The 72,089-nt window shown below is 33.9% G+C and overlaps 1 protein-coding gene, 2 long non-coding RNA genes and 1 pseudogene across 12 annotated transcripts; 2 read left to right on the top strand and 2 right to left on the bottom strand.

Moving 5' to 3' along the window:
* Nucleotides 1–3,032: 3,032 nt before the first annotated feature.
* LOC147394235 (UDP-glucosyltransferase 29 pseudogene) lies at nucleotides 3,033–4,641 on the bottom strand (annotated as a pseudogene).
* Nucleotides 4,642–6,525: 1,884 nt separating this feature from the next.
* LOC147394234 (uncharacterized) lies at nucleotides 6,526–13,357 on the bottom strand. 7 transcript variants are annotated; one of them, XR_015181559.1, is made up of 5 exons: nucleotides 13,040–13,308; nucleotides 11,825–11,958; nucleotides 9,311–9,570; nucleotides 7,697–9,222; nucleotides 6,526–6,792 (listed from the first exon to the last, which is right to left on the bottom strand). It is a non-coding gene; the product is annotated as an uncharacterized LOC147394234 (long non-coding RNA). The 7 variants fall into 7 exon arrangements; XR_015181558.1 differs by having other exon boundaries at nucleotides 6,526–6,775; nucleotides 13,040–13,306; XR_015181554.1 differs by lacking the exon at nucleotides 6,526–6,792 and adding an exon at nucleotides 10,866–11,137 and having other exon boundaries at nucleotides 6,799–9,222; nucleotides 13,040–13,357.
* Nucleotides 13,358–34,293: 20,936 nt separating this feature from the next.
* Nucleotides 34,294–48,255, top strand: LOC147394233 (uncharacterized). Of its 3 annotated transcripts, XR_015181474.1 has the most exons (7): nucleotides 34,294–34,556; nucleotides 37,638–37,789; nucleotides 38,383–38,416; nucleotides 45,965–46,052; nucleotides 46,275–46,335; nucleotides 46,445–46,555; nucleotides 47,424–48,255. It is a non-coding gene; the product is annotated as an uncharacterized LOC147394233 (long non-coding RNA). The 3 variants fall into 3 exon arrangements; XR_015181475.1 differs by lacking the exon at nucleotides 46,275–46,335 and having other exon boundaries at nucleotides 34,296–34,556; nucleotides 45,971–46,052; XR_015181473.1 differs by lacking the exon at nucleotides 46,275–46,335 and having other exon boundaries at nucleotides 34,299–34,556.
* Nucleotides 48,256–58,328: 10,073 nt separating this feature from the next.
* FAB1C (FORMS APLOID AND BINUCLEATE CELLS 1C) lies at nucleotides 58,329–69,399 on the top strand. Of its 2 annotated transcripts, XM_086454060.1 has the most exons (11): nucleotides 58,331–59,697; nucleotides 60,236–61,030; nucleotides 61,127–61,280; nucleotides 61,774–62,118; nucleotides 64,199–64,942; nucleotides 65,384–65,715; nucleotides 65,802–65,928; nucleotides 66,364–66,528; nucleotides 66,653–68,200; nucleotides 68,287–68,553; nucleotides 68,941–69,399. In XM_086454060.1, the coding sequence occupies exons 1-11, from the start codon at nucleotides 59,189–59,191 to the stop codon at nucleotides 69,193–69,195; spliced, it is 5,241 nt and encodes a 1,746-aa protein (XP_086310186.1). In that variant the 5' UTR covers nucleotides 58,331–59,188; the 3' UTR covers nucleotides 69,196–69,399. The 2 variants fall into 2 exon arrangements, with proteins under 2 accessions (XP_086310187.1, XP_086310186.1); XM_086454061.1 differs by lacking the exons at nucleotides 68,287–68,553; nucleotides 68,941–69,399 and having other exon boundaries at nucleotides 58,329–59,697; nucleotides 66,653–67,835; nucleotides 67,937–68,075.
* Nucleotides 69,400–72,089: the final 2,690 nt, after the last annotated feature.

Here is a 72,089-nt window from a genome sequence, read left to right as displayed (position 1 = left end):
TTTGGCACGTAGTGACTCGCGACGGATAAAGATTAATCATTTTAATAAAAATAAATAAAAAATAAAGTGTCACGTGTTGTGTGTTTGTACCCTAAATAGGGATTTACTTTCGGCTCGATCATAGGATCATCTCATTGAAGAAGATGATCTTAATAAACATAAGCCTTAAGGACCATTCATCCTAAGTCCATCTAAAATAAAATGAAAAGAAGAGGGGACAATAGAAGAGGGAGGAGGAAAGGGTAAAGAGAGAGAGAGATAGAGGGGGGTATTTTATTGCACCCACCTTGATACTTTTCCTTTTCTTTCCTTTCTTTTCTTCTTCTTCTTCTTCTTCTTCAATGTCTTCTTGGGTCCTTTTAGAATATGAGTACTTATGTCCCCTTTTTTAGAAGGTTAGTTTGAAAGTAGAAGAGATAAGTTGAGAATTGAGATAGAGAGTAGAGTGATTTTTGTAAGACTTGGTAAGAGATTTTTTGTAGTGAGAGTTGGGGGCCTTTTTGAAAAGAGAGGGAGGGGGTATTTATAGATGTTTGAGGATGGTTTGAGGGATATAACGGGGTGAAGTAGGGGAAGAGTAGTGAATGGCATATGTTTTAAAGGTGGGGGGTATGAAATTATGGATTGAGAGAGGGGTAATTATGTAATGAGGGTAAATGGGTTGTGTTTTGATACAAATGATTTTGATCTTACCCAAACCATTTGAGTGGAGTATTTGATAAGGTGAGATGATGGGTGTTTTAAGAGGGTGGTTGATTGATTAAGTGGTGTTTGATTTAAGTTAATGGTGGGTATAAGAGGGTGGTTGGGAAGGTGAGGGAGATGGTGATATGTGGCAAGATGTGTAGAGGTTAGGGGTTTAGATTTAATTGATGGGAGAGATTGATTGTTTGATTTGAGAGGATGGGTGTAAGTTTAGGTTGTAGAGATGGGTTTATAGGAAATGATGATAGTAAATTAGGGGAAGATATGATGATGATAGGTTCGGGGAAGGTGTGGGTTGATGTATTTGATTTGAGAGAATAGGGGTTAGGGAATTATGAGGGTAGGTTAGGGGAGGGTGTGGGTTGATGTGTTTGATTTGAGAAAATGGAATTTTATAGGTAGGTTAGGGGAGGGTGTGGGTTGATGTGACTTTTTATAGAGAAAGTCATATGGGTAGTTAATTTTTTAAAGAAATGTGATGTGGTAGGTGATGACATGTGTCACCTTTTGATGATAAAAGAGTGATTGATTGATGTGGGTTGTGGTTTATGGGTTAGGGTTGTGGGTTAGATGTGAATTGGATATGGATTTGGGCTTAGGGGCATTGGGCTTAGGTTATGAAATGATTTTAGATTTTAGGAATTGGTTGGGGATTATCTTGGAATGGGTTTTGAGGATGTAGGTTGATTTTAGATTTTAGGTGATGTGGGATTGAGTTTAGGTTAGGGGGGTTAGGGGGGAGGTGAGAAAGGCATTTTTGAGTGTTGAGGGTTTGCAGGCTTTAGCTGGACTTAAAGTAATTGGATTCGGGAGCAGAGCGGTGAAGGTAGAAAAAGTGATAGGTGTCCTAAGTCTTACATTTTTAGTTTTATCCATTTTTTTGAGATTTTGAAATTATTGAATTAATCAAAATATCACGTGTTGGCAAATCGGGCTTTTTAGGCCTATCGGAGAATTTTATTGAAAATCGGGTATTTCTAGATACAAGAGCGGAGCGATGAAGGTTGGGAAGGTATAGGGTAGGTTAAATCTCTTTGATGGGTCCACTAAACCATTAGAAGGTTTTAAGGGCCTCGATTCGATCAAAATGTCATATTTCGATTGATTTGGGCCTTTGAGGCCCGTTGGCAATTTTTATTGAAAAATCTGTATTTTTTTACCCTTTCGAGTAGGGGCCCGTTCAAATTGGGGTGTCTACAATAGTATTTTCCTGCTGGGTAACTCCCCCGTTACTCATCCTATCAATTTCAATAGTACTTTTCTCATTGACGAGTAGTTAAAGGAAACTATAGACAAGTACCAACTTGTAAGTCATATTGATGATCAATGTCTACTTTTAAGCAAAAAGTGAAATTAATTTTACTAGTCCTATTATCGATTACATGTTAGGATTTCTTGTTTTTAGTTTTATTTGAATTTGTTTGAAGATAAGATTTGATGTTAATGTGAGGTTTCGTCATCTTTATTTATTAACATATTTTCTTTGAGTTCTAGTTTACATTTTAATTATTTTGTAGTTATTTACACATTTATATATCAGACTTGTTAAACTTTTCACTACGATATTATTATTTATCACCGTACTTCTCTATTTATGTTATTATCATTGTGGGGATGTTGTTTTAGTGGCTTGAGTTATAATATGTAATCAGGGAGATTCATATTAGAATTTGGGGACGCTACAAAACCCAAAAATTTGGTTCGGTTCTGGTAAACCCGAATGTATACCTTTATTTTGAGTCAAATAAAATAGCAAATCTTTGTTCACTTTCTTCACCTCCCCTCATTATAACATTAAGAGTCATGATAATCTGACTCTCTGTTTTGTATGATCCCTTCACAAAATCGTAGATCCCTTGCTTTGGGATACAAAAGGACAAAGATTTGCAGTTCGATGAACTGCCAGGGTAGAGAGCGTACAGGAAAAAAGCGTCAGATTATCACGATTCTAACATTAAAGAAAGTACGAATTTGTTGTTAAGAATTTGAGTCGTGATGACTACGCAAAATCTTCGTACGCTGTTGGATACACGGATGATGTGGCAAAAGCACATAACCATTGATCTTTTTCATCGGGATACACAAGAAAAATATGTGCAGTTTTGTGCCCTTGCCACATCACCCGCGTATCTTACAACATGCATTCATCATTGAGTGCTGATAATCTGACTTGGGCACATGGCATATTGATTGAGTATGTCACGTGCCTAAGTTAGATTACCACAATTCTTCATCATTATTCTAAGAATTTTTTGTGTTAAGCTAATAAACCAATGGCATGACGGCATGTGTATTAAAAATTTACTAAATATCTGAACTCCTAACAATTAAATAATATATTTTATTCCAATAGGTTAAAACAAAGACCAGATGTCCGAAATTACCACATCATTCAAGCTCGAGAGGCTTGAACTAATTACATGATCAAACACCAACCACTCCTGGACTCGAAAAAAGGAAAAATAAAAATCAGACAGAGACACAAACCTAGTCAACTAATTCAGGTACTTCCAATTTATTCAAATTTGATTTCTTCGTCCTTTTTCCCAAACTTGCTCCAATTTCTCCACCACAACATCAATATCGTCCTCTCCTTTTTTTCTCATCTCCTCACCTAATTGTCTTGCTTTCCTACGTACTTCCTCCCCTTGTTTCTCCATCACCACTTGTTTAATTACCTTTTCAACCTCTCCTCTCTCAAACCTCCCACATTTGTCTCTCTTTACCTCTTCGCCCACTCCAAGTTCAACCACCAACTTAGCATTCATTGGTTGATCAAGATGCATTGGAATAGCTATAAAAGGAACACCATACTTCATTCCTTCCATCACAGAACCTGAGCCACAATGACTCACAAACCCACCAACACTCGAATGCCCTAATATTTTTGACTGTGGAACCCAACCATCAACCACCATTCCCTTCTCTCCAACCCTATCTTCGAACCCTTTTGGTAACATTTCAAGAACACTAGTTTTCTCTCCTTCAGGAAATCTAACAACCCATATGAAGTTAACCCCACTAAGCTCTAACCCATAACCCAACTCTTCCATCTCTTCCTTGGACAAGTAATACTCAGTACCAAAGGAAACAAATACAACTGAACCTTTTTCCTTCTTTTCTAGCCATTCCACAAACTTTGATTTGCTATCCTCCTTTGTAGGCTCTTGTATAAGTGGTCCTACACCAACCAACTCCTTCCCAGTTAAAAGAAGATAGTAATCGATGTATTTCGCTTCTATCTCTCTAAACGTCTTTGACAAGACAATGCTCGACGACCCATCGATGCTTTGTACGACACGATCTCTATCGGTAAGGCCGTTCGCACAAGAATTGAGCAACTGAGCAGTTTTGCTTACTTCATGTGCATGAAGCTTAATAGCTGAAAATGGGAATTCAACATTGGGACTCTTGCAAATGTGATAGAAGTAAGCTGAGGTGGCGGCACCGGTAATTAAGAAGGCAATAGCGGGAATATTAAGAGAGGAAGCAAGTGAAGGTGCCCATGGTTGGATAAAATCATAAATGAGCAAATCAGGGCTATGGGTCTTTAGAAGATTGTAGAAAGATGGTTTTGACATGTCAAGAGCTGTTTTGAGTGTTGGCATGAGATGAAGTGGGAGTGATTTAGTGGTGTGGTAGTGCGGAGGGAGGTCTGGTAAAGAAGGAAGATGAAGCTCTATTAATTGTAATGAAGGTGAGATGTACTTGTCATCATCACCAAGTTGTTTTCTAATGGAAGTTAGGTTCACAGGTGTAGAACAAAAGTAAATGATGATGTTTCTATGTGAGAGTCTCCTGGCTAGCTCTAAGAAGGGAGATATGTGACCATGGGCCAACCATGGAAACATTAAAACTTTGAGTTTTTGTTGGTTGGTATCCATGAGACTTAAGTTGAAGACTTTCCTTCTTCTTCTTCACTCTCTTGGCATTCTCTACTAATCCATTATATACAATTGGAAATTTTGGGGAATCTCTAATATCCCACGGGAGCCACGGCACAGCGCAAGTGGAACGTGGGCATTATAATATTCTATGATCGTGTACATCTGATTGTTGTTAGTTTACCAAACATCCTACTTCATGACTTGGCACATACTCGATAAGAAGGGGGAAAAAGAAAAAAATTAGACTAAGTTGTATTAAACAGAGACGTGTCAATTTAGAAGGCCTTTGTCGGACGTATTTGTATACTTTTGGAACGAAATGGAGACCTCAAGCTCAATTACCCGCAGGAACCACGTGGGATCGTTCGCTTTCTCGGAGGAGGTCAGGTATTCAAGTCCCAACAACCACAAAAATTTTAAAAATTTAGGAAAAAGGCCACGTGGAACATATTAGGCCGACAAATCCAATGTTTTACCACATCTCAACTAAGATCCATCTGATTACTTATTTTTAGCCACTGGATTAAGAGAGCCGCTATTGCCACCCCAACTTTTGGTTATTCACTCCAATTTCTGAAACTGTTTCACACCTTAATTAAAGATTTAAAGATACCATACAAACAGTACAAAACTCTGATTCCTGTTGTTACTTCAATATTACAAAAAAACATTATAACAGATTCAAACAACTTTAGCAGTTGTTTCCAATTAGGATTAGGTTCATGTAAAATCTTTTACTTATTCTCAATCATTGACTTATATTTTATGTTTCTAATTGGGGTACAATATTAAGTAAAAGTTGGGATGCCAATAGCAGCTCTCTATGTTAAAGAAAAAAAATTTAACAAATTTTTTGATAAAGCTTGGATAAATTTACATTAAGGGAAGGGGAAGAACTACTTGCACATCATAAGTTGTCAGTTGCACCCCCGATCTAAATATTTTTGTTTTTGTTTTTGGATCTTTATCATAATTTTAACAGTTGCAACTCATGGCACGAGTCTGTGCAGTCTTTTTCAATCTTACTTCGTCATTTTCTACCCTTGTTCTCTTGGCGACACTACAACATTTTTGGTCTATAGCGACGGATTTTTCCGCCGCTACATTGTAATATTTCCGCCGGTAAAAGATATTGCAGCGATGAACAACAGAAACGTTGGTGCCTCGGTCGCTAAATTTAGCAGCGGAAAATAATATCCGCTGTTAAATGTACTATCTTTAACGGCGGATATAAATATCCACTGTAATAGATCAATTTTTATAATTAATAGAATATTCAACATATAACGGCGGATCCTCATATCCGCTGCAATAGATCAATTTAACAATAATAGAACATGCAACATATAAAGGCGGATTTTAATATCCGTTGCAATAAGTAAATTTTTAATTAATAAAAATATAAAGCATATAGCGGCGGATTTTTAATATCCGCTGCAATAGGTAAATCTTTAATTAATAAAAATATCCAGCATATAACGGCGGATTTTAAGATCCGCTGCAATAGGTCATTTTTAAATTAAAAAAATATATATTTTTTGTCCTGAATTTAAACAAAAATCTATTTTTTCTCCTTTAGCAATAAAACTAATAAATAATATAATCCACAATAAAAACACCCAATTAGACCACAAAACTCACTATGTGAAAAAGGCCCATATTTGACAGTCTTAGCTCGTCAAATTTTGAGAAATTTGATGGACTCTCCTGTCAAATATGGCCGTCAAATATTCTCTTGTAGAATTTTTTTTTTGACGGCCCTGGACTATCAAATTATTAGAGAATGGGCTTCAAATAAAAAATTAAAAAAAAAATCCATAAAGTATGACCGTCGAATTTGGAGGTTTAACAAACAATAACACGTTCCTCTTAATCACCAATCACAATGAACGAAATAATAATTAAAAAAATCAGAAGAAGAAAAATAATAAAATAAGCTCCAAAATAAACTAAATAACCCAAAATTAATATACATGTAAACCTCTTTGTTAAGATCGAAAATTATGCCGAAGCTACAGATAATTGACAATAAAGCAATATATGATATATCTTACTATTTTTTCATGTTGGGTAACTATGGTGGCATCGTTTCCTTTGATTTCTGTTACTTCTCCATCTATCCATGCAATCTCCGAATCCTCAGCCCACACGTGTGAGTCGACGGCGATGTTAGCAGGAGTTCCCTGAATCAAGCAAAGATCTAAAGTACTTTTATTTTATTCTTTCATATTCATACATAAAAAAGATCGATCCATGAATCGAAAATTGTGTACAGAATTCAAAAACAGAATCCAACAATAATCTGAATGCAACTTACCATGATTGAAAAAGCTATACGAAGATCATCGAAATTGGAATTCAAGCAAGGATTACAAAATTCAAAAACAGAATCCAACAATCATCTGAATTAAAGCAGTATATGATATATAGGATTCATGTTGTTGACCCCAAAATTGGGATGAGGGGTAGATGATGATGTGTGTATGTCTTTTGGAGTAAAAATATATATACATAGAAAACAAATAATTATTGAGCATACCTCCTCTGCACTAAATAATTTCAAGGAGTCAAATTCTCAGACAATTAATTAAAGCTTCCACACTAATGATTCAAGCAGTAAATGCCTCAATTAACTGAATTTACAATGTTAATCTATTTAACATTGAAATAACTTTACTTGAAATGAAAGTACATATAAAATATATTCTGGATGATAAACAAGATCTACTTGAAATGGAATTCCAAATTAAAACATATAATGATGTCTTGCAAACAGCATGACCCCATTGCCATATGAAATAACTTATGAAAGAGAAACATGGATTGAAATATGAAAGCAATGTATAATCAATCTGAAATATTCACGTCTTCATTAGACCATGGTACAATAAACACAATGAAAAGGTTACCAACCATTATTCCTGCTTCGTACTTTGCTCGTTGTAAATGCAATTTAATGATCTAATACAAGTAACAAAAATCTCATGATGCAATTTATCTGGGGTATAATTTAAATAGACATAACCAACACTCAAATCCGACCAGTGGAATGATGTAAACAATAACTAAGGAACAATATGAGGGAAGAAATAATACTTTCTCACCTACAAGTTCTCATACAAAGTTGGCAAATGAATCTGCAATTCCACCTGTGTTGAGGATGGTCTTGTTTCAAGATCCTTTTGTAGATGATCTAATTGCTCTCCTAGCCTATTAACACGATCCTCATATACTTTTAGCAATCTGTTCTTGGCATCTAATTCTTTGAACAAAGGCAAACACTGAAGCTGAGCTGACTATGCAGAGGCAGAACTTGCATCTGCAGTTGCTTGAGTGGCAGAAAACGTCATCCTCACATCATCCAACTCCTTGAGGCATTGCATTACATAAAACAACGTCAAGGTAAACCACAACTTTGTTTCCAACTTCATACAATGAAGAAGGCACCTCTTGTGTTACTGAGAACCTAAATTGTGCTAAGATTATAGTACATAATTTAGTTTCAATTAGTTTCATTACAAAACATAACCTTTTAAACTTACTACTTGCAAATTTTAACAAAAACCAGGATATTTTGATCGCCATAAAAAGACTCATTAACTTCCCCTCTTCGAAACAATGCTGTGTACTGCAGAGTAGGGGAAGAAAAGAAGAATTTCAGAACATGACTGTGAATCACTGAAATTGAAATACCTTATTTAATGATAAGCTAGTAGACATTAATAAATTAAGTTCCCGCACCTAAAACCAAAGCTAGTTGGAATAATGCATGATTAAATCTTTAAACAGATGACTAATCCATACCTTAACAATCGTTGCAAGAAGCTCCTAAACTGTGCAGTACCAGGTTCATTATAACCCTTCTTGCTTTTGGTTATGAAGGCTCTGATTAAGGAACCTTAACCTCGGGACATTCATCTCACCTTTACTATTACTTGTACCCGTGGTTGGGGATGACAAATCCTCTCCCAATGCCTTGCTTGCATGCCTGATCTGGTCTGAGATAGTATTTTTCAGGCATCTCGGAAGTATGGATAGGGTGAGGACTTTGTGACATCTTGCAACAATTATCTTCCATCTCTAGCAACAACTACATAGTTAATCGCCAAATCATATCATGTAGTTAATTGCCTACAACAAATCCAAGTGTTTGATTTAGCACCACCACCAATTGAAATGGATCAAGTTCTCGTCACCTTGGTCCCCAAAGCAAAAGATGTGTGTTCAACCTTCAAGTACCTACTTCTCAATGATCTGAAGGTGATTGAACTTCCTTCAACCATCATCCATTATTCCACCAGCAATACAAATTTGGTTTGTGCCATTAATCATGGTAGGAAAGTCTTCTGGTTTCATTGAAGGATCAAGTTCTCTTGATTCCTTTTCATAGCTCTTCCAAATACTCAATGCAAACATCTTTGAGTAAAATATTGATGAGATCAGACCCATCAACAACCGTTATTCTATGTTTTCCAAAATGATCCTTACCAACAAGATTGCTGACCATCAAGTTATCTTCTTTGATCTACAAAGCAATTTGATGCCTCTAAGAATGCAGTCTAGTTGTCACCATGACAACAGAGTTGATGCCATAAGCACCGCAAACTGGATTGAAAGTGGTGATCTTTACCTGAAACGACATAGAAGAAAATTAGAATCAGAATCAAATTAGGGCCATTCAAACCTTATCTAAGGGGTATGGTTGAAGTTGAGGCAACCTCTGAGTTCCTTGGAAGAGATAATCGTGCATCAATCGGTCAGAAATCACCTTAAAAAAGATGAGACTATAATGATTTTGAGATCCTTGGCATTCCTCTTTAAAGAATTGGTTCAAAAGCCATCGATCAATATGCATCTCCCTAATCACACACCAAGAATGGTGGAGACGTCCACCTGTTGCTTCATAGAGATATCACACTCTAAGAGTACATGTTCAAGGGCTTACTCTAAGTTCTTGGAAGATCAGCAGATCCTGCCCCTGCCAAAAATAAATAAATAAAGATCAAGAAAGAGATGGTTGGGCCGTCTAACAGTGGTAAAGAAGAAAAAAATTGGGGGGAGAATTCTAGCCATGGGATACATAAGCTCTAAAAAAAAATTAACAATTACGAGAGGAAGGATTTACAAAAGTCCTAGTTGTAGCAAAATAGAAAACATGAAATCAAGGAAAAATATGGAGCCATGGCGAATTAGTGGCTGCAGCACTAAGTTTGTCTTTTAAGAAAAGAAGAGAAAAAGAGTAAAATCGTGATACAGAGGAGAGACGCTTGGAAGAAGGTACATAAGGGAGCAAGGCTAGTCTTACTAACTTAGTTACTATGTCATGAATATAAAATGAGACTGCATTCTGATGGACTGAGACTTGATAATTATGTTGCCTATGTATGGAAAATATATGCAGGTACATCGTGGGTGTAGAACACAACTTTGAAGTGTTAGGAAACTAATACAATCTGTAAGTGTGACTGTATGTGTGGATCATCAATCAAGTCGTATCAACTCACTCGCCAAAAGCATTTAAGCCTTGCCCCCTTGCTTGCTTACCCATGTCATCAACTATTGTAAATCTTACAATGCAATAAAAACCCCTAGAACCTCAAGGACGCCCATTTGAATGCAATGGATATCTTTGTCTCATCCAAACCCCTAAATCCTATTAAATATTACAATTATCATGGTATGGTATAACTGATTGGAAATCTAAATTGTAAATCCAACTCCAAAACCCCTTTGAAATGGTCTCATAATCTGAAGTGGTAGAAACCTTCAAGGTCAAAGATATATCTGACTAAATGATACTAGAATGACTCAATTGAATTTGAGTTAGTTTACAAACTAGCCAAGACATCTGGACTACCTGATGGTATAATGCACAAAGCTGTTTCTATCGTTCCCATTTTTATTTTATTTTTTGGTTAGGTGGCTTCTATCACTCCCATGATGGAGGATGAATGGCAAAGTGCAGGCAAGGCAAAACTCAAGAGATTCGATTGTGCTTGCATTTTGAATTGCAATAGCAAGGAAAGGCTTGAGCCGTTTCTTCTTCCCTAGGCTCATGCAGATCTTGTTCAAGCAAGGTGTCATCTCTCCATCACATATCCATTTCAACAGAAAGAAAAGTCCTTCAGGAAAAACTGATTCAATCTCTCCTTCAAAGGCTACAATTCCAAATGCATTCAAGATTGAAAAGACAGAGGCATGAAATGAAGGGGATGAAAGGGGCTGGTATGAGATGGATGGTGCTCTTGGTTGGCTAATAGAGAGAACCCATACCATAGTAGAGTATGTGATGGCTGTCACTACCCCAATAAGAGAAAGCCCTGCAATTGAATTGAGGTTTGGGAGCTGAGATAGAACAATGCATATAGAAGTGAACACCAGATACCATTCAATGGTTGATAGAGGATTGGACGAACAGAGGGGCCCACAGACTATTTGAAAGAAAAGCTTCATAGTCTCCCCTCCAATGAGAATAAGAGTTGTTGCAGTTCCTGCTGATAGGTAAACAGTTGGGAAGAAAGCAAGCCACAGACCTAACCTTTCTCCTGAAGAAGAAAAAAAAACAAAAGCCATGAACAGCATAATAGGCAATGCCAATGTTTTATGTTTTAAAAAAGGGCATTTTTTCAGATCTTTTCCTTCAATTATTTCTATTTTGTGGGTAGACAAGTGGATTTCTGTTAGAGAGTTAAGGGAGAACATGAGAAGTTTGAACCCAAGTATGTTATATCTAATAGAGTATCAAATTATGATGCATTTTGCAGAGTCAAAACCAGTTACCAAGCCTATATGCTTCACAGTAGCATAGTACTTAGTTTAGCTCCTTTGTTCTTCATGAAGAAGGTAAGCAGAGATCAAACCCATTATTTCAACTCTTAGAATCCACAAAACCAATGGTGCGCATAAGATAAAATTACCCATACATAAAGGAGGGTCAATGGGGCATGTCAGGCAGACCATAAGGACATGCTACCAGTGTCGCACCAGTTACAAGTGGCACATACGCAAGAAAGGGGTACCATCAAATGGATCTTACATCGAAAATCTTCTAGGCTAAAATTAATTTAGAGCTTATAATTGTACATGTTTTTTGCAAGATAGTTAACCATATATTTTCTAACCATCTGAATAAATAAAAAAAATCGGATAACCACAATCATCGGATCAGATCGACCAGATGGGTATATCATTATTTCATCAATAGAAAGGTGAGTGATGGAATGCAATCTCACCAAATGCTGCTTGTGCAAGCTCCACGTATCTGTTGTACCTCTTCCCGGGAACTGCTTCATGTAGTTAGACCAGAATCCACAAAGTGTAAAGTTGCCAAAAGTAGGCTATTGTTAACGAGATTACCCCCCAGCTCCTGCATACCAGAAAACATATAAATAATTTAGAAAGGCGTGCCAATTTATCCATATGTCATTTCATTTCACCAAGTTGATGAGGTTACAAATTTCTCCACAAGACAAATAATTTTCTCTAACCCAAGATTTACCCTTTCATAATTTAATAAATAAATCAGTTAAAAGAAGCTGGAATTTCATTTGTCGTGAAAAAGTCATTTTTTCCTAGGCATCAAAGATAAGGCTGATATGAGAATGAAAACATAGGATTCCTAGGCATCGGTATGGATTTTCTAGAGATTCATTTTTCAAGGGAATCCTAACAATACCTTCTCATCTCAGGCATACTTTGATGGTCTGCCTCATGGTAACCAAGTTCGGATACGTTAACTATTCATTGGTGGGTTTAATTCGGTTAATTGGATAAATTCAGAAAAATTTTGTAAAAAATCCAGAAATTTTTGGGAATATACAAATGATTTTTATTTTTTTTACCGAAACCCATCATCTTCAACATCCATATCTTGTTCTTGAGAGTTTAATATTTAAGAAAATAAAATCTTGAGGGTGAAGGGTAAAAATATTATCATATTTGACGATTTATCAATAAATCATCGATTAATTCAGTAATTTAATCGGCTAGTCATTTTTTTGGAGAATTTTTTTAATATTTGGAAAAACCAAGAAATCTTATAACTATGGTCTGCCTCAAACATCATTTGAGGTAAGTAATTTCCATTTCCATTTCTCGTGTCCAAGTGTTAATATGAAATTTACAAGCATTTTGAAACTTTGGTAAACCAGAGAGATGGCCAAGCACTGGTTCACAATCACAAGTTCAGCAGATGGGTCAAACCAACGGCTAAGATGGGAGGATTGTTACAACATGATCTATGCCATTAAACCTTGAAACCAATCAAAATCAAAATCAGCAAAAGAAATCCAAATAAGAAATCGATAGAACTCTAGGGTTTGAAATTTGTGTCATATTGGGTGGTCGATTCCATGGATGTAAAAGGGTCGAATAGAAATCGATGGGTTGCAGAGAGTGAGAAAGAGATGAGTGAAAGAGAAAGAGAGAGTGAGAGAGTGAGAGCTTACCAGATTTTGCATATCGAACTTGTCGAAGTGATCTTACAAGCACATCCACCAACAAATGAGAGAACGAGAGAGAGTGTAACAGACGAACCAACAGATGAGATAACAAGAGAGAGTGATAGACGAAGGAATGAGAGGGAAAATGAGAGGGAAGAGGGAAAACAAAGTTTGCGCGCTGTTTTGCAGTTTTTCATTTAGAAAATTTTACAGACGGATCGTTTTTTCCGCTGTAACATATAGTTTTATATGCTTCTCTCTCGCAGCGGATACAGTTATCCGCTACAAAAAACTCACTCCAACAGCAGCGGCAATCAGCATCCGCTGTTATAAATCAACGTACTAAATAGGAAATAGTATCTACAGTTCCGAAAATTTTGATCCGCTGTTATAAATCGTCGTACTGTATAGAAAATGTTCTATCTACAACTGCGGAAAGTATACTCCGCCGCTGAATTCAATTGATAATTATATAAAAATTAACCCATCATCTTTTGGATTAATTTTTAATTTAACAAAATTGATACACAAAATCTACTAAACCAAGTTTTTATATAAATAAATTAATTTTTAGTGGTGGATATATTAATCCGCTATTATAGTCAATTTAAAAAAACATTGACAAAGAGAACAACTCACTTAACCGACCTCATATAAAAAAAATTTCATTTTTTTAGTGACGGATAAACTAATCCGCAGCTACAATCAATTTACAAAAAAGTGATGGAATATGCAAGGGATCCCTATAGCAGCGGATATATTAATCCGCTGCTATATTCAATTTAAAAAAAAAAGTTTGATAAAGAGAAAAACTCATTGAATATAATTTTTTATATAAAAAAATTGATTTTTAGTGGCGGTTCTACTAATCCGCTGCTATATTCAATTAAAAAAACATTGATAAACATAATTTACTATACATAATTTTTTATATTAAATTTTTTTTTATTTTTTTAGTAGCGGATATGATAATCCGCTGCTATTTTAAATTTTAAAAAAAAAATTGATAAAGAGAACTCATTAAACATAATTTTTTATATATAAAAAATTATTTTTTTAGTAGCGGATATATTAATCCACTGCTAGATTCAATTTAAAAAAAAAATGATAAAGAGAAAAACTCACTAAACATAACTTTTTATATAAAAAAGATTGATTTTGTAGTGGCAGATATATTAATCCGCTGCTATATGCACTGAATAAGCACAAGTGTGGATATGTCGAGGTCCCTATAGCGACGGATATAATTATCCGCTGCAACAAAGTCTACCTATATAGGCGGATAATATTATCCGCTACAAAAAATGTATATATAGCGGCGGATAAAATTATCCGCTGTTATAAACCGCTGCTGTATATCAAAAATGTTGTAGTGCGAGCCTTACTACCAATGGCAATGGTAAGCACCTTTTATTGTTGTCATAGCCATATGTATACATGCTTTTAAATCTCATCCAAGTCCAAGTTGTTTCGATATCGTCCACCAACGAGACGAATCACTATAATATTTTTGATCTACAATGGTAGATTTTTTCGTCGCTACAGGGTGCTCTTTCCGTCAGTAGAAGCTATAACAGCGAATGAGCAGCGGATAGAAGATCCGACATTGTTGCCTCGGTAAATAGAGTTAGCAACGGATAACTTCTTCCGTTGTTGCAGGTAATATATATAGCGGCGGAAATTAATATCCGCTGCCATAGGTTACTTTTTAAAAATAAAAATAACAATGGACCTCAATATCCGCTGCAATAGGTCATTTAAAAAAAAGTGAAATATAACACATATAGCGGCCGATATTAATATCCGATGCAATAGATCCTTTTTGAAAAAATAAAATATAAGACATATCACTATGTGAAAAAAGCCCATATTTGACTGCCTTGGGCCATCAAATTTCATAAAATTCGACGGACAAAGGAGTCGAATTAGCGTCAAATTTTTCATTGTCAAATTTTTATTTTCGATGGGTTGAATCTATCAAATTAATGAAAGATGGGAGAAATTCTACAATTCTAAGCCGTCAAATATGGGAACATCAAGAATTTTGATGGTCTTAGACCGTCAAAATTCAGTTTCTAAAATTTGTGGGCCTTGGCATGTCAATTTTTTTCTGTGGAATTTTTCAGTTTTCACGTAGTGTATAGCGACAGATAGTAATTTCCCCTGCAATAGATTCTTTTTTTAAAAAATAAATATATAAGACATATAGCGACGGATAGTAATATCCGCTGCAATAGATCCTTTTTTAAATAAATAAATAAAAATATAAGACATACAGAGGCGGATATTAATATCCGTTGCAATAGGTAACTTTATTATTATTATTATTATTATTATTATTATTATTATTATATATATATATATATATATATAGGGTCCCGTTCGGCACCCTAAGTTTTACCACACACTTTAACAAACGCGTTTTGTCCTACATGGATTAGAAGTTTCGGAATGGGCTGATTTTTGGAGAGGATGATCTCTATGGTGAGGAGATCATCCTCACCAAAAATCAGCTCATTCCAAAACTTCTAACCCCATAAAAAATGATTTATAAAAAATGGGCGGTTCACGATTTTTCAACTTGTAAACATGGGGCTAAACATTTCGGAATGGGCTGATTTCTGGGGAGGATGATCTTCTAATCATAGAGATCATCCTCACCAAAAATCAGCCCATTCCAAAACTTCTAACCCATGTAGGACAAAAAACGTTTGTTAAAGTGTGTGGTAAAACTTAGGGTGCTGAACATTTCCCATATATATATATATATATATATATATATTACTTTTAACCTATGTCTTCCAACCTACGTGCATACATTGAAAACAAATATACAATAAATTTATTTTTTTCGAGAGCCACCTAGAGTTTTGAAAGTACTTACTCGCATATCATACATAAGCTAAATGAATATCATAAATGGTATTTTTGTACTTACTCGCATTTATATTTTGACACATTCCTAGGCATATTTTTATTTTTGATACAAGATATATGTTTTTAGAAATTTATAAAATAAGAGATCCTATCTTCAAGTCACCAGTATTTATTGAGGAATACAACGGAGTCTGTTGCCTCCTTTTTCCCATCATCGTTTCGGTTCCAATGGTAGAATGCATGTGTTATGTTCTTTATCTCCAATGTGGAATGACCGTAACTGGCTTCCCTTAATGCAGAGCAATCCAGTTGTGGGTCTCTAAACCTACAAAACCAAACAATCATTTAAAGTGAGAGTGTTGTGCAAAGGGATAGAGAATATTATATAGAAGACAAAAGAAGAGTAATTTTCCCTGCGATGAATCCCAAGAGTCCTAGGAACTTCCATTAACTCACAAAGGCACTCACTTACTCAAGTCTCAAATAGAACAAAGTAATTTTCCATGAAATTATACTACTCTTGAACTATGGTTACAAATTATGACTGCCACCCTTCTACATATACTTCAGAAAGACAAATGAATGGCTTGGATTAACACATGACAACAATCCAACAGCCATGAAACTCTGTGCTCCATCTGGAACTCTTTTACCATAAATAATATATGACCCAGGGCAATAACATTAGTACCAGCACTCTTCGGGCTCTTCCAGATGTTCCTAACTTACCTTGATCATGTGGAAAGGAGAAACCTCCGGTTGCACAACGTGCCCAGATCAATTGTGGTTACTGTCTGGTATAATGGATACTCTACTGGACAGAAACTTGTACATGTCACACACCAAAAAATTGGAAGTACAGTTCCAAATAGAAGAGCAAAAGCAAAAGTGGTGGTCTTAAGTGAACTGTGTAGCCACCTAAACACACACCAATACTCGAATCTCTTAAAAAATACTACAAAAACTTACATCTATCTTTGGATCTCATTTAAAATCCTTTTCAAGATATATATATATATAAACCAAATTGCACCCACAAACCAAGTCATTCCAATAGGGTCAAAGAAATAAGAAAATTAGATTAAGAAACACTACCAGATCAATTAACATAGTTAAAATAAGCTCCTAAGTGAATGCGAAATTCGACCAATATAAAAGGGAAGGGAAGTTACATTTTCACTTTTTTGAGTGTCTATCAATTTACGTAATTCGGATGCTTCATCTTGTAGTAATCTCAATGCTTGTGAAGTTTTTGTTAACTCCTGAATTGTCTCAGACTGAAGGATAACCTGAAGAATATATGTGTAATAAAATAACCAAAATTTTAGAGCTCAAATGAATATGATAATAATGCATAAAGCTACTTACTAAAAATGATTAGTAACAAGGATAAGAAAATTTAAAGAAAATAACTGCTAGGAATTCATTAATTAAGCATTATATATACTGTTCTAAACTACTCTTACTTATACAAATCAAATAGAACCTTTTCAAGAAATTAAGATTAATAATGTAGGACAGCAGAGTTGGGTTATATTGGTTCTAACAAGGGTAGAAGGACCTGGGATTTAGAGTTTAATTTTCCAGAAAAAAAAAAAAAAGGATTGGGTTCCAGGTTATGGTTATTGTGAGAAAGTTTTGAGCAAGCTATTGATGAAAGAATTAATGACATGGTACAATTTCTGTGGGATTGGATAAATTTGACTTTTATGTTTTTATGGTTGGGTACTATTATGTTTATGGTTATCGTGGGAAAGTTTTAAGCAAGATAACAGTAAGTAGTGTTACACGCCAAGAAGGCAAGAACATAACCTGTCTTTCATAGTTGTTTTGAGTAGTGCGCCAGCGTTGGTGTTCCTTATCCAAATCTTCTTTTAAAGAAGAAATTTGAATCTCCATGTCCATAATTTGGGACCTGCAACAATAAGAATGCTGGGATATGACTAGAAGGATCTGTCAAAAAATAATATAACTAGAAGGACCACCATTAAAACACAGATTAATACATAATAATCTAATAACAAACCACCACGAATATAAACACACCTTTTTATGTTATTTTCTTCCTTGAGGTTCGTGATATCTGCTAATGCAAAATCCAAAGCCACTTATTTCCCAACAATTACAGAGGCAGCTTCTTTAGACTTTGATATAGAATCGCTTTCAAGTTCAGAAATCCTACCCTTTAGCAAAATAATTTCAACTTCTAGTGACTTTTTTAATTTTTCTACTTATAAAAAATGATATCGTGGGGACCAAGTGAAAATATGCATACAAAAATTTAACCTGATAAGTACAGCAAAATAATAACTTAAAAAATAGATAAATAAATAAATTGGATCTCCCAACATAAATTACGTCAGCCTTGAATTTTTCATAAGCAGATTCCATTTGTTTCAATGCAGCATCATTAACTTGTGCTATGCTTTTATACTGTCAAGCAAATTATACTAACATGTCAAGCTTTTCCCAAGTTACCAAAACTCACCTAGAAAGGATCCTCAACCCAGCTTTTAAAATCTTGTCTTGAGGCTATCATTCAATAAACAGAAAAATCAAGATAAGCCCTCCCTCGCTCGGTCATGCAACAAAGAAACAATTCCCTATTCTGTTCAAGATGAAACCGAGTAATTGGACTCTCCTCCTTTCTGTTTTAGAAGAGGGGTTGCATCTATGGAATAAATAAATGGTCATCCATTTATATGGTTTTCTTCCTTTTATTTTTGCAACCACCCTCCTTCAATCTATTCATATTTTCTCATTTGCATTTTCTATTTGTTTTTTCTCATCATGCAAAGAGAAAAAAGGCAATGGACTTTGTTAATAAGTCCCTCTTATTTGCATAGAGCACTCAATAACAAAATTGTCATAGAATTTATAATATGTTACATAGTCTATCCCCATGTGCTTGTGACATTTTTCTTTTAAACTTACTGGCATATTATCATTATTCTTGAATTCTTATGAAATAAATTCAAAAAGAAATTCATAAATTGTCACATAAGTTCCACCCAAGCAACCCCTCACATGGACCCATATCACATAAATGCATAATGATTTTGACCACACCCACCCATATCACATAGGGCATAATGATTTTGATTGCAAATGGAAAGTATATAAATTCCATTGAACACTAAAATAAAAAACCAACTTTAAGTTGCGAGAGCCTGAAGCATGTGATCCCTATTTGCTTGTGCTTCCTCTTTCAGTTTTTCCATTTCTTCTTTTGCTTTGATCAGGTCCAGAGAAACTTAGTTCAAGTTTGGTGAGAAGTCAATACCAGATTATAGTAAAATCAAACAGAAAATTATATTCCGCTCACTAATTAGAGCTTTCTTTTTCGAAACATAATAAAGGTGAGTAACTAAACTTAAGATAAAGTCTAGCAAAAAAAAAGAACACTTTAGATTTAACATTAAAGTAACTCCAGCTTAAGGCCGAAGCTTATAACAGCAACCAGGAATTTGGGATTAACCCCAGAAGCAAAAAAAAATCAAAGACCATAAAGAACATGATTGCAATGAGAACAATCAAGTCCAGAAATAAATAATTGATAATTTTTACTACCAGTATCAAACATAGCCTATGGAAATATGTTATTTTACCTTAAATTTTATCATATTATACTTATTCTAATCAGTAAGGCTTTGTCTAAGCATCGGCTCGTCCAAGGGTATCATTTTGCCTAGCCATCCCTTAACCTAGGATACAAAGAAAACAAAATTGCACACAAACCACCCAAGCATATTGGTGAGTAGTAAATCCCACTAAGAAAGTCAGGAAACACATCACATGAAAACCACCAAGAATGATCATAGTTATAGAAAAATGACAAGAAAAAGTGAATGAAAATTGTCAACAAAATGAACAATCACTAACGATCGGATCAGGTGCATCATCTTGTTGCACATGACCCATGGGACTCTAGTGCCAAGACCCATTGCTATCTCTACAGCAAATTCAACATAAGCTTGACCATGAGCACCTATCTCATACTCCATTCTCTATCTGCACCCATCAACATGTCAATAAAAAATTGGCAAATTAAATAGAGAATTAAGTTTAATCAAGTAAAAGATTCACAACCCCATTTCTTGAAAAAAAGGAAATAGGAGAATAGATAGCTTAGACAATTGATTGGTTTGGTTTACCTGTGCAAGAATCATTGGACCTCCTTGAGATTCAAACAACCCTTCTTCTTTCATTAAGTTAATGATCTTTTTTGTAAATTATTCCATTGCGACCTATTATACAAGCATTCAAGAATTACAATCAAATTAAAGAGAAATAATTGATACGAAGAAGCAAGACAATGAAGTGAACCTAAGTACCCAACCTTGAATGGCTCATTATCTGTTTTGAAAGCTATACTTGGAATGGATTGCAGGTACTCTATCTGTTTTCAAACTAACTAAAAAGCTGAAATTTTGACACAAAGGAGTTTTGCTTGTGACAAATAAACTCACAGTGATGAATCCATGGCATACCTTCCCCCTCCTCCTTTATCCGAGCTTGGGACCGATAATGTAAAACGTTAATTTTATATTGGCAAAATTAAAAAAGTTTTACCTAATACGTGTTAGATATCAATCCATATATATATAAGACATGATACACACATTCAAGACTAAGTTTTCGTTTAATTTTCATTTACATGGAACTAAACAATTGTAACATCTTCAACTATCACTAATAAAAGTTACAATACAAAAAGTTTATCATTCCTACCTAAAAACAAAAGTTTGTGGATCCAACTATTACTATTAACGGAACTAAGAAAATAAAATATTGATCATTGATCTATAATTAACAAAAGTTATTATTAATCAAATTGTTACTAGTAATGAAACTTATAAAACAAAAAATTGATCACCGATCATTGTTAAAAAAGCTTGCAGATCAAACTATTACTGCTCAAGAGAGGTTTGTAGATCGCTGCCATTGGAAGCCTACAAACAATATTATTTTAACTATTAGTACAAGAAAATATAATTAAGTTTTTCTAATAGAATAAGTTGAAAATATATACTTACAACAACTCTCGTTGTCTCTCCATCTATAAAGGTCTGATCCTTTCTTGTGTGGGTTACTATGAATATTTGCATCCATGATGGCTCCACCCCATTATTTTTTTCTATCTATTAACAAGTAAAGTATAACAAGTCAATAAATATTATTACAATCATGTACTAAATAGGCTCGATAGTTATTTGATTTTACCTCCTCCTCGAATTTTCTTGCGAAGTTTTTTGTGCCAGATATGTAGTACATTTTTTTATTCTTACGATTGGCTCTGTTTTTCATTTCACACATCTACAAAGTAAATCATAAAAAATTAGATAATATTTAAATCTTACCAACAGTTAATTAAATGAATTTGTATGTAACTATGGTTGTTACTCATACCTTACCAACTTTACTTTTCCAAAATTGAACAAGTCAATCCCACTCCACTTGATCCATAAAAGGTGGGAGATTCTTTTTTGCCTCATCTGGAGCACGCACAAAGTCTAAATAGTATTTTTTTTTCAAAAGAAATTTGTGGTCTTTCCATTTCTAATTGAAGGATTCAAAAACCCAACCCTTCAAGTCAGTATCGATATCAAAAATTCCCTACATCAAATTTAAAAAAGCATAGGAGTAAACTTTCTGGATAAATATAAACAGTCAATGTAATTTAATTGATTTATTTTTTAGATTACTTCAACAGTTTGCCAAATGTTTTCTTTAGTTTCAATCAGCTCTCTCCTCCAATCTGAAAACATAAAAGATATGAATCGTGACTTCCGTACCATAGTACCTAAGAACTGTCCAAGTAACTTGGCCCCATTGCCAATAGACTGTTTGTAGTTGTTTTTTCGAACACGTGTTTTTAAATCCTGTGGGCCAATGTTCCAAAGTGATTCAAGACGTGTATTACCCCGCACACCTTTTTTATGCATCTTGGTAGATCCTGTATAAAATCATGTACAAAAAATTAATTTTCAATTATCTTACATGTACATATATGAGTACGAAATCTTAAAAATAATTACTCCATCTTACTAGATGTTGAATCAGATGTCTAGTCGAAAGGGACAATCATGTCTATTTGCGTGGGTCCCAAATGTATCGTCCCATCCCCATGTTGGGGAGGTTGTGAATAATGACTATGCATCATATACTAAAGATCAAGAAAATGATTAGTTATTTTGAAAACTTATAAGAAATGTTATTAAGTTAATGATAATAGAGGTTAATTCAAATATTTACCAATGAGTTTCTTGAATTATTAATTACCAAGTCTATGTCAAATGATACATTGAACTTGGAATTGCATCATTGTCCATGAATAATTTCAAACAGCGTCACTAGACTCCAATTCATCCCCATCAATACTATTGAAATCTGACTCGTCAATGTCATCCTCCCTAATTTCATTTGTGGCAGTTAAAGGTATCATGATAATTAGAGGTCCATTGATCGTTATTCCTAGCATATATGACCTATCCCATGTTATGTTATCATCAGAGGCGATCAAAGTATCTACCATACTTTGATCATTGCAAAGCAAACTTTGCAAGTAATCATCGATATCCTCTACTATACCATTTCCTCCCATTTCAAGTAAGTCTCTTGATTTTAACTATACAGTAGTATACCAATTTGAATTCATGAAGTCCTTGACGTGGAATACTTGTGTGGCTTGAGATGCTAGTACAAATGGTTCATCGTAAACATTTTCTCTAGTATTTGATAAGTATGTGAAATTCACGAGCATTAACCCCAAATCATCTTTTTTTATTCCTCTTCTAATACCAACCCACTCACACTTAAACAATACAACACGCTTCCATCCATAATAATTGAGCTCAATGATATCAGTCAATACACCATAATAGGTAATGTCTCCTTGAATTGGGTTTCTATTATTAATACTTGCGAAACTTGATGTATTTGCAACTACGATAACTTCGTTATTTTGAGTTTTTCTGTTACTTTCACTATCTTTCATATGAAATCTAAACCCATTAATGATGTACGTGTTGAATCTTTTTGCAACACGATCAGGACCCTTTGCTAATTTCCTAATTTCATCTGAAAGTGCAAAATTCTCTGAATGTGAGGACTTGTTGAAAAGTCAATCATCAAATTTTTTGATATGAAGCCTATCAATTTCAAAACGACTGATCCGACGATGCTACTGCTTAAGTTCATTCTTGTGTTTTATGTATATGTTTGAGTTCAAAAGATATGATTAACTATGGATATATTACATTCAACATGCATGGTAAAATTTAAAATAAATATGCATTCTCACTCGAAGTATGGGACAAGTGTTTCAGAGTTGAAGAGCATGTATCGATTTGCTTATCTCCATGATATTTCATCTAGAGTAAACACTTGTTCTTTTCCCAACGGTCGACCGGAGATAGTGTTACTAAAGTTATCATTTCTTATTAGCTGATTAAACCTTGTCTCCACACTATCAATATACCTCAAGCAAAATGTTAAGCATTCTTCTGCGAGATACCCTTCTACGATTGAACCTTCTGGTTGACTTCAATTACGCATATACGATTTTAGTATGAGAAGATACCTATGACCATGCATTGAGATAATTCGACTATGAGATTGAATAATGTGATGCATGTGAAACTAAAACAAAAAAGAATACAAAAGTTAATGCATACCTTTCAATAGGGTACATCCATCGATAATGTACTGGTCCAGCGATTCGTGCCTCGGCAGCCAAATGAACGGGTAAATGCACCATAACATCAAAAAATACTAGGGAAAAAATCTTCTCTAAGTGGTATAACGTTAGTACAATCCGAGACTGTAACCTTTCAAAATCATCTGCCCGTACAACCTTAAAACACAACTCTATAAAGAATATGCACAACTCAATTAGGTTTGCGCTCACATGCTTAACCAATGTACCTCGTAAGGTTATCGGGAGTAGTTGTTGTATCAACACATGACAATCATGACTCTTGAGACCTGAAATCTTATGTTTTTTAAGGTGTACACATCGTGAAATATTCGCTGCATAACCATCTAGAATCTTAACATTCTTCAACACATTACAAAATTTCTCTTTTTCAATATTGCTCATTGTAAAACACGCAGGAGAATAATATGTCTTATTTTCCATACTAATTGGATGAAGTTTATTTCATATTTTTGTTTCTTGCAAGTCTAAACGAGCCTTTAAATTATCCTTTGTCTTTCCTTCGATGTTCAACAAAGTCTCAATGAAATTATCACACACATTTTTTTCAATGTGCATGACATCCAAACTATGCCACAATAGCTTGTGTTTCCAATAAGGTAAGTCAAAGAAAATATTTTTCTTCTTCCAATTGTAAAAATCTCTCGCATCATCTTCTCGTCCTCTCTTGCAACTTTTTGCAACTTTAGAAATCTTCCCGAACGTGATGTTTATGCTCTCTACTTGTTCCAAAATCTCATAACCAGGTGGCGGGATTGGTATAATTCGATGTTCTTGTTCTCCGTCGAAACATCTCTTGTCAAATCTAAACCTATGGTCAATCGACAAAAATCAACGGTGACCTAGGTAACAAAATTTTCTACCAACATGTTTAAACAATAATTTTCTTTTTTCTTCTTGATTAGAATTTCAATGAATAGAAGTTATAGACACAAAATTATATATTTTATAGATACACAAATATCAAAAAAGAAGAGCTAAGCCCATTGCAATTTTGAAGAACATTTCTCAACTAAGAGACTCCAGATCATATGGTTAAAAATAAGATCAACTAGATATCTTTAACTTTGGAAAATCAGATTCTATAATGACTAAATGAAGCATAGTTAAAGAAGAGACTTGCACGGTCAATGAAGTATGTGTCAGAACAGCAGCAATTCCACACCCAAATAACATCAAACACCATAAAGATTTATTGAAGACCAATGCCATAAAATTGACAAGCGAGAAGTTTTCTTTTTTAAAACCTTGGTAAGAAATTTTGATTACAAGGGAATTCAAAAGTGATCAACCACCGATTGATGCTAATTGGCATATTTTGAGGATGATGGTTCATTTTGCTCTTTGTTGTGAACTTGGAATTGCAAAAAAAAAAAGTACCTTACAAAGGGTAATGATACTTGGGTAAATTCTTTGAGTCTCGAAGATAATAACCTCAACCACAAGCTTTGTTGGAATGAAGTTACAAAAGCACAATTGGAACAATAGTCAAGTAGTCCCATGTCTCAATTCCATTATAATTTGGAAATGTAATCTTGAGCAACCCATTGTTCACCAAGTAAACCACCCAATGGAATTTTAGTAATCCCAACAAATTTATGCTAATAATAAAACCATAGCATACTTTCATGCACTTTCTGGCTAAATAAAATCAATACCAACAAAAAAGTAAAGGTCCCTTCGCACCTTGACATGATCAAGCATATTTTTTAGAAAGAACAAAACAAAACCAGCTCACAATAAACAAAGCTAACATCACCTACAAATTCAATGCCTAATGAAAATCCCAATAATTTAATTAGTGAAGAATCACAAAATAACAAAAACCTACCCTCCTTTCCATCCAAAGAGACTCAATTCTTACCCAACCAATATCATCAACTAAAATCCTTATCGCAATAACTTTCATGCCCCTCCCCTCTTCAGTAAAAAATATATTCAAACACACTCTAGTATTTTCCTCTAATCTCCATAGTTGTGGCTTTAAATTACGATGGATCCCACCAGCATTAAACTGCTAGACTTGAAGATATGCACAACATACATCAAAATGTTGTAAAGGAGGAGTTTAAGGCAGAAAGCTACATAAATTTTAGCCAAAACTTGGTCACCTTATCAAACTTCGCCCATGAGGTTCAACCTTTGATGTCCCCCCCCCCCACCCCAAGGAACGATGTAAGACTGTTTTATGAAACGAAGGAAAATATATTCTCCAATTGATAACTGCACAACAGTTACAAAAATCCCAAGTTACCATTCTCTATAATAGTCAAACACTTCTAGCAGTAGTTATATGCTTATGACATAATACAATATTGATCCTGGTACCAAATACTTCTTCCAACTCCATTTTTTGTTCTCTCATTTTTCATTGTATTATGTTCTTAACTCTAGGGTATTTTCTTAATTATTGGATTGGGACCCTCAGGTCCCATACTCCCATATATATTAGTGTCATATATTTCAAGAATTACAAGTCATAGTCTCACTCCTTGTCTCCATGTTTGTACTTTGACAACATATCTATGGGATCTTCCAAAAAAACATTTGCTAACTCTCCTTCCCAAGGAATTTCCTTCGAAAGAATTCCTTTTCAACCCAAATGCAGGTTGCCTCCATAAAAAAGTTGATTATTATGATTAAACAATCTACCCTAAGACCTCAGTCTAGTTCTATTGACCATTAACAATGTCATAACAATACATCCAGATACCATAAGGCCTTTCATTCCACAATATTTTAAAGTAACCCAAGTGTTTGAAACTAGAGCAGAGTCTTACATAAAAGTAGATGATAGACAGCATATGTGGGTTGCATAAAGAAAAAAGTAGTGCTTTTATTGGTGAACTCACCCTCTTCTATAAGAATCCACTGAATATACTGCCAAAAATGCAATTCCCATACACGCATAGAGATTTAAACCTCATTAGATTGTCCAATTGAAATAGAAAGAACCACAAAACACGAAAGTAGTAAAAAAACCTCTAAAGTTAAAAAAGAACCGATTGAATTTTCCATGAATTCAGTTTGATAGAAATATATATAATGCCAACTAAAGATCATAGGCATAAAAAGCCATATAAGTAAGTACTAATTTCAATATTGCTTGAGAGGATTGGAGTAGCAGGATAGAACCCCAATTTCAAGCAAACCAATAAACTCATTTTAAATAGATTTTCCTTTCCTTCCAGATACCCCAAAACAAACTTAAAAGGTACAAACTCAATAAAATCCTTCTATGGCATAAAGGGTAAGGATGCCATCTTCGAAATTAGATATGACATCTAACTAGGACAGTACCATAACATATGGAATAAGGAACTGAAATGAGCCCCCAATTCATGAGTTAAATTGCAACGGTGAACCAAATGATTAACAAATTCGCTACTAGTTTCAGAAAGTGCATAAATTTTCAGAAGTAATACCTAGAACAATGATGTTATCCATAGTTAGGATTCTATCTAAAACAGCCAACCAAATGAGCTACCTTGGATGGGACCTTGGAACCCAGATATCCAAAGATATCTGGGTTTAACAAATCACAATATAAAAATTCAAATAATTAACAACAACAAAAAAAAGAGATCTAGGTTTAACAAATCACAATTAGCAAAAGAAACTCAAATAAGAAATCGATGGAACTCTAGGGTTTGACATGTGGCACCCCGCCGAACGCTAACACAAATCCCCATGTCAGATCTCGAGGTACTAAGTGGCACCTCGAAATTTCAGCATGGTCTCTTCTGTTTATGTTAGCATTCTAAGGCGTTCAACCTGCACCTGATAAACAACATACAATCCTGCATACATATACAAAATATAATACTAGCGGAAGCTTATACACGTCTAATAACGTACGAAAGATCAGAGTGCGGAAGAATAACCAGAATACAGGATTATACAAAATTTCTCACTCTAACAGAATTCCTAACACTCAAGACAGAATCCATAAAACTACCTGGGGGAATTGACACCACTAGGGGGTATAGCCCTAGTACTTACCAGGTGACGAACTCTGGTTGTCTATCTGACCAACCAGATGATCCTCATTCGTACTCTATACTTGCCTCGCCAAGCTCTGAATCTGAAACTAAAAAATAGAGAAGGAAAGGGTGAGTAACAATGGTTATCCAGTAGGGAAACAAACAATTTCTGCCAATAATCCCTCCTAGCATGAACGAATAAGCATACTGAATCATTTTAAAATAATCAAAATTTTACATAATAAACTACGATTAACTGGTACATATAGCCAGGGATGAGCAACTAAACATTTTAAAACTGACATTACATCAATCAACAGTACTCACTATACCATTTTCTTTATGTACAAATCTAATTGATCAAATGGAAACATTAAACATGTATTTCATTTTATATATCAAAGTAAAGCAGCAGATACATAATACACAATGGTGGAGTATTGGAATTAGAGTGTTGGGATTCACGACTGGATCGCTCCTAGTCGGGACATGATGTTATAATTTCTCTCTGGCTTTTAGTTCCTGATTTTGTGGCCGGTCGTTGCCCTTACCACGTTTGGTTGACCATTTATCCGACTTAGGCTGGCCGTTTGACGTGACCGTAAGCAATGGGTCTTTTTTCGATGTGTCAGAACGTTCGACTACTATAGATTGTTAGTGATCACTGACTAATCATCTTCGTCTATGCCTATTAGGCGTACATGTGATTCCCAAATATACAAACCATTCGTATACGCCACCTTTACATTACAAGTTCACTGGTAAAAATAGAGAGGAATAAACCCGGATTCCAGTTGTGACTCCACTCTCATACGCGTCCCATACCACGTATGAGCTTGGTGGTCCCTACCGTACATCCCATGATAGTACACCACTCCGGATGATATGACGCACTATCCCTTCAGGCATTCACAGACTCTTTAACAGTTCACAAAATAGTTACATATATATATTATTTTCATTTGAAAATAAAAGAGAAATTAATATTACAAGGTTGAGAATAGATATCCAGTTTCCTACCATGCAAGTGTGACCACCCGACCTAAAATAAATAACATAACGGAAACGTAAACAGCGCCTCGCGCTAACAGAAAGGAAATAAACATGCAACCAATAATATTATCCCTGGATATCTGTTCACCAACCTACACACAGCACAACAACGTAAAATGCAGACATCACCCCTCGGGTGTGACTCTGACATTTTACCATTTCATACCCTTTTTCCCTTTTTCTGATTTTTACAATTTTCAATCTCTTCAATAAAACATCCATTTTCTGATATTCATCAACTCAACATGAGTTAATTGAATAGTAAATCGTTTTTCTAACTATGAAATTCATTTCTATCAAAAATCTCGAAAAAAATACAAAACTTATATTAAAACAGGGTCCGAGCGGTGCACAGGACCCAACTAGCATAAATAACCCGATAAAATATCCTACCCGCGTATAATTTGTTAAAAATACAATTAAACATATCAAACATGCAATTTCTGGCGTGAATTTTTAAATAACATAAGAATTCTATATTTTGGAAACTCACCAAAAATTTTTAATAAAATCCTAAATGCAATTTTCACAATCTACGATTACTAATAGAAATTGAGAGTTCCTTACAATCACTAGGCGACGGAATTGAAGCACATGCGCGAAAATCGAGGCGAACGGCACAGAAATCAAGACGGACCGAACTTCGAAGCGGCTGATTTTCGAAACCGGCCCGGTGGTTTTGAAGATCTCGATGTGCTCGTCTCTTCTCCCTTCTACGATGAAAGACGGTTTGACCCCAAAATTGATGAAAATCGAGGTTGAAGTTACGAAATCTCCGTATAAAAATACGGCTGATTTTTGACTATACGGGGTGAAAAAGGTGAGAAAACAAAAGGAATTTTGGTGGGTTATGTAGAGAATGAGACTGCGGACGTTTCTCCCTTCTGCGTCGATCGTCGACGGCGAGCCGTTTGTGAGAGATCTGAGATGGAAGATCGAAGAGAAAAAAAAAATTTTGTTTTTTTATATGTCTCGGCCGTATGGACGCGTTGGGGAAGATGACATATAAAAAAAAATTAAAAATATTATTTAAATAAAATGTGGGACGAATTCGATATTTTGTCAATTGTTTCGATCGATGATAACTTGATCATCTGGACTCCAAAACTGACAAATGAATACTCTATTTCACCTAATTTTTCGTTCCGGATCTAATGGTATAGTCAATTTCTACAAATTATGTCTCCATAAAAAATTTACATTTTTGGCCTGATGTGACCCCTAAACTTGATGTCGTTTTCGTTTTTGGCGATAATTCGACTTCCTGATCTTCAAAAATGACAAATAAATAGTCTATGTTGAATAATTTTTTGTTATGAACCCAATGGTATAATCGAATTTTAAAAATTATTACTCTAATAAAAAGTCACTATTTTAGCCTAGTCCGACCAGGTAATCGAGGATTTTGCAACTTTTATATTCGGACTCGCATTTGAGCATGCTTACAGGCTAAACTATGTTTTTCGATCATTTTGAATCTAATGGTGAGGTCAGATTCTATTAAAAATGATCAAAACAAGGTCCCACAGTTTTACCCTATGTCCCACTTTCAAGATTTTCTTAAAATTCCATTATTTATTTTTTCTCGAGATACGAATTAAAAATTTGGGGTGTTACATGACATTTGAGTCATATTGGGTGGCTGAATCCATGGATGTTCAAGAATCAAATAGAAATGGATGGGTTGCAGAGTATCGATTGTAAAAAAATAAAAGATCGAAACATGAGAGAGAGAGAGAGATCTTACCAGATGTTGCAATCTAGTTTGTCGAAGTGATCTCACAAGCACCAACAGACGGCAATGAAAAAGAGAGAGAGAGAGAGTGACAAAGATGAAGTAACGAGGGAGAAAATGAGAGGAAAAAAGGAAAAGGAATTTCGCGCCCTCTTCTTTATGTCTCAAATTAATTTCTTTTTTCGTGCGTCAAGTTGTAGAAATTTACAGATGGATTGATTTTTCCGTTGCATATGAATGGGACCTTTTAGCGACGAATTAAACTATCCGCTACAACATACGCATCATGCTGCAGTAAAAATACCCATCCGCTGCTATAACCAAAGGTATATATCGGAAGTATAATAGCTGTAGAAAATATAATCGATTGTTATATTCAATTTAAAAGATATTGATGGAAAGAATTCACAAAATCAAATATTTTATATATAAAAAATTGTACTCTATAGTTGCAAAAAATATAATCCGCTACAATATTCAATTTAAAAAAAATTGACGGAGAGAACTCACTAAATCGAATTTTTTATATAAAAAAAATTATACTCTATAGTTGCGAAAAATATAATCTGCTGCCATATTCATTTAAAAAAAATTGATAGAGAGCACTCATTGAACCGAATATTTTATATTAAAAAAATTATATTCTACAGCTGCAGTAAATATAATCCGTTGTTATATTCAATTTTTTTTTAAAATTAATAAAAAGAACTCACTAAACCGAATTTGTTATATAAAAAAATTGTATTCTACAGCTACAAAAAATATAATCAGCTGCTATATTCATTTTAAAAAAATTGATAGAGAGAAATCACTAAACCGAATTTTTTATATAAAAAAATTGTATTCTACAACTGCAAAAAATAAAATTCGCTGTTATATTCAATTTTAAAAAAAAATATTGATAAAAAGAACTCACTGAACCGAAATTTTTATATAAAAAAAATTGTACTCTAAATATAAGTTTTTATTTAAAAAGATTGATTTTTTATAGTAGCAGATACAATAATCCGCTGCTATATTTAATTTTAAAAAAATAACTCAGAATTTGATATTTTAGTGGCAAACACAATACTCCACTGCTATATTCAATTTTAACAAAATAGATAAAAATAAGAAAAAATTATCAGAAAATATCTAATACAATAATTATTTAACAAAAAGAATCAAATTTATTAAAAATTACAAAAATGATAGATAACAAACTAGCCATTCAATGGCCGGCCACTAGATTTGCGATTTTTTTTTTTTTTTGAATTCTCACCTCATCATGAATAACATTAAAAAATGTAATTTTTTCATTTCTTAACGTATCACTTACAAATAATTATATGAGAAGAAGATGAAAATAAAAAAACGTTTTCTGCTAATGGCACACCACGTATAAAAATACATTTTTTTTTTTTAATTTGTGATTTTTATCTTGGAATTCTCTCCTCATCATGAACACCATTAAAAAAGATAATTTTTTTGTTTCTTAACGTATCACTTACAAATTATATGAGAAGAAGAAGAAAAAAAATCATTTTCTTTTAATAGCACACCACGCATAAAAACACTTTTTTTTTTTTTAAATTTGGGATTTTTTTCTTGGAATTTTCTCCTAATCATGAACAACATTAAAAAAGATAATTTTTTTGTTTCTTAGCGTATCACTTACAAATAATTATATGAGAAGAAGATGAAAATAAAAAAATCGTTTTTTGTAACGGTACACCACGCATAAAAATACTTCATTTTTATTTTTATTTTTATTTTTTTTGCCAATTTTTATTTTTTTGAAATTCTCTTCTCATCATGAACAACATTAAAAAAGATAATTTTTTTGTTTCTTAGTATATCACTTACAAATAATTATATGAGAAGAAGATGAGGGAGAGAAAAATGAGAGGAAAAAAATCGAACATTGAACGATCAATTTTTTTTTATTTAAAAAATAAAAAAGAGAGAGAGAAAAAATCAAACATTGAATGGCCATTTCATTTTATAAAAAATTTAATTTTTTATTTAAAAAATCAAAAAGAGAGAAAAAAATCGGCCATTGAATGGTCGGTTTGTTATCGTTTTTGTAATTTTTAATAAATTGGATTCTTTTTGTTAAATAATGTTGTATTAGGTTTTTTCTGATAATTTTTCTAAAAAGAACTCACTAAACCCAAAAAATAATAATAACAATTTTTGTACTAATGGATAGATTAATCCGCTGCTATGTTCAATATAAAAAAAATAAATTTGATTATTTTAGTGGCGGATAGTCTAATCCGCTACTATATTCAATTTTTAAAAAAAATTGATAAAAAAAATTCACTAAACCAATCTTTTTATATAAAAACAATGATTTTTTAGTGACAAATATATGTTTCCGCTGCTATATGGACTGAATAAGAAGATCGGGGGTACGGGGGAGTCCTATAGTGGCGGATACAATTATCCGTTGAGAGATGGATAAAAGTAAATGTTGCAATATATATATATAGAGACGGATAAAATTATCCGCTGCAACAAATTCTATTTATAGAGACGGATAAAAGTATCCACTGCAATAAATATATAGGGTCCCGTTCAGCACCCTAAGCTTTACCACACACTTTAACAAACGTGTTTTGTCCTACATGGGTTAGAAGTTTTGGAATGGGCTGATTTTTGGTGAGGATGATCTCTATGGTGAGGAGATCATCCTCACCAAAAATTAGCTCATTCCAAAACTTCTAACCCCATCAAAAATGGTTTACAAAAAATGAACGGTCCACGATTTTTCAACTTGTAAACATGGGGCTAAACATTTCGGAATGGGCTGATTTTTGGGGAGGATGATATTCTAATCATAGAAATCATCCTCACCAAAAATCAGCTCATTCCAAAACTTCTAACCCATGTAGGACAAAAAACGTTTGTTAAAGTGTGTGGTAAAGCTTAGGGTGCTGAACATTTCCCATATATATATATATATGGGTCCCGTTCACCAACAAACATTTTGGCAAAACATTTTTCAAAACATGGGTTAGAGGTCATGGAATGGGTTGATTTTTGGTGAGGATGATCTCTATGGTGAGGATATCATCCTCACCAAAAATCAGCCCATTCCAAAACTTCTAGCCCCAGTTTATAAGTTGAAAAATTGTGGACCGTCCATTTTTTGTAAACCATTTTTGATGGGGTTAGAAGTTTTGGAATGGGCTGATTTTTGGTGATGATGATCTCCTCACCATAGAGATCATCCTCACCAAAAATCAGCCCATTCCAAAACCTCTAACCCATGTTTTGAAAAATGTTTTGCCAAAATGTTTGTTGCTGAACATTTCCCTATATATATATATATATATATATATATATATATATATATATATATATATATATATATAATATATATATATATAAGCAGATAAAATTATCCGCTGTTATAAACAGTTGCTGTAAATCAAAAATGTTGTAGTGAATTGATAAGTCGTCTCAAAGACACGGGTTTGTTCTAATTCTAAGGCATTTTTTTAAATCTCGTCCTAGATGACTCAAATAAATTGGGTATCTCGTTTAAAATGACTCGGTCTCGTTCATGGATGAAGCGACAAAATGAGTACATTAAAATCATGTATGTATATGAAGTGCAATCAGGAACCAATCGCAAGTATTGATTGATAAGATATAGAAAATAATATGACAAGTACAATTAATCAAACATTAAGTGAAGAACATAATGAATCAGTGCATATTGCTTATGGTAAAGGATGGGAAGTGTAAAATTTGGAAGGACTCTCACTATGTCATATTATGTTTTTCGCGATAATTGTACTAAAAATGACTAGTAAAGGCTATCATTAATTACGACAGTTTTTAGCAGTCATTTAACCGTCGTTTCTACTCACATATAGATTATTAGTTATATGAACAACACTATATCAAATCTCTCTCTATCTCACACACACACAGCTCGACCTGTATCTCTGTCTCTCGCTCTCTCGATCTCTTCTCCATCTCTCTCTCAAATCTCTCAATCACTCTCTCAATCACTCTCTCTATCTCTCTCTCTCGCTCTCGTTCTTTCGCATTCTCTCAAATTCTCTCAATCACACTCAATCTCTTTGTCTTTGTATCTATCTCTCGCACCTTTTTCTCTCCGCAACATCCAAGATCTATGGTTTTCTTCAAAAATCACTACTCTAGGTATGTTTCTCCTTAAAGATCTGCTAGAGTTTTATACATTTTTTTTTTGTCTGCCACTTAGTTTTTCTTTGAAATTCCTTTATGTAAACATAGTTTTTTCCTCAATTTATGAATTTAGTGGTTGTTCTCACCTTTTTCTCCTAATCTTTGAATTGAAGTGAGGGTTCAATCTTTTTAAGGTTATTATTTTTCCTAATTTCTTGAGACTCAGACTCAAAAGGCCTCGTGAGTTTAGAAAATTGTTCAAAGAAAGATCTATCATTTTCTTTACCATCTTTGATAAAGAGAGAGCACAAACCCTAACACCATGGATGGATCTTGGAGAAATCGCTGATCTTTGATCTCATTAGCAATCATTGTCTATAGTAAATGTTGTTGTTTTCTCAGATTTGATAGATCTAACTCCAATAGTTATGATTTTGAGTATCAATTTCATCATTTTTTATCTATTTATATTTCTTCCCTATTTTTCTTTGATGATAAATGTTCTCTTTAGGTCAGATAATCATGATAATAGATCTTTGATTTTTTATGAATATATTATAATAGGTTCCGACCATTTTTGAACTATATTAATCTGGAGTTCTTAGGAGCTCTCTTTGTGTTAAACTTGATCAGAGATCCATTATATAAAAATTCAATTATTTTAAGGTTTTTTTTAACTCCATTTCGGTTGTTATTTATATAATATTTGGAACAATGTAAGTTGGATGGATATGTACTATAACAATAGATATATGATATTCTTAGTTTGAAAGGTTCTCTGATAAATACACTGTATAGTATGACAGCATAGGTTACTTGATTGGAATTTTAATGGAATAAAGAATGTATTTGATGAGATTTGGAATATAGATTGATGAATTTGGAATTCTTGGGTTTGCATTGGGGATTGATTTGAGTTACATTTCATAACTTCAAAGCCAAGCTCCAGTCTATTTCAATAAAGATTCTGATTCTTTCCCCTTTTTTCCATTGCTGAATTTGGGATGTTAGTAATAGTGACTTAATATTTGACGTGCAAGTGGTGTTAGTGATGAAAATCTTTCCATCAATTTATCAAACCCTGATTTTGAATCAATTGTAAGTATTATTCCCTTGCAAGTTGTGTATTGTTCTTAATGGTAAGTGACAATTTCCTTCCAATATTACATAAGAACTAGAGCAACTAAAATTAGATGCTTTAATTATACCATCATGATCATTAGAACCTCATCCCAAAAATTTGGGGTCTATAAGCCTTCACCTAATCACTTTTGCATAGTATAATATATTGATGCATGATATGGTGAAGAATGGTAAGGGCAAAGTAAACTATTATACTTCTATGATGGCCATCATTTATTAGAGGACACTCTAGGAAAGCTCACAAAATTCATTTAATAATCAAAAGTTTTTTTTACATATTTTCATAACATCTATTTATAAGAAATGACTATTATGTTTTATGTTTTATGTTTTATATAAGTATACATACATGCTCTAATTAGTTTTGAGGCTGAATATTGAGTTAAATTTTAGTGTTTTGATCAATTAGGATCTTTACATTAAGTTTACTTTCTTTATATTGGTTTATATAATCTCCATAAATACCCGTTCATTTGATATGTGTGAACTTTTTCTATAGAGGAAAATTTAAAGAGGTTTGGAAGGATCCATGTAATCAAAGACAGAACTAGGTAGCTTTGAGTTGTAACTAAAGAGAGCTTCAGATTTAACTGCACTTAGCTGCAATTTACTCATGCTAAACTTTGAGAATGGATTTCAATTTTGGTACAAGAATGCACTAAAATGCACTAATAATGTTGTTTTGTTATTCTGTTTCATAGTTATTGATTGGTGTTTATATGATATTTCAATTTTTAGATCACTAAAGGGTTTGTTAATATTAATATTTTCGTTTAATGGCGGAATTGGTTGGGCTTTGATTGCACAGTTGCTATAATTGCTAAAACAATGTTTCCTACCATGACGACATTATTTCTAAAACATTTTAGGTAGCACCCTTACAATTTATTTTCTCCAAAATTTATGATATGATGTTGAATTGCCTTCTTTGGATTTTATTTTATTTTTTGATGGATAAGTTGGACTTGAACCCATGCCCACAAAGTTATTTTGCAATCTATCAAACCATCCGAATTATGGGTCTAAGCCCTTCTTTTAATTCAGAAATTTATATTACCCTTTGTTTACATATAGTGCATTATTCCGCCATTTATAGTATCACGAACAAAATCCTTTGTCAAGTTTTGCTCCATATATTTTTCTACTCCATTCATGTCATTTTACATCTTTGTTTTTCTCTTTTAGAGTCCCTCGACTTGCATCCAAACACTCATTTTCATTGATATTATTATGATATTCTTTCACATACACAAACCATATCAAACAATTTCCCCTTTTTCTATCTCATATTGGAGTTATTTATAAACTTCCTCGAATGCACTCATATTTATTATCATGTCTTTCTTAGTCTTAACGGTCATTCATCTCAACATCCTCATATCTACTCTAATTCATTATATAAATGTGTTATTTATTGTTAAACCAACATTTGAATTCATAAAGCATAAGTAGTTGTCTTGTATAATTTTTTTTCTTCCCTCCCCCCCACCCCCATCACATACACACACACATACACAAAAAAGATAAAGAAATACACAAACACTCTATTTTTTAGTTTTAAGGTATTTTCATCATAATTTCTATTGTCCTCAAGATTATTTCAATATCAACAGTTCACAGTGTGACAATAGAATAGTACTTTCCATTGGGATATGAAGAATAGTGAATTACTGGATTATTTTCTTTTGGTGGTGTGCATCTAATATAATTTTTTTTTTATGTTTTATGATGTTGATGTTTAATTGCCAGATTAATGAGTTGGTAACACTTATATATCACATTAGTTGTAGGATCATCATCATCGTGCCCATCATCCTTGATATGTCTATGGTTTGTCAAATGTGTTCTTTATTCTCAATTTTTTCTTAAATGTGTTTGTATATTCTTAAGGATAACATGTGCTTATTAATTTAACATTAAGGAATTGTTTCAAAGTCTTACACTTGAATCTAGGGCCCAAATCACGCTACGATAACAACTTGTGTTACCGAGGCACATTCTATTGGGGATGCTGCAAAGGTGATTTAGTTTGGAGATTTAGATGTTATGGTTGCTGGAGGAACATAGTCCAGCATAGATGTTTTATCAATAGCAGGATTTTCTAGGTAATGATCCTCACTTATTAATGAATATTAAAAGTTTTCAGCGTAAAAACTAACTTTCTGACTATCTTGCATCATCTAAACTATTTGTAGCATCTATGTTAGTTCTATTGTTCTTGCGATTTCTTTTTCCAAAATTACGCCTTCTACGGACTCTTCTTCTATCTTTAAATCCCCCCCTCCCCCATACACAAAAAAATAAAATAAAAAAGAAAATAAAAAAGGTATTATGTAGTTTTTCTGCATCAAGCATGAAAGTACTTTTTGTTAATAGGGTACTTTCTTCTTTTGATTGTTAACATGGTATCACCCAATAAGAAAACAAGATTAATAATGGATATAGCACTTGAAGGGAGAATCAACACTTGGAAGGGAAACATGATTACAAACAACGACGAACATCACAATACATCTTAAATGAGTCATTTCAAGATTTTCTTCTAGACTTTAATGAATCTAATCTCTATGATGGGCTTAACTAACAATGGCATATGTTATAGTCAGACATGCAAAGAGAACATTTTAGCTTTTAATATATTTTCTTGTATTTTCCCTTTCTATCTTTTCCTTCCCTTTAACATATTTTTAATTTACAGGATAGGTGAAGGTTCTGCTGTCATGGTTTTGGAGGTGAGTCTATACAATTCTTTCTCTAGTTAGTTCAATGGAACCAGTCTTTCATTTACTTTAACATAATTTTGATCAATGTGTATGCATTTTGTCCAATAATGTCCAGACCAAACACCGTAGCGATTTGTTTATAGCTTAATTGTTCACTCTTGACTTGTATTATCTGAAGTTAAAGATACTAAATTTTCTTTTGAACAATCATATTATACTCTTATTTCATGGGTTTTGTTTTTCCCCCTTCCCTTTAATTAGTTTGTCTTTCTAATTGAATAATGCTTGTTTATAACTAGGTGTGATTCAGGTCTTATTTAGCATCTCCATATTGTAGGTCACCTCTTTGTGATAAGTTCACTTGATAATATCTTTCTTTTTTGATACATAGGAGCTAGTGCATGCACAAGAACAAAGGGCAAAAATTTATGCTGAAGTTCAAGGCTATAGAATATCAAGTTTTCTTTTTGGATTTGGATATGACTATAATTATGCTATTATTTTCTAGATTGGTTTCTTACAAGATATTAACATCTTTTTAGGTGATGCGCATCACATAACTCAGCCACACTTTGATGGTAGATGTGTTATTTTGGTCATGTCACATGTAATAAAACAAATTAGTTGACACGTGTCTTCGAAGTTTGAACTAGTTGCTTCTAATACCATGATTACTATATTTAACACTATTTTGAATTCATTTTATGCACATTTACAAATAGTGTGCAAGGGAGGTTGCCTAATGTGGCGCCCCGCCAAACGCTAACACAAATCCCAAGGCCCAATCCCGAGGTACTAGGTGGCACCTCGAAATTTCGGCATGGTCTCCTCTGTTTATGTTAGCGTTTCACGGAACTCAAACCTGATAAACCAATTTATAACAAAACCTGTATATAAAAATGTAGATACAGGAAAATAACAGCGGAAGACTAATTACATCTAATATGTAAATAGATCAGAGTGCGGAAGATTTAATCATATACAGGCTTGCAAACTACTCTCACTCTAACATAGGCCTAAACTCTCAATCCAAAAACTACATACATCCTGGATGAAACTGGCAATTCTAAGGGATGTGGCCCTAGTGCTCACCAGGCAATAAACTCTGATCGTCGATCTGACCGACCAGATACTCCTCGAATACTGACTCTACGCCTGTCTCGGTAGCTGCAAGTGCTGAAACTAAAAAAATAGGAAGGAAAGGGTGAGTAACGAAAGTTACCCAGCAAGTCCACAGCCAATTCCTACTAATAACCCTTCCTAAGCATGATCGAATAAAGCATACTGAACATTTTAATACATGCAAGGTTTTACAAGATAAAATACGATCAACTGGTACATATAGCCAGGGATGAGCAACTAAACAGTTTAAAAATTACACATAACATCAATTATCCATACTCACAATACATTTTTCATTTTATGCAAATAATGTTGACAACATTAAAATAATAGACATGCTTCTCAGTTTGTAATTCGAAATATAACAACAGATACATAATACAAGTGGTGGAGTATTGGAATTAAAGAGTTGGGATCACGACTGGATCGCTCCCAGTCAGGACATGATATTCCTCAATAACATCGTAGTTCCTGATTTTGTGGCTGGTCGTGTTTACCACGCTTGCGGAACCATTTATCCGGCTCAGGCTGGCCGTTTGACGTGACCGTAAGCAATGGGTCTCTTTTCGATGTGTCAGAACGTTCGACTACTACTAGATTGTTAGTGATCACTGACTAATCAACTTCGTCTATGCCTATCAGGCGTGCATATGATTCCCAAAGGACACTCCACTCGTATACGACCACCTTTACAAAACACGTTCACTGGTAAAGATAAGAAAGGAATGGACCCGGATTCCAGTTGTGACTCCACTCTCATACGCGTCCCATACCACGTATGAGTTTGGTGGTCCCTACCGTACATCCCAGGATAGTGTACCCCTCCGGATGATGTGACACACTATCCCTTCAGGCATTCACAAACCCTTTAACAGCTCACAAAGTAGCTACGTACATATATGATTTTTCATTTAAAACAAAAGAGAGAAATTAACAGAACAGGGTTGAGAACGGATATCCAGTTCCTACCATGCAACTGTGGCCACCCGGCCTAAAATAAATAACAGTACTCAGCGCAAGCGCTAACATAATCGGAAATAAACATGCAACCCTTTCATTAATAACCTGGATATCCTTTCACCAACCTACATACAACATACAATGTAAAATGCAGACATCACCCCTCGGGCGTGATTCTGCCATTTTACCGTTCATTCCCTTTTCCCATTCTCTCAACATTCTCATTTTTCATCCTTTCAAATCAACCATTCATTTTCAATCTTTCAAAGTCATTCTTTTGGTCTTTCCATTGAAAACCACCGAAGTTTATTCAAAAACAAGGTCCCAGCGATGCTTGGGACCAAAGCTGTTAAAAATAGAGAAAGCTGGTGAAAATTTGGCTAAGTGTCAGAAACTCAATTTTTCAAAGTTTTCGAAATTGAAAACGGGTTTTTCGAAATGAAAGTCTCGATCATGAGATTCGACACCATATAGTTTTTGTAATCTAATTCAAAGAAACGCGAAAGTTATTTCATTTTGAAAACTTGCCGAAAACGTCAAAAATTACGTTTTGTTCTTGAAACCAAAATTCGGATTTTGATCCTTTGAGATTTGGATCTTAAAACCATTCCCATTGTTCCGAAATGGGGGGTAAAACCTTAATTTCATTAAAGAACTTAAAGTAAATGGAAAGTAAAAATTAAAGAGGACATTTACTTTAATGTTTTTAATGAAATGAAGGGTGAGAAATAGTGTATAAGGTGTGAGGAAGTCAGGCCAAGAGTCAGAGTCTGTTTCTGACTCAGAACAGTGCTGTCGGTGGCAGAAACCAGATTCTGTCGGTGGAACCGACAGATTGGTCTTCGGCAGATGTCGGTGGGACCGACGGTCCTGCCGACAGCATAAAATTTCATCGCGTTATTTGGTTTCGTCGGTGGCAGAAACCTCATTCTGTCGGTGGGACCGACAGAATGCCTTCGGTAGGTGCCGGTGGCACCGACCCTACCCGCCTACAACCTGAACCTCACTCGCGATTTTTGGGTTTTTCGATCCCTTTTTCGATTTCCTTTTCCATTCTTCGAACCATTCTACCCACCCACGATTTTGTTATCAAAATTCGATCAAACATAAGCAAAACACCTACTTCTACCATGAATTTGAAATCGAACAACAACTTTCTACGATTTAAATGCAAATAATAAGTTTTGTTTTAAAACCCTAAATGCACATTTCGGAAATCTAAAGCTACCAATAAGAATTGGAAGTCCCTTACTTGGTTGTGGACGCCAATGGTGATGAATCAACACTAAGGATCAATGTTAGGCAGCTCGAAGTTCCGCAAGTGGTTGAACTCGGGTGCCAACGGAGTGGTTGGTTGTGAAACTCTCTTTGAAGGTGTTATCCCCGCTTCCTAATGACCAACAACGACTCTCCTACGATTTGGATGAGGTTCCAAGTGATTATACAAAAATTCACTTGCTGATTCTTGTGGGAGACCAAGAGAAAGAAGAGGAAATGGAGGTTGGATGGGGTGAGGACGTAGAGCTCGACAACGCCGACGACTTTGCCTTCTTCGTCGAGGTTCAACACGGACTTGATTGGGATAGATCTTGATAGGAATGGGTTCAAACCCTAGGTCTAGAAAATGGCTGAGTTGGGTTCTTTGGAGAGGAATGAAAAAGTGAAAGGAAATAAAAGAATGTGAGTTTTCTTTTATAAGAGGGCTGAGGGTATACTTGTAATTTCCCCATCATTTCTAGTTTCGATCATAACTTAACTATTCGGACTCGGAAAACGACAAACGAATATACCATTTCGAATAATTTTTCGATTCGGATCTAATGGTATCATCAAATCTTTTTGATTCTCGCTCTAACGGAATTCCACTGTCTTGGGTCTCACTTAACACGAAATTCGAGGATTCTATAACTTCTCTATCCGAATTCGAATTCGGACTTGCTTACAGGCTAATGTATATATTTCGATCCTTTTGAATCTAATGGCGAAGTTGATTTTCCTCGAAATTAATCATAACAAGATCCGAGTATTTTACTCTAAGTTTCTCCTTCGATATTTTCTTCCAAATCTCACCATTTAATTTCCTCGAGATATGAGTTGAAAATCCGGGGTGTTACACCTAATGTGTTTTGAGTTTTTAGGCTAGAGGGAAAATCTGAGCTACTTGTCCTACAAACCCCAAGGATCATATATCATTGCGTACAGTTCCTTGTGACTCATATGTAGGACATTTTCTATGCAAAATATTAATATGTTGATTATCTTGATCATCTGAATTGCTACATTTTTTTGGATGGTCAGAGAAAAGAAAGGAAAAATAAAATAATAAGCTGATAAAATTTCACAAACTTACAATCACAGTGCAAAGTTTGTTCCATTTTCAAAAAATTTCGGAGAAGCATTCCAGTTTTGACCGAGACCAAAAGAAAAAAAGTGACCCCGAACATTCAATGTTTAGGACTGACCTAAAAATTTCCTTAAAATGAGACTTTGAACCTTACTCACAATTCAATCGCATTTTATTTTGCTCTAGTACTCATTCAGTCGCATTTTCTTATGTCTAAAATGGCATTTCAACATGTTGAAATGAGAAAAACAATTTTTTGTAGATTATAGAATTACAAATGTTAGAGATGTCTAGATGGGTAGGGATGTGTGCATATGTGTGGTGCAGGGCATATGTGTGTTTGGGAGGGAAGATTTGTAAAACCCCAAATTTTTAAGTCGTATCTCGAGGAAAAAATAAATAGTGGAATTTTAAGAAAATCTTGAAAGTGGGACTTAGGGGTAAAATTTTATGATGTTTCTGATCATTTTTAATGGAATCTGACCTCACCATTAGATTCAAAATGATTGAAAGACATAGTTTAGTCTGTAAGCACGCTCAAATGCGAGTCTGAATATAAAAGTTACAAAATCCTCGATTATCGGGTCGGACCAGGCTAAAATAGTGACTTGTTGGTAGATAAATAATTATTAAGATTCGATCATACCATTGGGTTCGTAACAAAAAATTATTGAACATGGACTATTTATTTGTCATTTTTGGAGATCAGGAAGTCGAATTATCATCAAAACGAAAACGACATCAAGTTTAGGGGTCACCTCAGGCCAAAAATATAAATTTTTTATGGAGATATAATTTGTAGAAATTGACTATACCATTAGATCCGGAACGAAAAATTAGACGAAATAGAGTATTCATTTGTCAGTTTTGGAGTCCGGACGGTCAAGTTATCATCGATTGAAATAATAGGCGAAATACCGATTTCGTCCCAAAGTTTATATAAATAAAATTTTATTTTTTTTAATATTTTTTTTTAATCACCATCTTCCCAAACCTGTCCAAAGCCGCGATAATTAACGAAATTCTTTTATTTTTTTAACTGATCTTCAACCTCAGATCTCTCGCAAACGGGTTCACCGTCGACGACCGACGCAGAAGAGAGAAACGTTCGCAGCCTCGACTTCTACAAAACTCACCCAACCATTCTTCGTTTCACTTTCTATTTCATCCAATATCGTCAAAAATCAGTCGTATTTGTATACGAAAATTTCGAAACTTTAACCTCAGATTTCGTCTGTTTCGGGGTCAAGCCGTCTTCCGACGCAGAAGGGAGAAACGTCCGCAACCTCATTCTCTATATAACCCATCCAAATTCCTTCCATTCTCTCGTCTTTTTCACCTCGTATCGTTGAAAATCAACCGTACATATATACGAAGATTTCGTAACTTTAACCTCGGATTTCATCCGTTTCGGGGTCAAACCGTCTTTCACCGTAGAAGGGAGAAGAGACGAGCACATCAAGATCTTCAAAACCACCAGGCCGATTTTGAAAATCAGCCGCTTCAAATTTTGGTCCGTCTCGATTTTCGTGCCAATCGCCTTGATTTCCGCGCACGTGCTTTGATCCTTTCGCCTAGAGATTGTAAGGAACTCTAAATTTCTATTAGTAATCGTAGATTGTGAAAATTACATTAGGATTTTATTTAAAATTTGTGGTGAGTTTCCAAAATATAGAATTCTTTTGTTATTTAAAAATTCAAGCTAGAAATTGCATGTTTGATATGTTTAATTGTATTTTTTAACAAATTGTACGTGGATAAGATATTTTATCGTGTTATTTCTGTCAGTTGGGTCTTGTGCACTGCTCGGATCCCGTTTTGATATGAAATTTGTATTTTTTTTATTATTGATAGAAATAAATTCTATAGTTGAAAATGTGATTTAATATTCAATGAACTCATATTGAGTTGATGAATATCAGAAAATGGATATTTTATGAAGAGATTGAAAACTGTAAAAATCGGAAAAAGGGAAAAAGGGTATGAAACGGTAAAATGTCAGAGTCACACCCGAGGGGTGATGTCTGCATTTTACGTTGTTGTGTTGTGTGTAGGTTGGTGAACAGATATCCAGGGATAATATTATTGGTTGCATGTTTATTTAAATTTCTGTTAGCGCGAGGCGCTGTTTACGTTTCCGTTATGTTATTTATTTTAGGCCGGGTGGCCACACTTGCATGGTAGGAAACTGGATATCTATTCTCAACCTTGTATTGTTAATTTCTCTTTTGTTTTCAAATGAAAATAATATATCTATATATATATATCTATATATATATATATATATATATGTATAACTATTTTGTGAGCTGTTAAAGAGTTTGTGAATGCCTGAAGGGATAGTGTGTCATATCATCCGGAGTGGTGTACTATCCTGGGATGTACGGTAAGGCCCACCAAGCTCATACGTGGTATGGGACGCATATGAGAGTGGAGTCACAACTGGAATCCGGGTTATTCCTCTCTATCTTTACCAGTGAATTTGTAATATAAAGGTGATCGTATACGAATAGTTTGTATATTTGGGAATCACATGCATGCCTGATAGGCATAGACGAAGATGATTAGTCAGTGATCACTAACAATTTATAGTAGTCGAACGTTCTGACACATCGAAAAGAGACCCATTACTTACGGTTATGTCAAACAGCCAGCCTGAACCGGATAAATGGTCAACCAAACGTAGTAAGTGCAGCGACCGACCACAAAATCAGGAACTAAAAATCAGAGAAGAATTATAACATCATGTCCCGACTGAGAGCGATCCAGTCTTGAATCCCAACTCTCTAATTACAATACTCCACCATTGTGTATTATGTATATGTTGCTTTACTTTGATATATAAAATGAAATGCATGTTTAATGTTTCCATTTGATAAATTAGATTTGTACATAAAGAAAATGGTATAGTGAGTACTGTTGATTGATGTAATGTCAGTTTTAAAATGTTTAGTTGTTCATCCCTGACTATATGTACTAGTTAATCGTAGTTTCTTCTGTAAAATGTTGTATATTTTAAAATGATTTAGTATGTTTATTCGTTCATGTTAGAAGAGGTTATTAGCAGAAATTGTGTTATTCCTTACTGGGTAACCATTGTTACTCACCCTTTCCTTCTCCATTTTTTTTAGTTTTAGATCCAAAGCTTCGCAAGGCAGGTGTAGAACCTGAGTGAGAATCATCTGGTGGGTCAGATAGACAGCCAGAGTCTGTCACTTGGTGAGTATTAGGGTTATACCCCCTAATGATATCGAATTGTCCAAAAGTATTATAGATTTTGTTATGAGCATTAGGACTTTTGTTAGAGTGAGAAATAATTGTATAATCATGTATTCTGGTTATTCTTCCGCACTCTGATCTTTCGTACGTTATTAAACGTATATAGACTGCTGCTAGTATTATATTTTGTATATGTATATAAGATTGTATGTCGTTTATCAGGTGCAGGTTAAACGCCTTGGAATACTAACATAAACAGAGGAGACCATGCCGAAATTTCGAGGTGCCACCTAGTACCTCGAGATCTGACATGGGAATTTGTGTTAGCGATTGGCGAGGCGCCACAAAATTATTATCTTGAATTCTATAATCTTTTTTCATCCTTCTTTCAGGTGTGGCTTGATCTACATCCAAGGAGACGTTATGGAAGATCTGGTCCCTGAATACAAGATGCATAGGACATATTATATTATAGTATATACAATTGCACTAATGGTGCCTTTGTAAGTCCCTAACTTCTTGACTTATTACTTAGTAATCTTAGATTTCTTGTGCATTTATTCATATGAAGGCATGCTATCTACCCAATTCCTAAAACAAATGCAATGTATAGCAATCAAATGTTGTCATGTCATCCATCTTGTCAACTTGTTGAATGCATGTGTTGGTTGTGACTATCTTCCAAGTAAACAAGCCTAAGTAAGAGAACAATATTATCTTTTCAACTGTACATAATGACTAGAAGAGTTGTTGCTTAGTAAAAAAAAGTTTGGAAAAAGATTCTATAGATCAAAACAAAATTTTAAATTCTACTGATAAATGATTCTAGATATCTCCAATCTCGACTTGGTGAAGTATTTCAAAAACTTGTTGACTTAGTCAAGTTCCATAGTCTTGTAAAAGTGTTATCTAATTATATAAATTGATTTTAAAAATATTAATAGCATTCTATGCATTTATTGTCATAACTGCTAGTATTTATAGTAGGAACACATTCTAAAAGTCATGTTAATAGCCAAGGATTTTTAGAGACGTCCCCGCACCTTATGCAAGAAACAAATATCACATCAAAGTGTCTTAGACTTAGAATCTAAATACCTTCTGAAAGGGACTTCGTAGGTTGTGACTTATGATTGATGTTCATTGATGCTTGAGCTCCGAACATTTTGAATATCAATCAGATTACTACTACATTTACATCAAAAATAATTTAATTTAACTTGTAAACTTTTGCCATCAATTTATTGTTGTAGTCTCTTTCCATTTTGGGACAGCTTATTTGTTGGAATGTGCATGTATTGTTTAGACGGTTATTCTTTTGCTTTGTTTTCTCATATATGTCAACTAAAGGTTTCGTTTCATCTTTGTCAGGTAAAAACTGGATAAAATCAATGATTCTTACAGCATCACTTTTCCCATTTATGTGCCTTAGATTAAATTCATATTAAACACAATTGATATATTCAACAGATCTCTAACAACTATCTCCTTCGATACAGTGGTAGTTATGGTACAGATAGACAAAAAATGGGACAACTCTAACATGGGATGATGCACCACACACGAGCATGCATCATTTTGAACACAAATCCTACAATCTCATAACTTGAAACTGTCACTTATGTTGCAAATTGTCTGAGCAAGCTTTGTTATGGTGGGTGCCTTAAGTGTAATATGGTCAATGTGGTCATTCTGATTCTACTAAAGGGACATTGGGTTGACATCATGTTAGTTGTGCCAAGGGTCTATTAAAGTGTTAAACTTATCATGAAAACTATTTTTTTTTACTTGAAAGAAATCTGAAACATTAAGTGAGAGTGGTGAATAGGACCATTTTATATCCATGATATATCAACTTAGTAGCATACATGATATAGATGAGGTCTTCCATTTCATGGCCCACACATAAAGAAAGGTACGATGATTGTGCTTGTTTATGATGGATAGGGTTAAACGACTAATAAAAAGTAATTTTTTTTAATTATAAATCCAGAAAAAATTTATTTTTTATTATAAATCTAGAAAAAATGACTGTCTAAAATAGTCATTTTTTTCGACTGTTTTGGTCAGTCGTAATTAAAAAACCACTACTTTGAAAATGACTGCTTTTGTGATGGTAAGAACATTCATTTTTTGTGCATTATGACGTAATGTATAATCATATATTATTTTACTAGAGTTTTTTATGAGTTACTTTATTACTTTGTAGGGCTAGCAATGGGGCGGTTTAGGTTGAGTTTGGTTGAACCCTAACTTAGCCCTAAAGAGATGGACTTTACCTAGACCAACCATATGCTCGCATCGGGCTCTCTCCAATCGTAGTCTCTCAATGTAATGTTTTGAACATTTATCCTGCATCTCGTGGTAATTAATTTTTTTTATATTATGTGTATCTTAAAAATTTTAGTTAGTATTATAATAGTCTTGTAGAAGGTTTAGGGGAATAAGTTTAGAACATTTGAAAAACATAATTTAGGTTCTAAATATATGAGAATCGAAGCTCAAACGAAAAATTCGTATATGCATCGATAAATATGCAAATAACCCATTAAAATGAGTTTTTTATATAATTCGTTTCAACAAAATTCGAGGATAATATTAGATTCATATCGAAAAATTATCTTAAATAGACTATAAGTTTGCAATGTGTGATTGATTCTAAATCTTTTTATTATGTGCTAGCAAATGTACAACCTAAAGTCAAAGGCACCATAGTGCTCAAGGTTGTTTAAGCGAGTATCGAGTGAGGCGCTAACATTTTTTTTTGTTATATGTTGTTGTTCCAATTACTAATTAATAAAAGAAAGTTAGGACCGATTGAAAAAATGGCAGTGGGAAAAGTTCTTTACCCTAGGAAGAAATGTTAGAATTCATCTTTGAGGGACTACAAGGACGAGTAGGACATCATATCTATCTATCCGTCCTCCCACGCTATGAGTTTTATACTTTAATTGACTTCGACGAAGGTAATAAAAGATTATCTATACTCCCCTCAAAGGTGAAACAGAGCTGGAATGAGGCCCTCAAGGACCGGGGGGCTTGATACGTTACATTTTAAACAAGTAGAAGTATACAGAATAGTCAAGAAATTAGAGTATCGAGTGTTAAATTATTAACAAAAGAAAATAATTGCATAAATAATCATTTCGTCCCTAGTATCATATAAATACTAAACTTAAAAGAAAAACTCATATTTCATCTTCTTTCTATTTCAATGTAAGTTACCCAAACTTTAGACCATCAAGCGATGATTCGAACATGTTAGAGCGCGAACCAAGAGTCTGCGAAGAAAAAAAAATGCTTTGCTTTGTTAGGATCGTTGATTTAAGTCGATTTTGTTGGGAACAAAATCTAAATTTGATATTTTGAGCAAGAAGCATTGTTGGGTTTTGATCTTAATAAAAAAGCACCGAAGGAGATGCAAAATAAGTAAAAAATCTTTCCTTCTACCTTTTAACTACTAGTTTTGTACGAAACATAAATTTATCAAAGGTATTTTGTTGGGATTTCTTATTTAGGGTTGATTCACTTCAAATCATTCGTGTTTAGATATTTGATTCTATATATTTACTTCTATTTATGTTATTTAAAATTTTTAGGAAAGAAAATAGGATAAATACGTCACTACTTTATAATTTGATAAATAACATACATCGATGAATAAGGTCTTAATACTAAGTTCTAATTAGATAAAAGCTTTGTGGAAATATCGCAAAAACACAACAAGGAATAAAAAGTAGATATGTATAAATCAATCTAAATATTAATTGTGAGGACTATTTAAAGGATTAAATACATACTTATTCTTTGATTGATGTACGTTTTAATTTTTAGAACGAATTCCCTTTAGTGGAAGAGGTTGTAATGTTTTAAACATTTATTACGCATCCCCAAGGTAATTAAATTTTTATATATTATGCGTATCTTAAAAGAATTTAGTTAATATTAGAATTGATATTGGAAAAAGATTTAGGAGAATAAGTTTAGAAAATATAGTTCAGATTAATATATGAAAATCGAAGTTCAAATGAAAAAATTAGTATATGTATCAACAAGAGTGTAAATAACCCATTAAATATGAATTTTTCATAGATTTAGTTCAAAAAAATCTAAGGATATTGTTCGACTTGTATAAAAAAATTATCCAAAATGGAAGTTTGAGTAAATTGGAGTCTCGAGCATTAAGTTATTAACAAAAGAAAATAATTATATAAATGATCATTTTATCCCTAATTTCATATAAATACCAAACTTAGAAGAGAATCTCGGATTTCTTCTTTTTTATGCTTCAATGTAAGTTTTCCAAATCCTAAACCTTCAAACGATAATTCGATCACCTTAGAGTAAGAACCAAGATTCTATAGAGAAGACAAAATTTCGTCTCGTCGAAATCTTCGAATTAAACCAAATATGGGAATAAAATCTAAGTTTGAGGTTACGAGTAAGGAGCATTATTGGGATTCAATATTAACGAGATTGCACCAAAAGAGATGTAAAACAAGTAGGAAATCTTCCCTTCTACCTTTTAGTTACTAGTTTTTTAAGAAATATAATTTTATTAAAAGTGTTTTATTGGACTTTTTTATTTAAGATTGATTCACTTTAAATCATATATGTTTAGATATTTGATTCTATAGATTTACTTCTATTTATGTTAAATAAATTATTTTTACATTACCTTAAATATTTAAGGAAAGAAAATAGGATAAATAAGTTTTTGACAAAGTTTTTTGAAAAAATCCGAAAAGAAATTTCAAAGAACGCATGTCTCACTCCTTCGATTATTATAACAGAGATCTTTGATCACTATTTTTGTGTCAGGTACATTTTCAACATAATGTTAACACACATTCCAGCATATTGTGAGATACATTTCAGTCGGATGAATGGTCATCCAACTGTGGTAGCATTGATTGACCACAAAATCAGATGAAAACGATGGAGTTTCACACCAAAGATTAGTATTAGAATATTGATTTTCCAGAGATGAAGCAGTTATATCAACGTGTTCCTAAAGTCTATTATCGATTACACTACAGTGTTTGTATTATGCATTTTCTTTATTATGTGATGATATATAAATGTTTTTAAAATTTTGAAGGTATGTAGATTATTTTTATGATAGAAATGATAGATTAATAATATTACAACTGCTTACTTTTATTCAATTAGTCATTATTTGAATGTTATATGTAGACACCCCAATTTGAATAGGCCTCACTCTAAAAGAACCCTAAAATCGTATTCTGTCAACAAGTCTGAGGGCTCAAATCTTCATAAACTAAATATTTTTGTTATGGATCCACAATAAAGCCTATCTAACTTTTAAACCCAATCATCTTCACTACAACCTACCATCAAGCCCTAAGCCCATTGCAAGCCCATTAACCCATCCAACTCCTAAAAAATCTCTCAACCTAACCCTAGTCAATTCCTTAATTTCCATCCTAACCCTAACCCCAATTTTAACTACCCAATCCTAAACCCAACATATACAAAAGTCCATTCTAAAGCAAACATATACTTAAGCCCAAAATCATATCTATATCCATAACTCAATCAATCAACACAAATAATCAATGATCATCAAGATGGATACTTGTCACCATCACAACCCACCTTCCAAAATTAATTTACCCAATTTTATCATTATCTTAAAAAAGATAATCAACCCACACCCCATATCATAACCCACCTTTATCATTTTCTCCAAACTTTCATCACAAGCAATCCACACGTGCCTTATCCTTAATCTCCTCACCTAATCTACCATAAAGTTACACATGTCTACCCTTTTAGGATACATGTCAAAATATCCTTCACCCTTCCAAAATTAAAATACCTACCTCCCATACATAATCATTCTTTTAACCCAATACTCACACCCCTTAACCTTATCTAACACTCAACTTGTATGGGTTAAATAACCCAAATTAACCCGTTTTTACCAAATTTTCCCTTCCCTAACCACAAATTCTCTACTCCTCATATCATTTTCTATCATTTCCTATTTTCAACTCATCTTGCCTCATAAAAGTCATCTCAAAGTTCTATAAAAACTCATCCCTTTCTCACAAATTCCCTATGCTTGAATTGTCTTTCTCAAGCCTCACCACTCGCATCTCTCTCAATTCTCAAATCACTTACTTATCTCAAATCCACTAAAACCTCAATTCATAACCTTAATCCTACAAGTCTTAATCTAAAAATCTATCAACCTCAAACCTTCACACTACAAGTACCTCAGCTCTCAATTTTTATACACCCAAATTCAATATCAAACGACACATTTAAAGATCAAGAAAGGAGCTTAAAAAAGATTGAATCAAGAACAAGGTAGGATGATGATAAAAAAGGGAAACGAAACATTAATCCCCTTTCTTTCCCTTCCATATTTTCCCGTTCTATACCCCTTTATTTTATTTTATGTTTTAGTACAACGCTACAATGTAGTAGACACCCTTACCTACACCTAGTAGATTGGGCTTCGAAACGATCGACAGGGTAGGGATTGAAGACTATTTCCAAAGTCTTTTCTAAAAAACCCCCTACATACTTTGCACCCACCATAGAATCGTTTTCGAGGTTAAGGTAAAGTGGCCCCTGATTTCATGAGAATGAGCCCTTGACTGACAAAGCTCATATTTTCAAAAAATGTGTTTCAAAAGCATTGATCACAATAGAGCTCCTTCATTAATAAGTAAGCCCTCATTATATAGGCTAAGATTAAAGCCCCTTAAACTCAAGGATACAAAAATGAATTTTCTCGATTTTTTTTCTTTTATTTAAAAAAAATGATCGAATTTAAGGTTATCACCTAAGGTGGAGAAAATAGGGTGTTAAATGCCTTCCATATTTTCTAAAATAAACCCCCTTACCTAAATCTTAGGTAGATTAGTACCTTATCCCAACAAGAATCACTACAAACAAAAATCGATTTTTTAAAATTATTTTTTGAGTGTCTATTCACACATTTTTTCTTTAAAAGAAAATGATGGTGACTCAAAATCCATGTAGTGTCGATATTTCGTACTTGAAAATTGCATAACTACATTATGCTATGATAAAATCTATATTATTTAAATGATCAACATGATTATACATTGCATGTTGTCACTAGACGTTAGAACGTTATATTTCCAATTAAGTAATTTCCCGTTACTCATCCTACCATTCACCATTTTAGATTACACGACTATTGAGGAGCTAATTTATGGTGAGTCGTACGAAGTGATTCTTGATGAGACTTATGATGATGAGTTGCATCCTCCTTGTACTTGAGAATTGTCATAAGGTTTAACAATTGATTATGTTCTATATTTTGAGCGACTTGTATCTATTTGGAGAGATTGTGTCTTTTAAGGTTTGAATATGGATTAAGATTATGATTGACGTTAGTTTTCGAAAACTCTGATTATTGTCTATTAATTATAGTCTCTCACTACGTTATAACTATTAAACATGAACATTTATTAATTATTATATGTTAAAATGGATTGGGTTAGTTTATCATACCTTGAGATATAACAAAGGAATCCTTGGGATTCGTGTTGGATTTTGGGGGGTATGACACTAAAAATCCAAGAAAGGATATAGTGAATTTTCTTATAATCCTAACTCTTATGTTTTGCATTTAAGAGTAATTCCTCTTTTTCAGTTTCTAGAAATTCTCATCAATCGATTGCAATCAAACATTGATTTTAAATATGCTAAAATCTTGTTGATGAAGCGAAAATTAAAGAAGAAATCTACGAAGTGATTTTTCGATTTGAAGATAAATTATCTCTTCACCGTCACGGTTATAGAGATTTTCTTTTTGAAATATTTCAATTGGGAATTAGGGTTAAAGTTATCATTTTGTTGAGTTAAACTAAAATTATTAAGATTGAATATGAATCTAAATGTAGAGTCCATATTGTTCATTTAACAGTTTAGCACCCACACTCTTTAACAATAAGTCCAGTCTCCCTTAAATCTCTTTGTTTTCTTAAGCAATAGAAAATGAGAGTTGCTATTGGCGCCCAAACTTTTACTCATTACACCCCAATTTCTTAAATTATTTATAACACCTCCATTAAAGATTAAAACACACTCTTAATTATCGACATTCTTTTTAAATCTTATTTGCGACATTTTTTATACCTTTATACCATAATTCCAAATAATATTAAACCACTATTAAAATACAAAGCTCGAGTAACATACCAACAATGTTAACAGCTGGAGTTATTACAGTGTTGACAAATTGTTCTTTAAGAATTTGATAGAATGTGTGATTTTTGAATTTTCTTTTGACAAAGGTCCCAATCATTTAGATCATGTTTATTTTTAAATAATATACGATTTACAAAGCTCCTAATCGACATCAAATTGTATATGTTATTTATTTTTATTAATTTTAAATAAAAATAAAGAAAATTATATCATATGAAAATACGACAATTAATTCAACCACCATCTAATACCTTAACTTACAATTTTGATAATTGTGTATGAGAATTAAACCATTACTTTTCAATGTTTCCATTGGATAAATAAGGTAATAATTTGGAAATTAAAATTAGTTTTCAGCACATGTTTTTGATAAATTAGCCTTTATTATATGCTCCCACCACCATAATAGCAGACACGCCTACCGACTTAGGTGTTGAAATGCCTACCCACCCAAGTCGTTGTAATATATCCATGAATTATAAACCTAGTCTTTAGATGCTATGATGTAAAAGTTCAAAAAAATAAAAATAAATAACATCTCATGATCCATTTAATGGGACCATGACATGTAGATGACTCATGATTGATTATGGAATGTAAGGGCGGCTCTCAATGGTCTTATCCCTTAGCGACTAAAATGGGTATAGGATATGACACACTTTTCCATCCTTAGTGGGGGAGGGGTGACTCAGGGATGAGAAAGCATAATTAAACCAAAAAAAAAAAAAAAAGCTCTTAAACTAAAAAGTCCCAAACAATATAGAGAGAAATTCAAAGATCAAAAAATAGAAAAACAGCCCCTCCACTCTTTTCCACTCTTTCGGCAAACCTTGGCAGATTGTGCCCACTCATCAAACAAAGACCAAACCAAACGTAATCTCCTTTCTCTCTCTTAATTATTCTTTGGTCAGTGTTGGGGGCAACCCCGTTTCAATTTTAGATGACATTTTTGCCCTTATTGCACAAAATTGACAAGTAATGGTGGAGGGCAAATTTTTTTTTTTTTTGTTGATAAATTTAGATGTACCCTCTAAATTTTGATAAATATTTTCAGATACCTTATTGTATTTTCAAAGAGTTATAATAATCTGACTACCCCAACTGGCATACTCAATCGACTCTCATGACGTGATAAATTTGGGAATCATAGATTTGTACATCTTGGGATACATGATCCTCTTGAGATGCACTTTTTTTTAGAAAAGTGCAATTTTATATCCTGAGACATACAAATCTATGATTGTCAAACTTGTCATGTCAGGAGAGTCAATTGAGTTTTGCCACGTGGGATAGTTAGATTATCACGATTCTTTTTCAAACTGATGACATATGCATTGATCATAGTCTTCTAAGAAAGACTAATAAAAATAAATGGGAAATAACTTCTCATCTTTCAATAGTTGTCAAAAACCATTGATTTTGTCAAAAAAGGTAATTTAGATGCACCCTTGGACTTTTTGGTTAATATTTAAGATACCTCGGCCATGTTTTCAAACTGATGAATTTCCTCCCTTGCCCAGTCTACTCTTTTAGACAAATAAAAGTGGCCTAAAAGCCTCCAACCACTTCAACAATGTTTTTATCCTTTGCAGATCAAGCAATTGATCTTTCTATCCCAAATTCAATCACCTACTAAGATCCCTAATAATTATCTCTTATCTTGTAGTTTGGAGGTTGAAGTTGATAGAGTTAAAGTTGAAGAGGACGGTAAATACAAAATAATAATTAAGAAATAACTTTTTGGGGCTTGATTCATAGTTTTGAAATTGAATGACTATTAACTCCTAAAATTTAAATTTAAATGTTGAAAAATAACTTTTGTTTTTTAACTTTTAAGTTCATAGAATTTTAACTTCTACATCCCTATTGCATCTGATTATGTTTTTGGATTCTACAAGGTGATCTCAACAAAATTAGTAAGATTTAAAATCTTACTAAATTAGTAAGACTAGACTTACACTTCATTTCTCACACAGGAAGTAGCTATTTCTCTCTTCCTATTCTTTTAGGAATTAGTTACAATGAGATAGAATAATAACACGGTTATTTTTTACAATTTATCTCGCTAACCACGATTAATCTCAAGTTAATTAAAATCATATGTCACATTTTCATTCATGCGGTTTAGGCCTTGCCTGGTCGTTTGGACCATGCAACCTTTTCCATATATATATATGGCCGGATCATGGGACATATGTAAAAACAATGGTTTTTCAAAATATAGGTTATAAGTTTTGGATTGAACTGATTTTTTGTGAGGATGGCTTCTATGATGAGAAGATTATCCTTACAAAAAACTAGTTCAATCTAAAACTTCTAAGTCCTTCAAAAGTAGTTTACAAATTAATGGTAAAACATCGACGGTCCACATTCTAAATCACTTTTGATGGGTTAGAAGTTTTAGATTGGACTGATTTTTTTTTATTTTTATTTTTAGATGATCTTCTCATCATAGAGATTATCCTCACAAAAAATCAGCTTTATCTAAAACTTCTAACTCATATTTTGAAAAATTATTATTATTACATTGTTTTTACATATGTTATTTCGTATGTCCCATGATCCGTCCCCTATATATATAGAAGTTTGAACTCTGTATATAAGATATTATGATCTCCGAGCCTTGATTTATTTGGCAAAGTCATTTAAAATAAAATGATCATTTATTTTCTTTTCATTGATTTAGAAAATAACAACAATTGGAAAATTAAGAGCATTTAATCAAATTGTGCCCATAATAATTGTAAAATTTTCACCAATATCAAAGATTTTGCAAATCTGTGAAGATATAAGGATATGTTGGGGTTTTAATTTGACTCCAAAAGAAGATCACTGTAAATAGAATAGAGGAAAAATTACTTAATGGACTTGTGGTAGGGACTTGGTTCTAAATGCCTAAATTTTAGGGGGTAACTTAAAAATCCAATTAGTAAAATCTTTCTTTCTTAATGCCCGTCACCTTTATCAAACATTCAATGAGATCTTCAATTTAAAACATTGAGATTGACCGTTCAATTGTTGTGATCAACTATTTAAAAAATTGTTCTTGACCATTTGATTCATCAATCTCAATTATTGGTGTTCAATCGTCGAGATCTAAATGATTGTAAAAGCCAATCTTGATGATTGGATCAGTGGTCAATCTCAATTATTTGGACCATTGAATCGATAATTTGAATCATCTATTGAAATGGGAATGAGGGGGCATTTAAAAAGAAAAAAAAGAGTTTACTAATTGAATTATTAAGTTACAGCCCAATAATTAGGGGTATTTATAAAGAAATCCATTTCTTAGGATTCTTCAAGTAATTTATCTTAAAATAATTACGACTTTGTAAAAATAAGGGTATCTCAAATATTCACTAAAATGTTGGGGTAACTTCTTATGAAATTATAGTGAGCATTAAATTAAGTAATTTATCTTGCCCACATGAATTAAATTGGCTATCTAATACAATATCTTTCTAGATTTTATGAAAAACAAAAAATCAAAATATAAAAATTAAAAAATAAATAAATAAATTGATCCAAGTTGTTGAAAGTCAATGGTTGACGAACTCCCAAAATTGTTAAAATTTAAAATTAAAATTCAATAATAAAAAATAATATTTTATTAAAATATTTTTTCAAAGTTATTAGAATTTCATCAGCTTGTATCATGTTTTTGGATTCCATGATGTGAACTCGAAACCCTTAGTAAGATTTGAAATCTTACTAACTAAGTCAGGCTATTTTGACTATTTTTAAAATCGAGAGGATCAAATCAAGGGTTTTCGAAAAAAGGTTGGAGGAAGGGTTTGTTTGTTATTTCTTGTTAGTTTATCAAAGAAGACCACAGTCAACAAATATTTCTCAAAACACCCTTTGTCAGAGATTGTGGCATGGGGCATCCCTCTTTGAATTTAAGAGGATCACTTTACCCTTGTTAAAGTAAAAATTGACCATCAAAGAGTTAGAAACAAATTTGTCATGATCAAGGGTAATTTGGTCTTTTCACTATTTAAGACTGAAATATTCCATCCTCGTGGGCTATCTCTACTTTACACTGGTGCTGACTGATAGCTGACGCTGAGAGAGAGAGAGTATTTTAATATTGGTGAAGGGTCGAAAGGAATGAAAGCTTTGCGGGCAAATATGGGAAAAAAGCAGAATAGTAGTAGAAACGCTATGGTGGTGTTCGAGATGCGAGCCAATACCGAGAGAAAAGGAACCTTCTTTGAACATCTTCTCCTTCTTTTGCTTCTCATTCTTATTCTTCCCATCAGATAAGTATTTTCTTCTAATTCTGATTTCGGGTTTCTGAACTCGATTGAATCAAAATCATTTGTTGTTGTTGATTTTTTAAATCATATTTTCTTTTGTAGAATTCTTTAGATCTAGTGTTTCTTTTTCTATTAATGCTCAAATCGTTCTTCCCATGCATTCTTGACGAATCAGGGATCGGTTAGTGATTCTTCATTAGGGTTTTTTTTTCATTTCTTTTCATCTGTCTGTTGTTGTTGGTCGTGTGGTGGTTGGTGAAAATTTAGAAATCTGTGTTATTTTATCAGTAATTTTTACTGTAAATGGTATGGATTTCGTTTGATTATTGTTGCCCTTGTTGTTGACTACAATCTTTCTAGAGATTTTTTCTGATTCTCTGGAGAGATTTCTGCTTTGTTTCACTTACAATAATATAATAATATCTCAAAGAGTACTTCAATCTTCATCTGTGATTCCTTTGAAGACGCCCACCGTTATTTTTTTCATAGTGGGTTAGGTTCCTTAGTTTGTTTTTAGCCTCTGAAATTGACAATCTGTATACTTTTTTGTTTTTCTCCTCTTTTACCAATCTTTTTTGTTTTCAAAAAAAAAAAAAATTGAAAATACTTTTAGAAGAAGAAGAAGGGACAGCTTGTTATGTTTGAGAGCAGTTCCTCTTTATGGGAATACCTGATCGATCACTTTTCGATCTGTTAGAAAAGGCTAGATCTTGGATCCGTTGTAGAGGAAACGATTCGATATCTGATTTTTCACGAGAATTTTGGATACCTGATAATAGTTCTAGGATGTGTAGTGAGTGTCGGGCACAATTCACAGAGGTTAGCATGAAGTGTCGTTGCCAGGGCTGTGGACGGGTTTTGTGTGAGAAATGTATGCAGGAAACACCTACTCCTATTGTTGTTGCATCGGATGGGAGAAGAAGCACGGCCGAGGATGAGGAACGTATCAAGTTCTGCAAATTTTGCTTTCAGGATAATAATGAGCATGAAGCCGGGATAGGGTACGATGAGAGAATTGATCCTTCTCCTCAATTATGTTCGGAACGGGCACTACCAAGTGATCAATTTGCCCGCTTTCTTGAATTTCAGCTATATAATTCTCCACCCCATGTAATGGCTGGCAGCAGTGGTCACCCATCTCCGGTTTCTTTTCACCACTCTTCTAGCAGGTCAGTCTGTTTGTCTTTTGAGATCATATTCATAATATATGTATGTAGATGGTCTGCTTGAAACTACAATCAAGGCCTGCTAAGAACTCTTTTTCCGCAAAAGGTCTCTCGCTGAAATTTGTTTTGTTTAAAATCTCATCTTGAAGTAATGTATAGGACAAGATAAAAACTGATACTGTCGTGACCAATACATTTTGATATATACTGATACCCAGTTCTGTTTTTTTTCTTTTCCTAGCCAACCAAGTGAACAAGTCAGTCACAGTTTATCAAATTTAACAATAAATTAGGGGAATCGTTCATCATCATATGGGTTCATCATATACCCATTATGAAACATTCAGTGTTTTGTTTCAGTCTCGGCCAATCATGATACGTATTGGTTGATACATTCTGAAACGAAACAATATTTTGGACCATGCCATGCCCATACCCATGTATATGTTCTTTAGTTTACATTGCCATATTCACTTGCTCTACATGAACTTGTTTGATTTTCTTGATTAATGTGTCATTCTTAATTTGGCCCTCAATGTAGGAGCGACGAGGATGCAGAGGATTCAGGGAAGCATTTTTTAAGTCCATCAAGTGAATACTGTGGAGATATATCTGATATAGATTCCAGTAGTATTAGCGCTAGACATTGGTTTTACAGTTTCAAGTCAGCGAGTTCAAGCCCTTTAGACAGCCCATGTAGGATGACTAGTACTCCTAATAGAGCTGGGTACTCTGTACAGCAGGACCAAGAAGGGAGTCCATTATCTCAAAATGATGCTCGTCTTGGTCAAGAAACAATGGCCGTTTTACGAAGGTCTGAGTTGGAGTCTGAGGATCTAGAAAACACTGATGATTGCTCTGATGATCTTTTAATATTTCGGGACCAATGTGAAAAGGCACAACAGCCATTGGATTTTGAAAACAATGGTCGTATTTGGTTTCCTCCACCACCTGACGATGAAGAAGATGAGATGGAAAGCAATTTCTTTGAGTATGATGATGAAGATGATGATGTTGGAGACTCAAGCATGATGTTCTCATCTTGTAGCATTAATACTGATACATTCCCAGTCAAAGATAAGCCAAATGAGGAACACAAGGAGCCTCTTAGAGCTGTGGTTCATGGGCATTTTAGGGCTCTTGTATTACAGTTATTGCAAGGGGAGGGAATTTATACTGGAAATGAGAAAGATGGGGAAGGTTGGCTTGACATAGTTACCTCAGTTGCATGGCAAGCCGCAAATTTCGTAAAACCAGATACAAGTAGAGGGGGCAGTATGGATCCTGGGGATTACGTAAAGGTTAAATGTATAGTGTCAGGAAGTCCATGTGAAAGGTAGCGTAAGATAATATAAATTTCTCTAAGATGGAATTTTTCTTCTTTTACTAGTGTATCTTACAGCACTAACTGGGGAATTTTTGGTTTCTACAGTACCCTTATTAAGGGAGTAGTTTGTACAAAGAATATAAAACACAAGCGCATGACTACACAATACAAAAACCCAAGATTACTTCTTTTGGGAGGAGCACTTGAGTACCAGAGAGCTTCAAATCTGTTGGCATCTTTTGATACGTTACTCCAGCAGGTTATTTCATGTGTTTTATACTTTTAAACTTCTACAGTTAGATTTGCACGCGGGATCATAGTGACAAAAATCTTCGATTTTTGAAAAAATCGTGATTAAATCAGATTTTAATAGTTGTTGATTAAATCATGGTTTTTTCAAAAAGAACGCGAAGCTTTTGAAAAAATCACGATTAAATCATGATTTAATCAATGTCATTTTGAAAAAATCACAGAATAATTTTATTTTTAGTATTTTTTAAGTGTTATTTTATCACTTAATATATAAAACACACACACACACACACACACACACACACACATATATATAGATGTATGTATATATTTCATACTTAAAAAAATTAGTTTTATTTTTATCTTATCCAATGTTTTTCAGATTTTATAGACTTTTCTTGACTTTTTCTGAAGCTTTCTCTAGCCAAATTAATCTCGAACCCTGACTTTGACACTACGTTTGGGATTGAATAATTGAACTCTGAAGTTATTTGAAACAGGAAATTGATCATCTCAAAAGGATTGTTTCAAAGATAGAAGCCCATCGGCCAAATGTTCTGTTAGTTGAAAAAAGTGTATCATCATATGCCCAAGAATATCTGCTAGCAAAGGAAATCTCTTTAGTCTTGAATGTTAAGAGGCCGCTATTGGAGCGTATAGCCAGGTGTACTGGTGCTCTTATTGTTCCATCAATTGATAATCTTTCTTCAGCACGATTGGGTCACTGTGAAATCTTCCGACTAGAGAGAGTCCTGGAAGAAACTGCTATTGCCCATCAACCCAACAAGAAATTGGCTAAAACGTTGATGTTTTTCGAAGGTTGTCCGAGGCGTTTAGGCTGCACGGTAATGTTTACTTGACACTGTAATTATATGATTTTTGTATTATTGTATATGAAAATGTTAGATAAACCTCAATGCAACAGTATCATGTGTGATATAAGTAAGAGGCATGCACTCTTTCCCAATGGTTGTAACTCTTACTCCAGAGATGGTAGTTAATTTGAATACATATATAGCTTGCTTTGTTGTGTGGCACAAGTAAATGTTATACTTTTTTTCGATAAGTAAATTATTATTATTTTTTTTTATATTAGAAGTTGGTCGAGGTGACCAACAAAAGATACAAGAGAAGTGGTACAAGTAAATGTTGAATAGGATGTTGTTGTTGTGTGGAACAAGCATTATGGAAACTTTAATTTTAACTGGGAGAATTTTGGTTGTTTTAAAAAATGATAAAAGAGAACTGTTGTTTCAAATTTGAAGTTGTCAATTTTGCAAATCTTATAGCTCCCTAAAGCAGCATCCGGGAAAAAAGTGTTATAATGGCTCTTACAAATTGTGAAATGGATGTTATATTATGGCATGCAGTATAATAGTAAAATAACAAGAGAGGAGTGGTACCATTATAATGGTGTTTCCTTGCTAAGCAAGCAAGACTTTGAAATGAAATACAACACATCAGGCGTTAAGTATTGATGCCATTTAAGTCTTCTCAATCGTTTAAGTATTGCTACCTGCTTGCAATCCACATCCTATGTGATCTTTTCATTTATCATTTGTGATTTTTTTTTTAATTTTTTATTTAGTTATTTGCATTCTGTTGCAACCTCATGTCTGTGGGATTACCCAATTTAAGCACTACATTTGTGTAACCAAATAATTTATGATTGCGATTTTATACCAATACCTTAAGCTGCTTCTTTATATATATATATATATATATATATATATATATATATATATATATATATATATATATATATATATATATTTATTTATTATTATTATTTTTTTTTCCTTTTTTCCCTTTTTTGTTGGTAAAGGGGTTAAATGTTGTTGGAGTCCTCAAAACAAAAACAGCAGTCAGATGTTATTTTACTCATGTAACATCACCCGGTCTCCGGATTTTTGTATTAATGCTGTTTTTAGTAGGATTGGGATGGGACTGTATTCTATCCATCACTATAGAATATATATATATATATATATATATATTCTTTGTATGTGGTGAAAGTCTCTGCTTGCAGTAGAATCACTTCAGGATGAACCATGTGAATTGCTTCTGTGTTTCTTCATGAGTTTTGGTCCCTTTATTGTTACAATCCCTTGTTTCTAGTTTTCTCAATGTAAAAAACATAAATCTTTTGGTTAACATCTTTTAAATGCAGTAAATAAATGAACAATCATAAAATGGATTGTTTAAATTATAACTATATTTCATCGGGGCACTCCAAGATGGATGCTGTACTTGTGTCTGACATCTAATAATAAAGTCCAAATGCCATATCCATGTCATTCTTGGCCTATGTATAGTTGTACAAAGGTGATTAGCTACTACTTGAAACCAAGATGTTAAATAATGTTGTTGGGCTGTGTAATGGGTAGAGGTTTCTGTTATTTTAAGAATAACAGAAAAGGAATGCTGATACGTAATGATGGAATGGAACCCACTACATATAATATTACGAAAAAATATTTTTCAAAATGGAACTTGAATTTTTAAATATTGTAGTATAAGTTATTGTTCAATGCTTATTTTAATGTTTTCATTTATTTCTTTTTAACTTTTTTTCCTATTTTCCTTATTTTTTTTTCTAGTTTTTATCTATTTTTTATTTCATCCTATGAGACTGCATATGCACATAGCATATACAGGTCTCATATGGTTGCATATGTGCAATTTAACCACATTAGTGAGGCTCCTTGATCCTATTGACCTGAGCTTTCCTCACTGACAAATTCTCCAAGTTATTTATAGATCAGCATGTACAAAAATACGTAGACAGTTTAGCTACACATTGTATGCATACATACAAACACATGCATGTGTGCATTACAAATATTTTGTTGGGTTCAAGAAGTAAACATGTCATTGATGTGGTTGCTTTATCTCTACACAACTCAACATTCTGTTCTTTTTCAGGTACTTCTGAAGGGCACGTGTCAGGAAGAACTAAAGAAGGTCAAACATGTTGTTCAATTTGCTGTGTTTGCAGCCTATCATTTATCTCTAGAAACCTCCTTCCTTGCGGATGAAGGTGCATCATTGCCTAGGATGCCTTTGAAACTCCCAGTTTCCATTCCAGAAAAGCCAATGAACCCTGATGGTGCTATTTCAATGATCTGTAATTCAGATGTTCCTACTGTTTGCTTAACAGGAGCAGATAATAGAGCACAAGATTTGGGTGATTGCAGCTTGTCTGACACATCATCCTTTCGTATTTCATCAGATGTCCCAAACCAAAATGATTGGACCATGGAAATTAGTTCGGAACTTCAAGACTCTGGAGTTGTAATTTCTTGCTCTGATGCATCACATCCGGATTTAGTGCCTCATTTCAATCATTGGAGTAGCTTTTCCATGTTTCCTTCCCAACATGAATCGTTAGAAGGTTTGGTTCAAGAAAATGAAGGAAGAACATTTAGAAATCATATGCAGATTTCAGACACTCATGAGTGGCCTAGGACTGGTAGTGTTGTTGAAATTGAGGATTCAAGTGAGTGCTTCTCTACTGTTGACAATCATCAGAGTATATTGGTCTCCTTTTCAAGCCGTTGTGTTCTAAAAGGAACATTGTGTGAGCGCTCTCAGCTTTTGCGCATTAAGTTTTATGGAAGTTTCGATAAACCACTTGGGAGGTATCTTCGGGATGACTTGTTTGATCAGGTATTCTTTATGATTCCAGCAAATGTTACAGATTTTTTGTTTTGAGAATTGGAACATAACTTTAAAGAGCTTCTATTGACACCCCAAGTTTTGATTTTTACAACCCAATTAAAATAAGGAAAATAAGTGAATGGTTGAGGATAAGTAAAAGTTGGGGTTCCAATAGAAGCTCTCTCGATTTCTTTTGCTAGGTTTCTATTTATTGGGTTTAGAATTTTATATGAGTCTAATCCTAATAGTAAACAACTACTGAAATTGTTTGAACGAGTGTTATAATATTTTGTAATGTTGATATTATAATTTGAACCAAACTTTTGTAATGTTGGAAGCTGTTTTAATCTTTAATTGGGGTGTGATAAATAATTTCAGAAATTGTGGTGTAATAAGTAAAAGTTGGAGTGCCAATAGCAGTTCTCTTAACTTTTGTTGCAATATTTGCAGACATTTTGCTGCCAATCTTGTAAGGAGCCAACAGATGCCCATGTTCACTGCTATACACACCAGCAGGGCAGTCTTACAATTAATGTTAGACGACTTCCCTCATTGGAGTTACCCGGGGAACGTGATGGGAAGATATGGATGTGGCATCGGTGCCTCAAATGTTCACATATAGACGGAGTTCCACCCGCAAACCGTAGGGTGGTTATGTCTGATGCTGCATGGGGACTTTCTTTTGGAAAGTTCTTGGAGCTTAGCTTTTCAAATCACACGACAGCTAATCGTGTCGCAAGTTGTGGTCACTCTTTGCAGAGGGATTGTCTTCGTTACTATGGGTTTGTGCTGTCAAATTGATTATGGCCTCTTTTATTTTATCAATAGTTTTTTTTTTCTGCAATTCTTTATCATTTCTCTTTTACAGATGTGGGAGCATGGTTGCTTTCTTCCGCTATTCCCCTATTGATATTCTTTTGGTTCGTTTGCCTCCTTCAATGCTTGAATTCAATATCCAAGTTCCACAGGAGTGGGTCAAAAGAGAGGCTACTGAGGTATGTTATTAAAACTGTAACTCAACTAGTTCTTTGGGAGTGAGGCTACGTATTGAAAATTTTAATAATTCTGGGAAATCTTTTATACGAAATTCTGTCTGTAACACACCTTTCATTACTTTGCAGCATAATGACAAAAATCTGTGATTTTTTGAAAAAAATGTAATCACAATTTTAAATATTGCTGATGAAATCACGATTTTTTTCAAAAAATCACGTGATTTAATCGATAATGTTTCGAAAAAAAATCACAAATTATTTTTTATTTTTAGTATTTTTAAGTGTTATTTTATCATTTAATATATGAAATAAATAATTTAAAAAAAAAAAAATTTATCCAATGTTTTTCTGACTTTATAGATCTTTTACCGACTTTTTCCGAAGCTTTCTCTTGCCAAATTGTTCCCGAACCCTGACTGTCACTATGCTCTGCAGCTTTCCAATAGAATAGAAGTCCTATATGCGGAGTTATCTGATGTACTTCACAACATCGAACAAAAAGGTATATCTTTAGGGTACAAATATTCAGAGGCGAGTGAGTTTCATAATCACATTGTGGATCTGAAAGATTTGCTGAAAAAGGAGAGATCTGGATACCAAGTAAGTCCCCAACTAGATAATAAATTTGTCTCATTCTTTCTCATAGGGCTCACTGATGGTTAGTAGTACAAAGCAGTAAAAGTTCTATTGTTCAAGCTGATTTTTCTTGCTTTCACATTTACAGGATTTGCTACTATCAGTTGGCCTTGAGGATTCCCAATCTGTTCAGACTGAAATAGACATTTTAGAAGTTAATCGCTTAAGACGATGCCTCCTAATCGATTCCTACATTTGGGATGGTCGACTCAATTCATTGGACTCTCTTCTTAAAACAGTGGGTTTTATGTCCAAGGTTGATTCCTGTATGTTGGAAGCTGAAACCTATGCCAAGCTGAAAGAATGGAGAGATGAGTCATTTTTTAAGGATGGCAAGCTTGGGTGTGCTTCTGAAGAAAAAAATTCCATGTCTCAGACCGTTTCAGAAAATACCAACAATCACTTAAGGTTAGAACCTCAAGAAGAGCCTAGCCTACCATCTTTGGATCCAATTTCAAATGAACCGACCAAAATGGACCAGTCGATTATCCCGTCAGGTGAGCTCTATGGTCTTGAAGACCACAAACATGAATTAAATGACGATGGGGAAGTTTCAGTTGACGAGACATCCTATGAACGCCTCCCGTCACCTGCATCGAGTCTTTCCGATAAAATAGACTCAGCATGGACAGGTACCATTCAACAACAAGCAAAGGATGGGCATGAAGTTGTTTCAGTTGGGCTAATCAATCAGATGGATAACAACCTGTCTTACAGAAGAAGGCTCATGACTCCAGTGAGAGTTTGTTCCTTTGATTCAGCATTGAGAATCCAAGAAAGAATACGCAGAGGATTGTCGCCTTCATCTTTGCACTTGTCTAAACTTCGGTCTTTCCATGCTTCTGGAGATTACAGAGCTATGCTCAGAGATCCAGTTCGAAGGAACTTTCCTCAAACCTCACCAAGGGAGACCCAGAAATTAAATTTAATCTCCTCAGTGTCTCATATAGCTGGTGAAGGAGTTCGATTGCTACTACCACAAACTGGTCATAATAAAATAGTTATTCCCGTTTACGACAATGAACCCACTAGTGTAATATCGTATGCACTTGGTTCCAAGGAATACGATGGTTGGATTGGCAATAAATTTGATGTGCACGAAGGAGGCTTGAGTGTAAGTGACAGCAATAAAGAAGATGACCTCAGCAACCTGTCCGGCTATCATTCTACGTCTTCTTCTACATTTTCAGCATGGCAGTCCTTTGGTTCTTTGGACTCTGAAGATATCCTTGGTAGAAGCTATGGATCCGATGATGCATCATCAACAATGGGTAACCTGTTTTTTGATTCAAAGAAATCTCCTCACTTTAGAATTTCTTTCGGGGATGTGGGCAAAGTGAAGTTTTCTGTAACCTGTTATTTTGCGAGGCAGTTTGATGCTCTTAGGAAGAAATGCTGCCCTAGTGAAGTGGATTTCATACGCTCTTTGAGCCGTTGCAATAGATGGAATGCACAAGGTGGAAAGAGTAATGTGTACTTTGCAAAGTCGTTGGACGAGAGATTCATTATAAAACAAGTCCCAAAGACGGAGTTGGATTCTTTTGAGGAATTTGCGCCACAATATTTCAAATATTTGACAGATTCTCTTAGTTCAGGAAGCCCGACGTGTCTTGCGAAAGTCCTTGGTATTTATCAGGTCAGGCTCTGTTCATTGTCTATCGTTGTTTATGGAAGGTAATAATGATAAAATATTAAACTTCATGTTGATTGGTCTGATGGCAGGTTACTGTTAAGCATTTGAAAGGTGGAAGGGAAACAAAAATGGATGTTATGGTGATGGAGAATCTCTTTTTCAGGAGAAATATTTCCAGGGTCTATGATCTGAAGGGTTCTGCACGATCGCGTTACAATCCAGATACAACTGGGAAGAACAACGTTCTCTTAGATATGAATCTGTTGGAAACACTGCGCACAAACCCTATGTTTCTTAGTAGCAAAGCAAAGAGAAGCCTAGAGAGAGCAGTTTGGAATGATACGTACTTTCTTGCGGTAAACTTCCTCGCATCTCATCCAAATATTAGGGTCCATATGATTGCACGGAAAATTTGCTAGAAAATCACTCTTAGAAGACAATTTTCTTCTCTTTGTGAGAGAATATTCTACAACCTGACTCCCCAGGAAATGATATTGTCTTCAGGTTTTGAAACTCACTCTTTTATATTTTCATGGGGTGTACTCAAATGCCCAAAACATTTTCTGATCAAATCCATTTCTTAAGACCATTTTCCTAGGAGCTTGATTTTCCTAAGAAAACCTTTTCTCTGCAATCATACACATCCTTAGTGTATCAAACATACTTGTAGTGTTGTGCAAATCATTATTTTTTATTAATTTAATTTTAATGGTTTCAATCTGTGACTATTTGTTAATGTACAGTCGGTCGATGTCATGGATTATTCATTATTGGTTGGGGTGGACGACGAGCGAAAGGAGCTAGTTTTAGGGATCATTGATTATATGAGGCAATATACATGGGATAAGCATTTGGAGACTTGGGTGAAGGCATCAGGTATCCTTGGCGGCCCAAAAAATGCATCCCCAACTGTAATTTCTCCTAAGCAGTACAAGAAGAGGTTCAGAAAAGCCATGTCTAACTACTTTCTCACAGTCCCCGACCAATGGTCTTCATGAACTGCTGCCTCATTTGATGTTTTTCACTATTAGTGACCTAAATAATGGAGAGCCAAATAGGGAAAAATAATGGGGAGGGGAGAAATTGTTTGATCATTGATTTCTTTGTTCATCTTTTGTGTTATGGGAAGAAGCAGCCTAAATGTATAAAAGAGGGGAAGAGGAGTGTGTTTCTAGGTAAGGCTTTTTCTTATTCTTTGGGTCTGCTCCATTTGCTTCTGTCCCTAACATTGTTTAAAGTTTTTTTTTTTTTTTTTTTTTTTTTGAGATTAGAGATGTTAATTATGTAAAACATTGAATGTCTCAAAATGTTCTTGAAATAAGATTTTCTTGCGTCAAAGATTGTCTTGAGATGAGATTTTGTCAGCTAGAGCTATTTCTACCCCTTGAATTCTTGGGGAACTTCAATTTGGTTAACCTGTCTGTTGTGCTAGAATCTCCTTAACATCTTATGAGTTTATTGCATGATTCCATTTGACTTTAGGTTTGTGATCTTAAAGCTATGGGCAGCAGATTTAGTTGGTGCAACAAGTAAGATGAAAGCTGGATAGGGTCTTTTGTTTCTCAGTCTAGGCCTTTGGTTCCAACAAAAAGGCCTTCTACCCCAATGTTTGGGGTAATTATGAAACTGAAAAATGTCAAACAAGCTTTAGAGGACTGGTTTTTGAGAAAGTTTGGTAATCTCTTTGACGCTTTTTTCAAAGGTAAATCTAAGCTGGAGATTGCTCAGTCTAACCTTCAAAAAGATCCGCTAAATCCTTCTCTAATTTCAAAGGAAAAGCCCTTATACCCTTGTTGCTTGGTGTGAGAAAGCGTCCAAGAGAAACAAAAGAGTAGTTGGTAAGATGAAGAGATGGTCACAAGGTGGCTTATGATGAGTAGGGGCCGGGATTGAAGACCCAAAGACTGTTCGATGAAGAGAAATATCATTTTTGTTTCCAGTTGTGGGTTCTGCTGAGACGCTAACTTGACCGTATCGTTTTAGGCTGCCCTTTTGCTTTTGAAATATGGCAGAGTATCCCATGAGAGATCATTAGAAATTTTCATAGAAACAAAGAAGGGGGCGAAATGTATTATTGTTTAATTCTGCTGAGTGCCCGTGATTGTGAACCCCTTATCAATGGGTCCAGAATTGGTATTTTAGACACTATGCTGTGAGTTGGGAGATGACCTACTAATATTCTAAAGCTGAAGGAGGTCTAGGCATCAAGGATATGGGATTGAGGAATCTGGTTGCTATAACTCAATTTTAATTGTTTTGATGATTGCCTCAAAGAAAATCTTCAAGGGAAGTGGGTCTATGCCAATTATTTCGTTTATGCCTACTCCAAGGGATGGGAGGGAGCTTGGAAGATTTTAAAGGGAAGGACAGCCTCACCTTGAGCTCTGTCATTTGACATGTAATAATTGTCCAAGACTCAGTTTGAATTCTTTCTGCCTTAAGGTATAGGACTCTCCTTGCAATTTTTTTGATTCATGGGCGAGAGGTTGAATGAAGTTTTGTAGATGGAGGGCGCCATGAAGTGGGACTTGGATCTTGAACATTACCGGGACTGTTATTTAAAGAGAAAATCCTGTTGGAGAATTAGAGATTATGTTAGGATTAGGATAATATACTTGTAGATCTGATTAAATATGAATCTAATTCTTTTGTTACCTATATAAATAAGAGAAGAGAAGAGAAACTGAATTTCTCTCCACCACATTTGGATTGACAAGAGAGAACTTAGGACAACTTTGGAGTTTTAAAATATCGTAGAAGAGATCTAAGGGTAAAGTTGAAATTATAAGATATTTTAAAAGGATTTCTCTCCATTTTTCTCATCTTCTCTCCACTTCTGGAGAGAGAAAACTCACTTTTTTTTTTTTCTCTCCTCTCCTTTCCAATTATTTTCTCTTCTCTCGCCACTTAACAATCCAAACAAGAGAAATGGAGAGAAATTCATTAGTTTTCTCTTCTCTTCTCTTCATTTTTTTCAATCCAAATCATAGGTAGTAAATTCGCGATTGATTTGCAAATTAGAGGTATATTACTCTTCCCAATTAGAACTGTCGTTGGATTTAAAGATTCAGATTAATTTGCGAATTTTTGAATCCCAATGACTAAATCACGATTTGTACGTATATTCCGTAAGTATTTTATTAACATACGTTGTATTCCCCTATTCTCACTTCAAAACTCAAGCCTTAAGAGAAGGGAAAAAAGTCCTAAGTTGAAAATCACCCCCACCGAATCACCGTGGAGTTTACTCGTTGGCTATCCGCCTTTCGGTGAAATTCCGTCTACTTCGCATTAATAACTTTTTAAAAAAGACAAGAATTTTTTTTTTTTAATTTAATTAGGTCATGGGACATTATGATTTAGGCATTAATTAGTATATCATGTTTTATACTTTTTATTTATATTGATTATTAGATGGATTAAAACTAAATCTTTACTTGCGAATATATATTTTATTGGATGAATGTGATTGTGGATTGTTTATTTGTTTACTTTAAGATATTTTTAATTTAAGTATTGATAATTTGATTAGTAGATTAAAATGTTAGGTCATATCATATGTTATATATATCCGAATAAAAAATCTAATCCGATCCATTATTGGATGAGTTAAGAGCAAATCTAATACTTATCCGATTGGTCACAAGTTGATCGTGATCCAATCAGAACCCTAGTACTCACTAAAAGTGCATTCAATGCGAGTGTTATAGAATGTGCAGGCTGTAGACACCCCATTTTTGCACTCGCCTGATTAATCAACTCGTCAACCCGATCGCAATGATTCCCAATGATGGATGTGTATTCCGTTACTTTATTTTGTTACCAGATATGTTTCAGAAATCCGGATGAGGTATCTCGAACTGACAAAACCTTAGAAACCACGCTACACTAG

The sequence above is a fragment of the Akebia trifoliata genome, chromosome 9 (genome assembly GCF_017979445.1).
Source record: "Akebia trifoliata isolate Shusen 1 chromosome 9, ASM1797944v1, whole genome shotgun sequence".
Classification (NCBI taxonomy): Eukaryota; Viridiplantae; Streptophyta; class Magnoliopsida; order Ranunculales; family Lardizabalaceae; genus Akebia; species Akebia trifoliata.
Note: the sequence above shows the minus strand (reverse complement) of the source record. Positions and strands in the feature narration are given on the sequence as shown.

What these genes read in the sequence shown, in the direction of transcription:
- FAB1C (XM_086454060.1), top strand. Translation starts at nt 59,189, where the DNA reads ATGGGAATACCTGATCGATCACTTTTCGATCTGTTAGAAAAGGCTAGA. An exon ending in TCAGGAAGTCCATGTGAAAG is followed by an intron (nt 61,031 to 61,126) that starts GTAGCGTAAGAT and finishes TGGTTTCTACAG; the next exon opens with TACCCTTATTAAGGGAGTAG. An exon ending in AAGTCCTTGGTATTTATCAG is followed by an intron (nt 68,201 to 68,286) that starts GTCAGGCTCTGT and finishes GTCTGATGGCAG; the next exon opens with GTTACTGTTAAGCATTTGAA.